The 72,089-nt window shown below is 40.3% G+C and overlaps 2 protein-coding genes across 4 annotated transcripts; both read right to left on the bottom strand.

The window, feature by feature from the left end:
* Positions 1–16,591: 16,591 nt before the first annotated feature.
* On the bottom strand, positions 16,592–57,426 carry LOC109030389 (uncharacterized). 3 transcript variants are annotated; one of them, XM_019041329.2, is made up of 4 exons: positions 57,076–57,426; positions 52,791–52,955; positions 48,551–48,676; positions 16,592–20,667 (listed from the first exon to the last, which is right to left on the bottom strand). In XM_019041329.2, exon 4 carries the CDS (start codon positions 20,407–20,409, stop codon positions 19,282–19,284), a length of 1,128 nt encoding a protein of 375 aa, XP_018896874.2. In that variant the 5' UTR covers positions 20,410–20,667; positions 48,551–48,676; positions 52,791–52,955; positions 57,076–57,426; the 3' UTR covers positions 16,592–19,281. The 3 variants fall into 3 exon arrangements, with proteins under 3 accessions (XP_018896874.2, XP_018896875.2, XP_018896873.2); XM_019041330.2 differs by lacking the exon at positions 48,551–48,676; XM_019041328.2 differs by lacking the exon at positions 16,592–20,667 and having other exon boundaries at positions 46,267–48,676.
* A 1,317-nt stretch (positions 57,427–58,743) lies between these two features.
* Positions 58,744–66,845, bottom strand: Sap30 (SIN3-associated polypeptide 30). The gene is made up of 4 exons (XM_019041356.2): positions 66,572–66,845; positions 65,275–65,463; positions 63,184–63,402; positions 58,744–61,647 (listed from the first exon to the last, which is right to left on the bottom strand). The coding sequence occupies exons 2-4, from the start codon at positions 65,446–65,448 to the stop codon at positions 61,519–61,521; spliced, it is 522 nt and encodes a 173-aa protein (XP_018896901.1). The 5' UTR covers positions 65,449–65,463; positions 66,572–66,845; the 3' UTR covers positions 58,744–61,518.
* Between the last annotated feature and the right edge of the window lie 5,244 nt (positions 66,846–72,089).

Here is a 72,089-nt window from a genome sequence, read left to right as displayed (position 1 = left end):
ATTGACCTCCGCGAGCTTAGTTTTTACCTGGTCTCACTTCATATCTTATTGGATCCTTCAGGCGAAGACTCTAAAATACATATTTTCTGGTGGCAAGGAACGTGCAACTACAATACACTGCCAAAAAAATTAGAAGACAAATAAAAATACCTAGATGCCGGGTCCCCTGTATCGCTTCTAGAGTAGGTAAACATGTTTTAAATTGGCTTCACCGGAGAATTCCATTGGAAAAAATGGGTTTCCAGTTTCCACTCAGGAAGAAGCGTGTTGCTTTTAATTTCTTCCTATTAATTCAAACAATGAATTTTAGTGTATTTTACGCAGGGAACACACTATTTTTATACGTCAAGTTCAATACACTTGTCATTGAAGAAACTATATAGTCAAATCGATGTGTTTTTCAATTGAGGTAAACATACTCGCTTCGTTAATGGTTACTATCCACTATTGTTTAAAATGGTGAATGGTGGATGATTTTTTGCAGGCTAAAGATCTACGTGAAAAAAACAGGGCATATATGGACAGGATCATGCACAATAGGCTCGTCGAAAAAGCAATGCGTTATTTAAGTCGGAGCGGAAGCGAACCAAAACAGGAGGACATCGATGAATATGTCTTTCGCAAAAAAGCTTGGACCGTAGCAGTCGCCAACACAGGTTGGTCTGGGCGTAAAATTACTTGAACTTACCGTGAAATTTCTTAAATTCTAACAATAATTACATTTATATAATAATTAAATTTGTATACGTATATAAAAGTCGCTCTACAACGCACTCTGGCGTTCTACGACACCCAAACGCCACATATCGACGGTGAAACTACCAAACCACGTATCTCGGTTTGCGACGTCGCAGACTTCCTGTCATACTTTATTTTTTAAATGAAAAACTACTTAACATCCAGTCTTGAAAATTTCTGCGATTTTTCCTCTTTGTGCGGAGAAAATTCCGTGAAAATTTCAAGGAATGATATTGATTTGGTCTACTTCAAAAAAATAAAATGTGAGCGTAGATTTTTAAACACCGCAAACGAGATACGTGGTTTGGTAGTTTCACCGTCGATATGCCTGTCTTCCCAGAGATTATCGGGCAACTGACAGCGCAAAATCTCTTCGTCAAATTTATTTGATACTTATTAAATTTAAATATGATTTAAATTAAATTATTATTTGGACGTATTTCTGTCAAACGGAACAAAGCGCCAAATCGAGTTCCTTTTGAGGAATTTAGAATGCCGGATAGCGCTTTCTGTTAAATGGAACTAAGCTCCATGGAAAAGCATTGCTAGTATAGGAACGAATGAGCCCGACGCCCGGTTTCGCCGCCAATCCAAGCCCTCCTTTACCTTCCTCCCCCCGGCGCTTAGTTCCGTTTGACAGAAGTACGTCCATTTCTTAAAAATGTTTCTTCTCTTTCCATAGGAATTATTACCAGCAGTGAATGAATAGCGTTTCCACCCACAATCATTCATATGGTCAATGAATTGTTTTTTTTTTTAGAGTTTTGGCTTATTTCATGCTGGGTCGACCCACAAGAGGTTCGCAAAGCGCCCTCAGGGGGTCGGGCCGCGTAGCGATCACGGGGCCCCTAGTGATAAGGAAATCCCATCCCACCTATAATAGTTACCCGACCTATGTCGTCAATTCTTTCGTTCACGATAACTATTGTTAGATTTACGTTAGCCTACTCAAATTTTGTAATTTTGTCAATTTTGGTCTTATAAAGAACTGTGTAGATTTTTGGTTAAATCGCACTTACCGTTTACTGATAAACGGTAATTAACGTAAGTGCCCTACTTACGCTGTTTTCCACTAATCTGTTTTTATGAAAGTTCCATTCCTTGGTTTCCTTGGTAACCTTTGTTTCCTATCCTGTTTGTTTCCTGTGTTGTTTTATCTCAATTTCTTTTTTTTTTTCATTTTTCATTTTTTTTTTTTTTTTTTTTTTTTTTTTTTTTTTTTATAAATCATTGCTAGGTTAGTTCTAATTTTTTAGCCGGCATTTATTCTACCTCCCCCCAGCTCATTTTTCTAGCTCCATCACCCTCTCCCCTCAACTAATTTTTCTATCGATTTTACCATTTTTTTTATGGCATGTCTTGCTCCCCTACCACCATTTTTTCGGGGTTATAGATATTTTAGCGGCCTCTAGACCCATGACTCTGCAGTCACGGGCATTTCGCTAGTAAGGAAATACATATGATACAAGTAGCTACTATTATTTTTCCAGTTTCGACAGCAGCGACGATGAATCGGACAAGGATCTAGCTATCCTCTCTGGTAATGAAAGTGACCCGTCGGCGAGGTCACCGAGGTCGGACAAGGATCTAGCTATCCTCTCCGATAATGAAAGTGACCCTTCGGCGAGGTCACCGAGGTCACCCGATCGTCGGCGACCGAGATCTCCAGAGAGGAACTGCTCACCCAAGCGAGCGCGGCCGAGGTCTCCAGAGACGAAGCCTCCCGAGCGGGACCGGTCACGATCTCCACAGAGTTTGAATCCAGCCAATGAGAAGCGAGATCGTCTCCGGTTGAATCTTGATTGGAAACGGCAGAGTTCGCAGAGCGGAGTCAGGGATCAAAAGCGCCAATCCGAGGGAGCCAATCAGCAGCCGAGTGAGCGGAAGCCCCCGTCTTCAGGCCCGACGGGCGGTCGCCAAAAACCTTTCCACCCCAGTGAATTGGGTCTCGGAGGCCGGACTCACTACTATGAATCGGCAGATCAGGTCCCGCCCGCGTGGAAAGATCGATCAGGCTCTGCGTCTGGGTAAGATTCGTCACATTTTAAAACGACTTAAAAACTTTTAAGGTGATTCGATGGACGCCATATTTTGTGTCTGAACGGCATGCGATATATCGCATAAATTAGTTCCATTTTTTCGGCTAACTCGTCCTTTTTTCCGAAAATTTGAGATCGCGATTCTGTTGTCAGGAGACTAAAGCACTCACTTACCAATTTTAACAAAGAAATTCAACGTAATAAAGGCGTGGTTTTTTCAGAGAGAAAACATAGCATTCGCTACTGATATCGAAACTGCACTCGAATGCGATATTTTCTCTCTAAAAAAAACCAAGCCTTTATTGCGTTGAATATCTTTGTAAAAATTGGTAAGTGAGTGCTTTAGTCTCCTTAGCTGACAACAGAATTGCGATCTCAAACGCGGTAAGAGAAAGTGACCAGCGTTTTGTGTTATATTGGAAGTAACCTAAAAGTGCGGTAAATACTTGTTGGTTAATTTTTCTTTGAGTTACATTGACCAAATCTTTGGGTTGAAAATTTGTGACCTCGATATGAATCAGGCACGAACCAGTGGCGTGGCGTGCTTTGCAACATATCGATTGATCTGCCATTCAAACCTATGATAAAGGCTCGATTAACAGGCTGTTCGCAGCGAACACCTTAATGATCGACTCTTTACCATAGCTTCCCGTGGAGAAATATCGATCGCATTCACACCTCGCCACTGACATGAACTGCCGTCGTTGAATTGCGTCGTATCGTATCTATCAGTGGTCAAAATGAAGATAGCGGGAGCGCCTTCAATTTGTGGCTATGCAACATAGACATCCATCAAGTACGAATAGTTGTATCAAGGCCGGCGTTTGAATTCACGGCAAGACGCGGCGTTACTTTGAGCCATCGGGAAGAAGAAAACAACTGCCGTGATAGCGAAGAGAGCCGTCAGTGCAAAAATGAGGTTTTGAGAAAACGATCTCAGAAGCTTCTGACAAGAACATTTGGACGTATTTCTACCAAACAGACCTATGTGGAGGTGAGAAATATGGGGTGTGCTCGTCGAAGCTCCATAAGAAGTAATGTAAAAGTGGGCGTGATTCCTTTTGAAGAATTGGAAAAGCGGGATATTACATTCTATCAAACAGACCTATGTGCCAACTAAATGCGGGATTCATGAGCCGCGGGCATGGCAAGAGAGCGTTGTGGACAGGGCTCATGAGTTAAAGTGCCCCGACGACGATCTCCCCGTCGCGCCTCCCGTTGATCATTGCCGCTGACGTCACTGGCGCTTTATTATTCTCGTTCACTCTTACGCAAAGAGAACTAACGAGCACACCCCATATTTCTTACTTGCACATAGGTCTGTTTGATAGAAATACGTCCATTTTATTGAAAGAAGCCTCCGTTCTTTGTCAAATTGCCACTAATCGTCCGGAAGACTCCTAGAAATCGTATGGATGATTAAAAATCGACTGATATTATTTCCATTACATAAAGAGGGTATTTTTCATTTTCTTGCTAGGTTATTGTTAGGCAAGACAGTCGTAAGTGCTTTCTTCTGCATGCTTTCGTGGTTGCGTTTTGGACGCACAACAAACACATTTTCAGGTTAGAAATTGGCAGAAGAGGGCGGCACTTTACTGGAAAGCACTGTTTTCATTGGCTCTCATGCATCTGCGGCTGTCTTGAAAAAAACTATGGCATTTTTTATGCACTTACGGCTTTCTCATACGCCTTGTTTTCATTAAATTAGGATGAATTTTGCTGTTTTAGCTGTCTCAGTAATTTCATCTAAAAGAGTTTAGACGAATTTTGAAGAAAACTAGATTTCGAAAATTTTGCACTTACAGCTCTCTTCGCTATCACGGCAGACAAAGTAACCTTCTTGAGGGATTTCCGTACTTCTTCACTGCCGTGATAGCTAAGAAAGCAGTACCTAAGGGTCAAATTTTCGAAATCGAGTTTCATTCAAAATTCGTCTAATCTCTTTCAGATGAAATTACTGAAATAGCTAAAATAGCTAAATTCATTTCCATTATATAAAAACGAAACATACGAGAAAAGAGTGAGCGCGCAAAAAATGATCTAGTTGCAGGCAAGACAGCAGTAAGTGACATTATTCCTCCAGAGAGCCAATAAAAAGTGTTTTCTAGGAAATGGGCGCCCTCTCCTGCCGATTTCTAACCTGGAAATGCGTTTGTTTTGTATGTGTCCAAAACGCAACCACAAAAGCATGCAGAGGATAGCACTTACAGCTGTCTTGCCTAACAATAGCCTAGCATGAAAAAGAAAAAGAGCCTTCTCATGTGATTCAAATCAAACGAGTCGATTTTTAATCATCCAAACGATTTTTAGGAGTCTTTTGGTCGATCATTGAAAATTTGACAAAGAACGGAGGCTTCTTTCAATAAAATTTTCCGGCCAGACGCTTCTGAGCCCGTTTTCTCACAACTTCATTTGGATTGCATTTTGCAAAAAGGAACCGCTAGCATTGCAATGCTGCTAAGATTGAGCAACTTCTTTTGTCTTGGAGGCAAAACCCGACTATCCATTAATAGTTTCTATTATACTCGCTAAAAACTGTGAATTTAAGACAAAAATTACCATCTAAATTTCATAGTTTTTCACGATTTCCGCAATTTTATTGCAAAGGATGAAGTTGCACAATCTTAGCATCATTGCAATGCTAGTGGTTCTTTTTTGCAAAATGCAATCCATTTTTGCCCTTACTGCTCTCTTCGTCATCACGGCAGTTCAGTACCGCCCTTAAAAAAATCAGTAGTATTTTCGGACTATCTGGAAATTCCGGATTGGTAGACACCCTGAACGCCGCAACCGAGATAAGTACGCATTTTAGCAGTTTCACCGTCGACTTGCCTTGCTTTATGCATGTCGAAGGCAATTAGTCAAATCAGGCAATTTATCAAATGCCTAGGCCGGTGGTCAAATTTTGAAAATTAACGGAATTCAGTAAATTTATGGCGAGGAGTTCACGGGTATTCAATATTTTGGGAAGAATAATAACTCTTCAAATTCGAGAACTCTCCTTGTTCCTTCCTTTTTAGAGGTGTCGTCAGCTAAGTTGACGGTTGTTTACTTTCGGTTTGCAGGCGTTTTCGCGTCACTACTATCCACATGAAAACATCTGGCTCTCTCAGAAGCAAGAACACAAGCTTAGATAAGTTTTACAATACTTTCAAACCTTGTAACACTTTAATTTTTAGCCACACAGGAATCACAACCACAAAAAAGTCGCAAATCATAACTGATAAGAAGTTTTTTTACGATACGATCATGAGGCTGATGTTTTCAATGTGGATAGTAGCGAACAACGCTTTGTTCAGAGGCCCAAAATTCGTCGTTGGCGCTTGCAAACCGAAAGTAAACAACCGTCAACTTAGCTGACGACACCTCTACATGCCTTTAGTACATTTAAATGTTAAAATTTTATAAATTCTATGTTTTATTAGGTGCAGAAAATGTCATGATAAAATAATGTGCATTCAGGATCTTAAAATCGTTTAAAATACTATTGTATGCTGCATATTTTCAGAGAGAATTCGACTTCCTTCCAGGAGCAACGAATTAGTTTGTCGATATTTAGGGTAAAAAATAAAAATTTCAATCTAAGTAAGAATATTTGACAAAATGCCTGATTTGGCTATTGCCTTCGACATGCATAACGATAGCACTTGATTTACCTGTTTCCCAGCGTAACACAATCAGGCTCGCAGAAGGAATCTGGTGGAGCCACGCCACCTTCACAAGTCCGCAAGGCACCTTCACAAGTCCGCAAGGCTCCTTCACAAGTCCGCACGCCAAATGGACGTAGTTCTACCAAAGAGACCTATGTGGAAGTGAGAAATATGGGGTGTGCTCGTTAGTCTCTGGCCGTAAGAGTGAATGGGAATAATTGTGCGCCAGTGACGTCAGCGGCAACGAGGCCGCCCGCGAGCGAGGGGGAGATGGTCGTCGGGGCGCTTTAACTCATGAGCCCTGTCCACAACGCTTTCTTGCCATGCCCGCGGCTCATGAGTTCCGCACTCAGCTGCACATAGGTCTGTTTGATAGAATGCAATATCCCGCTTTTCCAATTCTTCAAAAGGAACCATGCCCACTTTTACATTGCTTCTTATGCAGATTTCTAGAGCACACCCCACATTTCTCATCGACACATAGGTCTGTTTGGTAGAAATACGTCCAAATCTGAGTCCACCTAAAACACGAGCGGCCCCTCAGGGCACTACCGCGGGAGGGCGCAAGTTTCAGGACCTATGCGAGGGCGACAATTGCAAAATAGTGTTTGCGGAAGATGGGAAAATCCCATCGCGGTTTTTACCCAAAAAATCCGAATAATCGACGCATCGGACCGATTTAAGGTGATTCGATGGACGTCATGTTTTGTGTCAAGACGACATGCGATAGATCGCATCGATTGGTTCCATTTTTTCAGCTACTCGTCATTTTTCTCGAATTTTGAGATCGGTATTATGTTGCCAGGAGACCAAAAAAATTACTTACCAATTTTGACCTACAAATTCAACTAATAAAGGCGTAGTTTTTTAAGAGGGAAAATATAGCATTCGAGTGCAATTTCGATATCAGTGTCGAATACGATATTTTTCCTCTAAAAAAAAAACCACGCCTATAGTAAGCTGAATTTGTTTGTCAAAATTGGTAAGTTAATTCTTTTGTCTCCTGGCAACAGAATTGCGATCTCAAAAATTGAGAACAATGACGAGTACCTGGCTGAAAAAATATAACTAATCGATGCGATATATCGCATGCCGTTCTGATACAAAATATGACATCCATCGAATCACCTTAGGTCACGGCCAGCATCCAACGAGCCACTAGAAAAAGTGCGAATTAAAGCTTACATATCGCGGGCCCGAGTGCGAAACCACGTATTGGTCGTTTCCCTCGCAAAAGGACGTAACTAAATCTCGACATTAAAACATTTTCACTCGCAAATTATGTTTTTACTACAAAACTATCATGCGTTTCTGACTGAAAATGTCTCTAACTTTTCTGCTGATTACAATTGGACTGCATTTTGCAATTTAGAACTATAGATTCTGGCTCATCTGAAAAAACACTTATGTGCATAGGGAAACCAATGGCACATACGTTGTTTTTAAGCCAGGCCAGAATCTATAGTTCCAAATTGCAAAATGCAGTCCAATTAAAAATCAGTAAAAATTTGAACCAAACTCGTACAGTGATATTCTTTAAAATATTTCATAGTTTGAGTTAATTTTGCAACTTTGAACTAGAGTTCCGTTCCTTTGTCCGGGAGACGACGCATAGTGGTGTTCCAAAATCACCGCACAGTGGACCGAGTCAATACGAAAAGTCGGACAAAATTTGGAAACTTTAAATGATTGTAACTCCGTTTATACAAAATTTTGAGGTTCTAAAAGTGGTTCCATCGATTTTCTCGTGAAATTTTCCTCCAGAATCACCCCTTAAAGTTAAAGATGTGACGAAATGAATATTAAAATTTGCAGTTTTAGAAAAATATGTCATGTCCGACCTCTCCAATTGACTCGATCCACTGTGCGCCGCCCAGATTTCATTTTTTTTTTGAAGGAAAACAAGCGAACTTTACAGCTTGAAATTTTCACAGAATATTTCGCTGACAGAAAAGAAAAATCAAGGAAGTTTTAATGAAATTACGTTGAGTACTTTCCGAAACACTGGGGAAAAAAACACATTGGGTCTAGAGTCCAGACTCTTATAAACATCGACAAGAAAAAGCTCTCTTGATTCAATCAGAATCTACCTTAAATCAAGAACCAAGCCTCTTAATTTACGCGGATTTCGTTTTGTTTCAAGAAAAAATCCGATTGAATCAAGAGTATTTTTTCTTGTCAATGTTTCCTAAAGTCTGGACTCCAGATCCAATGTATTTTTTCCAGTAAAGAAAAAATAAAATAAGAAAGGAGGTTTGCAAAACGAAGATACGCCGTTTTGCAACTGGGCAACCGATGGATGTTTCCTAGAGCATGATTGGCGCACCGAAAATTGCTGTCATTAATTTACAACCAAGATGGACGTATTTATCTAACACTGGTTACGAAAAAGATGCAATTCCCACTCATAAAAAAATCTAAAGCTACGTGAATCAAATAGCGCATTGTCATGGTTTAGAGAGGCCTCTTAATTTTGTAAAATTTCCATATTGCAGAACTTGTTACGGTTGCGTTTGGTGTGCGATTTAACTCGAGTAGATCCTGGTTTCAGTTGTAGGTGTAGAAAATTTGAATGTACGCATCAGAAAACACTAATATCTTAGTTAAGAGATACTTTCAATAGTTTTCGTAGCATAAACCGTCAAACAGTTAGGAAACATTCATCATGCTGCTTAAATTCGCACCTTGTCTATTGGTAGGTACATTAGAGCTAAAATGGATTGATTCCACATTTTCTAAGTTATCGTAGGTAGTTTTTTAGAAGTTTAGTATTTCAATAATCTTCTGTCCTTCGATTTTACTAAGTGCGACTCCTTCCTTTTTTTTCGTTTTGAAGCGCACTCACGGGACGAAGCAAAACGACAATACGGGACCTTTCATACAATACGTAACGCTCTAAGGGTGGGAAGGGGGAGAGGGGGCGTAACATCATTTTGTTTTTACGTGATAATGGAAAGCACCCCATACGCCACAAAACGTTACGAGGGGGTCGAAAAAATTCCCAATAGCGTTACGTAGGTACTTTAAGACTGGCCCTTGACCCAATTGTCCAGTCTGAGAAAGACAGAAAGTATCGCTAATCTTACAAAAAACCGTAAATGAGGTGGTTGATAAAATTACAAGGGGTATAAAATGATAGAACTGAGATGGTTTTGAAATTTCCTTCTTCTGTTTTGGTTCAGGGGCCATCTATAACTAACTGAGGGTCCTACACAGGGTGCTAGGGAAGAACGCCGTTTGAACATTCGCGAGTTGCCAAAATTCCTTCGATAAAATGTGTATTTTTTAGGGAAGTTATGAATATTTTTCCTTTAAATTTTCAGAATCTTTCGGTGAAATGGGAAACTAAATTATCTGAGAAGTTGGCAGAAAAATATTCAAACATTTTTCTGAATATTAGTGATTTGCCAGGGGAAATTTGGCAACGCCTGAAGGCTCCTACGGCGTTTTTCCTTAGCACGGCAGTGCAGGAATCTAACGTTGGAAAATAGTTCACACGATGGGAAGTTTGAAAATTAAATCCCGCGCGAGATATTAACAAATGTTTTTTGGTGCGAATCGAATGAGAGGTAGATAACACAAATGACGTCATTGACACTCTTGCTTTATTTTTATGCATAGCTGTTTGATAACAGCTCATATTTTACATCTAACTCCGATGTTATAAATGCGTCTATAGTTATAATTTTTACTGTGTACCTAAAATTGTCGTGTTTGTATGTTTGCCTTGATGATGGCTCTGAGTAATCGAAAAACCTCGGCTTTTCTTATAACCCAATGTGAGTGATTTTCAAGTGTGTATATGTATTATTATCACAGCGTATTGGCTCTGATCCTGATACGGACAATATATAACGCTGTTTGGCTCAACATGTTTCATATTAATAGTTGATGGTTCAACTGAACTACATTTTACAATTAGGAACCACAGTTCCTGTCTTTGTTCAGCAACAGTTTGTATGTTTGCCTTAATGCTGATTTTGTGTAACCGAAAGGCCTCGGCTTTTATTATAACCCAATGTGAGTGATAAATCAATGGTGTATATGTACTATCCCAGTGTATTGGCTCTGATCCTAATATTGACAATATAAAACGCTGTTTAGCTCAACATCTTTCAAATTAATTGTTAATGGATCAACTGAACTACATTTTACAATTAGAAACTACAGTTCCTGTCTTTGTTTAGAAACAACGTATAAGCCACTAGTTTTCCTATGAACATGAGTGTTTTACCGATGAGCTAGAAATGGTAGTTCCGAATTGCAAAGAGTAGACTCCAATTGTTAATTTTCGAATTTTAGAACTATTTTTTCTCGAATTCACGTATGAAGCCAGGGTAATTTATTACCAAGTGAAGTCGAAAGTAATTGTATGTCGACTACATCTAATTTTTTCAGTGTAAATGTATTAATGAGATGTTTGAACACTAAGAAAACACTAGAAATCGCTTGAAAAATTTATTAATAACAAGAAAAGTTTACAAACTAATGTACAAGAGTAACATATTATCTAGGAATCGACAAGGTTGTTCTAAATTGGCTTATTACTTTGGACAAGTAAATTAATTTACAAAATAATACGCAAACAAAACAGTATTAATAGATACATACATGATGAAAGGTTAAAACAATATATGACGTGATGTGCCATGGTTTTTCACAGCCTTTGACTGAAAATTGTGTCTTGACAATAATTGATGTTGTATTTAGTAACACCTAGGTGATAGTTTTCAAAAGCATGCTTTAAACGTTCTGTACAGATTTTCGAGTTTTATCATTCCTAAACGATGCAATGAGCAAGAACATCTTGATTGAAAAAAAAAAAAAAAAAAAAAATCACTAACTGGGAAGGGGGGGAGGGGGTCCGCAGAGGAAGGGACTCTGTTACATATTTATCATTCCGAGAAAGAGTTTTTTGCAGTTGAGAAATTACACAGAAGCTCATAGAACATACCGGAATGGAAGAAAACTATACTACACTCGTGGTGACAATTATAATTTTATGGTGAAATGTTCTGCTTTTGATCATGATCCTCTTATGTACTAAAGAAGAGTACTTTTTGAGGGATCACTACCCCCCGATTCTTATGGGGTTCAAAATGGGTGATAGCCCAGAAACATCGAACATTACAAATGGATCGCCTGGTCTCCATAAAACCTACAATTAAACGGCAAATTTTTCCCAAAAAGCACACGTCTCTAGTTACCAGCGGCCAGTAAAAGTTGTGAGTGATCCATACTATCATGAAAATATTAATGTAGGTCTGAGTTTTCAAGAAAAATTTTTAATGAATTTCACATAAATTTTATTGTCAATTTTTTATGAAGGAGAGTCTTTTTTGCATAATGTTATTTAAGACACGTGAAAAGGAGATGAAACATACGCTGTAAAATTCAAGTGAGCTGACTACTTCAAACGCAAACCCGTCGCCCTGCTTCTCTTCTCTTAAATCCAGTGGCGTGGCGTGAATTGCGATGTATCGATTGTTATACCATTCAAACCTACGGTAAAGAATCGATTATTAAGGTGTTCTCTGCGAACACCCTGTTTATCAATCCTTTTACATAGGTTTAAATGGCATAACAATCGATACATCGCAATTCACGCCACGCCACTGCTTAAATCGTCAGGAAATCAGGAATGGGAGAAAATAAATTGAGGGGAGGGAGGGAGAGAAGTAAAAAGGCACGAAAATTAATGCAACCCTTTCCAGCATGTTGCGAGACAATGGACCACTAGACAGGGTACGAATTTTAGCATTCTAATACATGTTTCTGAACCAAAATTTCACGAAGAACACGATTCGCGCGACAAAAGTTACTGAAACCAACTCTTAGCGAAGATATTAACCTTTTCATTTCACATTGGTTACGCGGATTTTGAACTGCCCGCTCACAAGAAACTCAAAGCTCTACGTGAGTCAAATCGCGCACTACAACGGTTTCAGCAAGCCTCTCAATCGAGCAATGTTTATTTCCCTCCATGTGTTGTTCAAACTATAAGCAAAAGCAAATAGCAAATAGCAATAGCCTTGCAAGCTATAGCTTTGCAATAGCTGAGCCAAAGCGTCAAGATTGAGGTTGCCAGATTTTCATATCGCAGAGACTGTCATGATAACGTTTAGCGCACGATGTGAATCACGCAGAGCATTGAGTTTTCATGAGCGGGTGGTTTCAATTCACGCGCCAAGAATCATTAAATATCTTTGGAAGGAGTTGATTTCGGTAATTTTCGTTGTGCGCGTCGTATTTTACGTGCAATTTTAATTAAGAAACATGTATCAAAATGCTGAAATTCGTACCTTGTCTGGTGGTCCATTTACAGCTCAACCCTGTACCCATCCTGAACAGGAAGAATGCATGAGGGAAGAGTGGAGGTGGCGAACCCGAACTTTGAAGTACCTCCACGACAATGCCTCGTGGCCGACTTGGGATCCGAGATACATATTTTTTTTCGGATTCTAAAGGAGCGTGAAGACTGCACGATCTCCCTTCTCCTGTTTGGTTATGGGACTTGGGTGCCCTCCGAGACACTTTTACCCGGTGGAGTAGATTATATAAAACACATTATGAATTCAACCAGCCATCGGACGCCCGTCATTACCGGCTATCCCGGCATTAAATGATGTGAATATAATTTACCGTAGCTACGGACCTTTTCCTAGGATTGAAATCTTTTCTCGCTTTTACAATTGCAATTACATCAAACTTAGATAACGATGAAGCAGGGGTGCAGAATTTTGGCGCGTATACATAGTGTATCGCCTTTGCGATAGTTTCAACCCCCCCCCCCCCCCCCCCCTCTACTGCCCTCGATACAATGTATAGCGTTATGGAGTGGGGTCTTGAGGAAAGCATTGAAATCCTGTATTGCGACACAACAGCCTCGAATCTTGGAAGATTCAAAGGTTTTGCGGTTCTCCTCGAGCAATGTCTGAGCAGAGTGGCACTATACCTGTCTTGTAGGCACCACATTTTCGAATTAATGTTAGCGGCTGCTTTTTACGCAAAAATGTCGGCCACAAAAGGTTTCAAAATTAAATTGTTTGTAAAATTCAAAAAAAGCACGGTGGCAAACATTTTTGTTTCGATTCAATCATCCATCTGATGATGAATTATGGCCAAATGGGGAATTTTACAAGGCACGATAATTTCCCATTACAAGAATGTGTGCAACGCCGAGTGATTTTATGGAACGAACCGGATGGCCGGATATCGCGACGCTCATGCAAAAAGATACATTCTTCACGATATTTATAAAAACGGAACTGGAGGAACCGGTGAAAACGGCGCTATGCGATCTTTGGCTAAACTTAGAACAGGCACCTACTGTATCGCAGCGCACAGAGGACACTCACACGTCCTCCACACCTGCGACTACAACAACAGCACATGTAGGTGCTACCTCGCCAAGATCCTCCGGGGCCGTTTCGGAAAATGGTTGACTCGCAAATGCTCTAGCACACGAAACTTGTCAATCCAAAGATGGCGTGCTTTCGCAATTTATATGTCATCAGGAACACGGTCAATCCTTAAAATTAACAACTCAGGGGGAAATTGGCTTCGAGGTGGCCAAAATCGAGCTATACCCCTTTACGGAGGTGGTCAACGAAGATCGGCTGAACTGGTGGAGGGTGGCCCGGACCAGAGCTCTCATCCACTTCAATGGACCTCTAGACCCGGATCTACTGGCGATAAAACGCATTTTGGACAAGAAGGCGAGAGAGGTTGCGGAAATGGGGGGGACGGAGAAGAAGGTTGTCAGAGCGGCGTCAGCAGGGGAACGCAAAGGTCCCACAAAGGGGAGCAGATCCTAGCAATGATAATGTCATCCACTGTCACCCCGTTGGCGCGCTTTTTCGACTCACACTTATGGCTGGAATCGCATTATCGCTCGATGCCGAATGACCAGAAATCCCTACGTCAAGCACTTAAATTGGCACAATATTCCATCAGTAAGATGTCTCTTACTCAAATTTTCAACCATGTAAACAGAATTGACACTAATAAACTATTATTCGCTTCAGATACTCCTTCAGAGTACTATTTCGGGATCATAAAATCATTTGATGTATGTATGGAACTATTATCATGGCAAATGGGTTTCGAGAACATTAAACATTTTTTGCAAGACATTTTCGACGTTCTAGAAAAGGTGCGTCCCAAAGTTAATACACTTTTCATACTGGGAGCTCCCAATTCCGGCAAAAATTTCTTCTTTGACAGTGTTATACACTTAATGATTAATTATGGCCAAATGGGCAATTTCACGCGGCACGATAATTTCCCGCTGCAAGAATGTGTGCAACGCCGAGTGATTTTATAGAACGAACCAGCGGCTGAATCGGGGAGCTTTGAAAATTTAAAAACTATTCTGGGAGGGGATAATTGTCATGTAAAAGTTAAATATAGCATGGATCATATAGTACATCGCACGCCGGTAATCATTTTAAGTAATAACAACATTTTTCCAAAAGATCCTGCATTTAACTCAAGAATAGTAAGATATAAATGGAGAAACGCTCTTTTTTTAAAAGATCATAAAAACCTTTAACAGTGTCATTGAAGATCCGCAATTATCATCCATTTTAGAAGTATTTCCATCCAGCATCCTCGAGTTCACCGAGAAAGTTTTAAAATTAAAAAAGCAGCCACGCGATGACTACCGAGAGTTGTTAATTTTAACCCAAGTCTTTTTAGGCAAGTTAAACCGTTTAAAAACATTTTCTTCTCCCGGCCCTATTCATAGGGCTCGAAGAATGACGATAGCCATTTACTGTCTAAAAATCTACTTGTTTCGTGATCAGTTTGAGATGGAGGATTCCTATCATGAATTAATTTGTTATGTGTAAACCTGACAACCTTAGTTATGAGCAGTCTGTCTGAAGAATGTGCTGATGCTGAGCATTGCAATGTAACCGACTGACTGCGGGACTTACTAAAAGATATGCGGATTAGTCCAAGCCTACACCTCGACCCGTGATCATTTCTTTCTTTTTCCTCCTCAATGAGCTAAAATAACACTATAGGTTATGGGCCCAGAGCTCTTGCCGGTTTTGCCGATGTGATGTAAGTATTTTTCGTGAGTTTTCGGAAACTTCTAAAACAGGAAATGAAAGACTCTTGTGAAATTTCAAAATAAAATAAGACCAAGAATTCAACATCCTACATAAAAAGTGTAAGAGATCTCTGCGTTTTTATAGTGATAGTCTATGTTAAAGCTTAGTTTCAAGCACCTTTGCCCATTAGGCGCCTTTGTTAAAAGCTCAAGTAAGTAAAAAGTCTTGTAGTTTCAAAAACATTGCAATAATTTTGATCGTGTCATATGACCTAAAATAAGGAAGAAGCATGATAACATTCTGTGTTTAGTGTAGTAATTTTAATTCCGCCTTCAATTTATCTTCTAGCGAGTCGTTCAGTGGCCTATTAAAATTGATTTTTTCTGGGTTTCAAAGCTTTCTTTCGTCAAGGTCCCACATTTTACCGGAACACTGGTGTCTATGCTAAAACGGTCACTTTAGACCAACGTAGCACGGAAACATGCCGATGCGCTTTACACTTAGGTGTTAACGGTTGCTTTTCTGAAGCGGCGCGCCCGTCGCTGCAGTTGTTTAAGTCAGTCGGTCTTCTGTTGTAAGCGACAGTACATTAAAAATAATTTTTGCTTTAGCTGCAGATAAGAGTAAGTCACTAATAAGTTTTGACGTTGCAAGCGCTTTCCTTTACGGAGACCTTCGGGTATTTATGAGTGTTCCTGAAGGATATAAGGAAACAGAGAAGGTCTGTATGCTGTCAAAAGCCTTGTATGGGCTGAAACAAGCTCCTCAAAGGTGGAACGTCAAGTTCACCGACAAACTCAAGAAGAGGGGACTGGAAGCCCTGGATACGGAGAAATGTATTTTTGTGAATGCTGACCGAAGCATAATTCTCGCAATACATGTCGATGACAGTCTTGTATTAGGAAATAATTTGGAAACAATGCGTAAATTGCTAGATGATTTGAACAAAGATTTTAAAATAACTATAGTTCTAGAGTTGAAAAGCTTCTTAGGATTAGATACAGAAAAAATAGGTGATTGTGTCACTATTAAACAGACAAAGTATGTGGAAACTTTGCTCGAACATTTCAATATGGAGAGGTCGAAAGTTTGAAGTCTGCCTATGTTGCCAAATGAGATAACAGAGGGGAGTGAGCAAACAGGTACTTCTGTAACCTTTCCTTATCGTAAATGTGTCGGAAGTTTGCTATGGTTGGCAAATAAAACAAGACCAGACATTTGTTTTGCATTCAATTATGCTAGCAGATATCTAGATAGACCGACTAATGCTCATGTGGCTCTTGTAAAGCGTGTGTTAAAATATGTAAATGGTATGAGAGAGCTGGGCATTAAGTTTGTAAAAAGTGGTAAGTTACAACTTGACGCGTTCTGCGACGCTGATTTTGCGGGCGATCCTGAAACGCGAAAATCCACCAGTGGATACATCATTTTCCTGAATAACGGACCTATCAGTTGGGCTTCACGCAAACAAGGGGTTGTTGCTTTGAGTACCACTGAAGCTGAGTATTATTCAGCAGCCGAATGCATCAAAGAATTGATTTATTTATAAAACGTTTTAGATGAAATTACTGGAGAGAACACGCTAGTTGTTCTGCATGAAGACAATCAGGGCGCTCTTAAATTAATGGAGAGTGGAGTTTTCAATAAAAGAACCAAGCATATTGATGAAAGGTATAAATTTATCATTGAGAAGATTGAAGAAAATCTCATTTCTCTAAAATATTGTCCTACTGCAGAACAATTGGCCGATTTGCTAACTAAACCTTTAGGGAAGGTGAAATTTGAATATTTCAGAAATAAGATTCTTTCATAATGAGGATGGCATGTCGATCGTATGTGTGTTTATATTCATGAAATATCTTTTTGTTTTTTTTCATGCAGGAATGTGAAAGTGTTTTTGAAATTAAGCACCTGCGATGTTTTCTGGTGAAGGAATCATTACCTAATCAATGGGAATTTTGTTTACTGCAAAGTAATCTGGTGAAAGTATATGGCCTCAGAGGCGATTTATTGACACTTGGGCATCTGCGTTCAAGAGTGTATACATAGTTGTTAAGTATATTTTCAAAATAAAAGTAAGAGAACATGGGAAAGCGAGAGAAAAATGAAACGAGCACCGTGAAGGTAATTTTGTTGTTTATGTTTTTTTTGTGAGCTGCGGTTTGCAGCCGGGCTAAGTTTTTCAAGATACTCCGTTCTTTAATTTTTGCGGACTACCGCTTTTTCAGAGAAGGTGTTGGGAAACGATCTTTCGTTTCATGTAAACAAGGAAAAATGCTATGTCCTACTTAGAGTGTGCTTGCTTCACGTTTCTCGACTCTCGCCTCAGTCGTTCAATCCATGTCACCTAGAACCAGTCGTTGGTTTCTTTTCAGCTCCCAACACTCCAACCAAGCATGGGGAGTCATCCACAAATCAGGTCATTAACGATGGTGTGCCATCATAAAATCGGGTCAAATCAGCAACACTGTAGTATGATACTTCCCTATAGATATTCGAACCGACATTGTTTCCTGCATTTTTACGGTGCATATCAGGGAAATTAGGAACTCGCACCATAGGTATGATGATGCGAGTTCCTAATTTCCTTCAGTTTGCTCTCTCGTCTTGTACGGTGCTGTCATGCGTGTGGATCAAATAGAGAGGTCGATTCAGACCCGAATATACTATCGTCAACACCGCGAAATTAACGGCGAGTGCTACCGCAGCCGCCAGTCGGGGTTATTAGAAGTGCACAACGTGGAATACGTTGCACCGATACCGTTTGACGAACTTTTGAGACCGTAGTGCGACACCTGAAGGAGGAGCTGAGGACTGCTTTTAGACAGGAACTTTCCCCCGAGTTTGACGGAGACGCTCGGTTTTATATAATATACTGCGAAGTCCACGCTGTTTTAACAGACGATAACGGAGAAGAACAGACGGTTACATATAAATCGGACTCGTGGTACCGTAAAACTCGTGGTAGTATCATAAACGGAAAAGTTATAAGGAATTTCATTATAAAATCTATTTGTGATCAACTGCGTGATTTGTGGTTTCAAAGCTTTCTTTCGTCAAGGTCCCACATTTTACCAGAACACTGGTGTCCATATTAAAACGGTCACTTTAGACCAACGTAGCACGGAAACATGCCGATGCGCTTTACACTTCGGTGTTAACGTTTGCTTTTCTGAAGCGACCCGCCCGTCGCTCCAGTTGTTTAAGTCAGTCGGTCTTCACCAGCCTTCTCTGTCACTTACAAGATATGTCTTGTATAATAAAATGTTATCTCCTTCCAAAAATATTTGACCGTTCTTTAAAACTAAAAGTAAAATACAAACCAACAGTCTATACTTTGTCAGAAACACCTATCAGATATTCGCCGTAACTTACTCAAGATAAATTGTTTACAATGTTTGACACACGAAGATAACCCGTATGGTACAAATGCACTTAAACTCATCATCGAAATTCATTACCAGCTTTTGTTGTTGAATGCGCACCAATAAATGACACTCAGTTCAGCTTCAGTGCTGACATATTTATGGAATCTATATAATTCTATCGCAAGCTAAAGTTGAAGGCATGACACCAAAAATCTTAAGTAATTGTTTACATTGATGTTAATGGAGAGAGGCGACAAAATTTCCAAAATGAGGCTTTTCACCTGTAAGCGTGAGCATTTCTCTTTAGATGACTTCGAAGGTCGAAAATTGCAGAGAAATTGCTGGCAATGTGAGAATTATTACAATGATCAATATCACACGCCTTTTGAGCTATCATCCCATGATGTCAACGATAAATTAAGCTTCAGCTCGATGACGTCCCGCCTTTGTGCACCAAAATATGGCGCTTTAAATTGCCATTTCTAGTAAAAGAGGCAGAACACTGACTGCACTTGAATGGCCTCTTGCCAGAGTGCAATAGTATGTGGCTCTTTAGATGACTTTTTTGCGCAAATGAGGCAGAACAATGGCTGCAACTGTATGGTTTCTCACCAGTATGTGTCGATACATGACGAGTTAAATGGCATAGTTGAGTGAAAGAGACAGAGCAAAACTTACAAGTGTAAGGTTTAGCGCCAGTGTGTGTGCGTATATGATCCCTTAAATTATTTTTCCGAACGAAAGCGGCAGAGCAGTGACTACAAATGTACAGCCTCTCGCCAGTGTGTTTCACCACGTGGCTCCTTAAATGGTCTTTACTAGTAAAGGTTGCAGAACAATGCTCGCAACTGACAGATTTCTCTTTCATGTGCACTGTTTGATGTCGATATAGTTTGCTTTTGTGAGAAAAAGTAGCGGGACAATAACAGCAACTAAATGGCGTCTCTTTGCTATGCCCCGACTGATGTCGCTGCAGTTCATAGTTCCTGGCGAATGAGGCAGGGCACTCGCTACAACTGAATGGCCTCTCACCCTTATGCCTCTTGATATGCCGATTCAACAACTTTTTCTCGGCGAACGACTTTGAGCAAAGAGAACAACTGAATGGTTTCTCAATATTCGATTCAATTTTTAAGGTGACAGAGCAACATTTCAGATTGCAAACTGGTGATTTGTCAGCTTCCTCGACTTCGGTTCTTGGAAGACTTGGCTCCATATTAGAACATGCCTCAATGGAATATCGATACTCAAGGTCTGTGTCTGCTTCTTTCTTAACGACGATTTCAGGTTCAATACTATCCTCAGTCCGATCATGTTCAGCACTTTCGGATGAATTATTTATCGGAAAATTGTGAGAAGGATTTTCTCCATTTTGCTCAGAGTCAACGCTTTGATCATGCCACCGACAGGTGGTCAGGTGCTTCGCTTTTGCATTCGATATAGGTATGAAATAGATACTCATCCTCTGGATCCTCATTTTCTCTTTTAACTTGAACAAGCGGGTCGACCGTAGATTCGAAAGAATAGAGCTGTTCTGATGAAGTAAAGTCATCACATGAAGGGGACATATTCTCTTTTTTCACGGTCGGGGGGCCGGGATCGGAGCATTTATCGTGGGAGATCCCGGTCGTGAAATTCACTTCGGATAAATTTTGCTTTAAAAATACGGTAGGACCAACCTCTGCAATTGAATTTGGTAAAGTCGTCTCACATTGTACGTTGACTGCAATCCCTGACATTCCAACGTCCGGATATTGGCCTCCTCCGTCAAGAGAATCTGTACGCTGTTTTTTATCGTTCATTTGGAATCCTGGACAGAGGTAAAATCGGGTCAAATCAGCAACACTGCAGTATGATACTTCCGCATGAAGTATGAAAACTGATCATGAAGGAATGGACACTAGGTACGTTATGAATCGAGTTGCATTTTGACCCTTTCGCGTAAACCTCCTGGAAGTGATAGTTTAATTCACTGTGAATTTTATATATTTGAGGACTGTGGATGGACGGATTGAGAACAAATGTTTGTAAGCGATTTCTTTTATACGACATTCACTCAACTGAAAATGCCCACAATGCTACGGAGCATACTAACAAATTCCTATCTCGAATAGTGCAACCAGTACTCCAACCAAGCATGGGGAGTCATCCGCAAATCAGGTCATTAACGATGGTGTGCCATTATAAAATCGGGTCAAATCAGCAACACTGCAATATGATACTTCCCTATAGATATTCAAACCGACATTGTTTCCTGCATTTTTACGGTGCATATCAGGGAAATTAGGAACTCGCACCATAGGTATGATGATGCGAGTTCCTAATTTCCTTCAGTTTGCTCTCTCGTCTTGTACGGTGCTGTCATGCGTGTGGATCAAATCGAGAGGTCGATTCAGACCCGAATATACTATCGTCAACACCGCGAAATTAACGGCGAGTGCTACCGCAGCCGCCAGTCGGGGTTATTAGAAGTGCACAACGTGGAATACGTTGCACCGATACCGTTTGACGAACTTTTGAGACCTGTAGTGCGACACCTGAAGGAGGAGCTGAGGACTGCTTTTAGGCAGGAACTTTCCCCCGAGTTTGACGGAGACGCTCGGTTTTATATAATATACTGCGAAGTCCACGGTGTTTTAACAGACGATAACGGAGAAGAACAGACGGTTACATATAAATCGGACTCGTGGTACCGTAAAACTCGTGGTAGTATCATAAACAGAAAAGTTATAAGGAATTTCATTATAAAATCTATTTGTGATCAACTGCGTGATCCATTTTCATCGGGGGCACTGCGCCTAACGAGATCAATCGCCTCGGAAGGGACAAGGGACAAAAATGGAATCTTGAATCGTGAGATTGAATCGAGAGGTCGATTCAGACCCGAATATACTATCGTCAACACCGCGAAATTAACGGCGAGTGCTACCGCAGCCGCCAGTCGGGGTTATTAGAAGTGCACAACGTGGAATACGTTGCACCGATACCGTTTGACGAACTTTTGAGACCTGTAGTGCGACACCTGAAGGAGGAGCTGAGGACTGCTTTTAGGCAGGAACTGTAGCAGCCAGTCACGCCAGAGTTTAAAGTTCCCGCCAGAGTCCAGAGTCGAGAGAGCGGTGGGAACAACAGCGAACCTAGTGAGTCGAGAGAGAGAGTGGGTAATCGTTGTCGAGTATCGTGATCGCGAGCGGGTCGGATTTTCACTTCTTGTTTCAAAGATGTAAGTTTCCTTGTTTTGGGGTTCACCCATAACGAGGGTGAATTGCCTTCGTTTACGGTTTTTCGTTCAAATGGTCTTAGTGTCGAGTTGGAGTCTGCGGGGTGGCCGCCGAGCCATTTCCTTTTCAACCCGTAAAAGTGGTTGTCCTCCTTTGAAGTCAGTCTTTCGGACGAGCCAACGAAGGCTACGTTCACGGCTAGCCTTCGTGGCTATTCGAAAATTGTAGTAGTAGTCCCCGAGAGTTCTGAGGACAGCTTCAGAACTTTCCCCCGAGTTTGACGGAGACGCTCGGTTTTATATAATATACTCCGAAGTCCACGATGTTTTAACAGACGATAACGGAGAAGAACAGACGGTTACATATAAATCGGACTCGTGGTACCGTAAAACTCGTGGTAGTATCATAAACAGAAAAGTTATAAGGAATTTCATTATAAAATCTATTTGTGATCAACTGCGTGATCCATTTTCATCGGGGGCACTGCGCCTAACGAGATCAATCGCCTCGGAAGGGACAAGGGACAAAAATGGAATCTTGAATCGTGAGATTGCAAACTGATTTTCAATGCAGGAAAGCCGCCACCAAAAAAGACCACCGAACTTTTATACCCAAAATTTTCATGGGTGGGGTAGATCAGCTTGATGCTAATGTAGCTGCATACAGAATTCGAGTGCATGGTAAGAAGTGGTATCACCCTATTATTATGTGGCTAATTGATGTAGCTGTCAGCAACGCTTTTGCCCTCGCGCGAGTGCATGGTTCTGCAAATGATCGTTTAGCTTTTCGAAGGGAACTTGCGGCTACCCTCATTCGCCAGTACGCTCCAATGAAGAAAAAAGGGGTCCAACTGTCTCGAAAAAGACTCATTCCAATGTGCTGGAACACATTCGAATGTCCGCAAAACATGTAATTTTGACTAAACAAGACAGGAAACGTTGTGCTGTTTGCAAAAGTAAAACCAACAAAGCTTGTGCCATGTACAAAGTCAATTTACATGACAAATGTTTTGAAATTTTCCATTACCAAAATTGACCAGAAGTATTTATTGTACTTCATATTTGTTCCTGTTTAGGAAATAAGCTAATATTCTTCAAGGTCCAGTCAGTTTAGACTGAAATACCATATTACCTTTAGCTAAATTTTTTGATACTCAAAGTATTATGTTAAGACTTACCAACTTAGATTGTAAGTTCTCTACAATGTTCTATTTATTGTGCCTTTTTTACTACTTGACTTTAGTGATTGCAGTGCAATTCACCACTATTTTCTCAATCCTCTGAGGATTTTTTTATTTTCTAGACCATTTATTACTTTCATTTGTTCTCATTAGTTTGCAAGGACTTCAGTAATAAATTTGTTTGTTTCATACTACACAGGTTTTCTCTTTTCTTCAAAATTATGATTTAAAAAAAAAAAAAAAAATGTACCGGACATGCAAAGGTTGTGGATCTGCCCATTGGGTCGTTAACGTCCCACCCTTCTACAGCCACTCGGGGTGGTCGGAAAGTTTTTTGTGGATATTTGGACTCAGGGGTGCTAAGGGACCATTATTTGAGAAAATCAGCGAAATCTAAGAAAAAAATAGTTTTGGGCGTATATGGGTTAAAGCAAGGAGCCGGAAAATAAGAACTTTTCTTGAAAAACGCAAAGAAAGTTAAAACCGGTTCCCTGACTTCAGGCAGGAGAAGTGATTCGAGCCGGGTCCGATCATGTCTCAGCTCAAATCCATAGTTGTGAAAAGAAACCGGCTCTGGGCTCCTGTTTACACAGTACTGGTATCCAGGGAGACAAACAGACCCCAGCAGTCATTTATCACTGAAATTTACTTCTACAAAATACATATTAAGGAATGCTCTTTCTCCCAACACTTCGAAGAAGTCTTCAGGCTCTTGTTTGGAAATTGTTTGGAAAAAACATCTGTAGTTAATGGCAGTAGAAGTTTGGGGTCCTAGCATACCTCATAGGACCATCAGGATCATTCTGTAAGTTAAGCTGAATATTAGGTTAGTTTCTTAGTGAATGTATATTAGTGGGAACTTCAGACTTGTTAGTACAAAAGGTACTGTAATACTCCTAATCTGATGTTTTTTCTCCTTTTCCAGGTCAGCAGAAGTGCCTACCCAATCACCAAACCAAACCAATCACTTTCAGCAAAACCAAAAAGAACTTACACAAAAGAGTAAGTAAGTTTTGTACACAAGAAGTGGACCATTTTGTACGTCATCTATTCAATCATCACTATGATCAACCTCAGGTGCAAAAAATACAAGCTATAGATTTACAGGATAAAAAGCTGCAAATGTCGCCCCTAATCAATTTAAGAATGTGAGGTCAATAATTCTGTTGCTAACCGAATTCTTTCCCTCGCCGTCTTTGATGAGTCACCTCAAATCAATATCGTAGGCGCCAGGATTCCCCATGCGATGACGAATTTATGTCCTGCGCTGTCAAGCGCCCGAGATGTCTTCAGCAACATCCTATCCGCCTTTGATTCAATTTTGTTTTATCCTCCTTACTTAAAGTATCTCTGCTCTGCAGCCCAGGTTTGTGCCCTCAAGCACTATGTCACAATTTAGTGGCTTCGATTGAGTCTCGTTAAGCCTCCGGTTACAATTTAGTGACTGCGATCGAGTTTCGTTACAACTCAAACCTTCGACGGTGTTACGCACAACACAATTAGTCCGAGTACTTTACACTCACTTCGTTTTACACGCTTTAAGTGTTAATTCGGTGGTAACACGTAAGTTACATTCGACCGCGTACGTCACACGCAAATTCGACCGCGTTCGTTACACGCAAATCCGACCGCGTACGTTTACACGCAAAACTTCAACATCTTCAGTTTATGGTGCGCTAAGACGTTACATCTCACTTTAAAATGATTCTTATACTTTTGGGAACACTTTGCTTACTCGACTCAACGCTAGCAATGTCCTTTCTTCATCCATCTTTGACAGGCTTCGACTGCACAGAAAATCCAAGTAGTGTGGTTGAAATTTCCTTAAACGAGAACGGACATAGCTGTTCCTACAGCCCCGGCAGATATGCTTACAACCAAACCAGTAACTCCTAAAAATATTATCCTTTCGGCAGTCCTCTACGAGATTGGCAGATTAAAATCACTTAAATCACCCACCCCAGTTTTCTTCTACGCCTGGGGACCGCAAAACGAAATCGCAATTATAATTCTTTCCTTGTATCCAGAATTGAAATCGGAATCGGATCATAATATTGAGCTCAATTTCAACCAAAACTAAGCACAATCAGAATCTCAAGACCTCAAGGCCCACCAATATTTTCTATTGAACTAATGGTGACAGAAGCTGAAGAACTTACCTTTAGCATCCATAAATAATTTTAAAAATAGCTGATATGACCTTACACTTACGATTTCAGTATGCCCCCTTCTGAAATCACCATATGCTATTTTAATCAGTAGTGCAGTGACGAACAAATCTTAAACTTTTTACGTCATATTCTCCACCACAAACGCGCCCTTTCCTTTTCAAATCAATTTTGCACCTATTTTTCAATAATTGCTTCCGCAAAAAATTGCCCTTACTTACTCCCTTCCAAAAATTCAACCAATCACAGCCTTCTTATCCCCTTGTCCATCCCTTTCTTCTACCGTCACATCACCCAAATCGCCACCACAATCCAGAAAGAGCCTCATTCTGCTCTCGAACCTAGTGCCGCGAACGTCCTTCAGTTTCATCCGTCTTAGCCTTCGAACATGAACTCATTCGTGGAAGATACCGATTGGAGGTGCCAAATTCCCCTCTACAAAATCCTTAACCCCCGCATCGACGACACAGAATCACTGCTTAGCCGCCTCGCATCCACCTTGGACTCGAACAGATGGAGGTACCGCGAGGTCGAAGAATTCTTATTCCACCAACACTTGAAAACGCAATTCCTCGAATACGTACTTTCCAACAAGAAACCTGACGCAAAGCTCTTCATACCAACCCACAAGGCGCACAACAGAACTTTACAAGTTACTGGCCTTGAATCGTTTGAACTCTCCCAGCTCAAATGGGTTTTACAAACCATCGAAGGATCTATCGCAGAAGCGCATATGTACATTGACGAACAACGCCAAGAAGCAGATCTACTTAGTCCCATCAAATACCTCTTTATTTAATGTTCATCCTTGTTTAGTTTATAATTTTATTGTATTAATATTATTTGTAAAATCAATAATTGTAAATTGTAATTGTAATTTATTTTGTAATACCTGTAATACTAAATCCTGTTATTTTCCTCAATATACATAGCCGAAAGACTTCAAACGTACTGAGTCCGACTCTTCATTTAATTTTCCTTGAATTCCTTATCTAGAATAAATTAGGTAAGAAGGTGAAATTTGTTTTGGTTGCAATTCATTTCAATCCATCATAAAATTCTATTAAACTTATCATATTAATTAAAAGCAACCCAAACATCTTCTCACAATAAGAAATGAAGGAAAATTTCAATTTAATTTTGAAAAAACCTCCGAATTCTGAAATACTTGTAAAGAAGAAGCCATCTCATGGGTAGTAAATTCAACCATTTTCACACACGCTATCTCACACGGCTAATCCAGCCTACATGATACATTCGTGCCTTGGTATTTTAAACATATACTACAGGCCAACAAAGAACTTGCAAAGTATAATGAAGAAACGGGGAATGTGGGCGTCGTTGGTATGTCTGCTAAAATTTTGCACCCATTGAAGTTATGCATGCATTAGAATTTTTGCAGAATAGTTGAGACTAAACATGTAACTCAGGAACAAAGATTAGAAGCAAACACAAACGTTCGGCTTATGAGATCTCTCGGTCCAATATTCAGGCAGTATGTCAACGAGGGCTACATATTCCTCCGGGATGTCAACGAGGGCTACATATTCCTCCGGGAAGGAACTAACTTCGACCGGGGTGAGATACAGACCATCCTCTGGATGGCAAGAAGCGGGTATAGAGTCGCATCCGCTGCAGGGGCGTGTATCCCACATATGTGCTACGTCATGTGGCCCTCTGTAAACATCTGCCTCCTCTTGTACGGTGAAGCCCCCGCTGCAGGTTGGCCTGGGAATGTGGCCGCGGCCGCCCTGACCAGCCAACAACTGCTCACATTTGCCTCCAGCCTGGCAAATAGCAGGCGTGAGCACTACTCCTACTGTAGGGGAGTTTACTATGCTCTGGACGTTATTGGCGTCAGGTACGCTACACGCGGCCAAGACAACGCTGCCAGACACTACCGGATGGGCCAGTTTAGGAATCTTGAGCCTATCAGTGTCCCCACCCCTTCGGACTTGCACCCATTCTACCGGGCAATGGGGAAGCTTCCGCTAGAGGACGACGCCCACGGGCGTAAAGAGGTCGAGTGTTTTCTGGCCTATTCCGGGTTGACCTGGGTACAGCTAGCTTGTACCTATGTCTCCCTAATTATGAAGTTCAGCACTACTTATCTGTTTTCAATGTCCCTGACCACCACCAAGATTGTCACCTTCCTTAATGGTGCCATACCTCAGGCCGCTGCCAACGTCTTGGTACGCCAGGCTTGTGAACCTCAGACTGGAGGGGCTGAACTGTGAGGTCAATAATTCTGTTGCTAACCGAAGTCTCTGTTGCTAACTGAATTCTTTCCCTCGCCTTTCTTGATGAGTCACCCCAAATCAATAACGTAGGCGCCGAGATTCTTCATGCGATGACGAATTCATGTCCTGCGCTGTCAAGCGTCCGAGATGTCCTCAGCAAATCTCGATGCGCTCTTGACTCAATCTTATTTTATCCTTCTTACTTAAAGCATCTCTGCTCCAAACCCAGGGTTGTGCCCTCAAGCACTATGCCACAATTTAGTGGTTCCGATTGAGTCTCGTTAAGGCTCCGGTTACAATTTAGTAACTGCGACGGAGTTTCGTTACAACTCAAACCTCGACGGTGTTACGTACAACACAAATAGTCCGAGTACTTTACACTCACTTCGTTTTACACGCGTTAAGTGTTAATTCGGTGGTAACACGTAAGTTACATTCGGACGCGTACGTTACACGCAAATTCGACCGCGTTCGTTACACGCAAATCCGGCCGCGTACGTTACACGCAAAACTTCAACATCTTCAGTTTATGGTGCGCTAAGAATGGACATAGCTGTTCCTACAGCCCCGGCGGATGTACTTCCAACCAAACCAATAACTCCTAAAAATATTATCCTTTCCGCAGTCCTCTACGAGATTGGCAGATTAAAATCACTTGAATCACCCACCCCAGTTTTCTTCTACGCCTGGGGACCACAAAACGAAATTGCAATTATTATTCTTTCCTTATATCCAGAATTGAAATCGGATTCAAATCATAGTATTGAACTCAACTTTCAACCGAAGCTAAGCACAATCAGAATTTCAAAACCTCAAGGCCCACCAATATTTTCTATTGAACTAATGGTAACAGAAGCCGAAGAACTTACTTTCAGCATCCATAAGTAATTTTAAAACTACCTGATATGACCCTACACTTACAATTTTAATATGTCCTCTTCTGAAGTTACCATATGCTATTTTAATCAATGCAGTGATAAACAAGTTTTAGACTTTCTAAGCTCAATCCTCCACTACAAACGCGCCCTTCCCCTTTCAAATCAATTTTGCACCTATTTTTCGATAATTGCTTCCGCAAAAAATTGCTCTTACATGCGAAGCAAAATTTACGAATTGTGTAACTCAACCCTTCCGTATCAAAAAAGTGTAGAATCCCTTCTAATTTACGATGGCAAACTCTATTTAATGACCAATGTCACCGAATTTAGCCTAGTCATTGATTTTATCATTACAAATACTTACGACAATATTTCTCTCTTACATCACTCGACAGACTCAAATTTAACTGATCCAACACTCAATACTTAAAGGCCTATATCCCTTGCAATGATTTCTATGGAATTTATCCTTTACCACTTAGATCTAATTCTCGAGAGAATAAAAATTGGATACCTGCAACCCTCTCTTATAGTTTCCATCTCCCTACCATTTGAAAATCAATTATTTTACTCAGAAATTGTCACCAAATGTTGTAATGTCACACAGTGGAACGAAGCATTGACACTTGATACTACTGAAAATTGGATTTCCCTTACAGCCTCAGGACTTTTAGTTTTTCAAATAACCCTCCGAAACTCTCCAATTCTACATTTTTCTTTCTTTACCATCCCCAAACATCTACAAAATTCCTTTCTGCTTAATTTTGTAAGAGACATTTTAACGCTTAAATATTCTCGTCTGCCATCACAATTTTTTCACACAAATTTTACTATTTTTAGTAACTCCCTTAACTGCAAAATTTTAAGAAACACAATTTTTACAATAATTGTTTCCGTTCTTAGTGAAGAACTTCTAGTTACCAACTTTTTGGTTAAAAAAGGTAATTTTATACTTAATCATAACTCCACTATCTTTCTATCAGTAAACTTCGTGATCGATCGTACCCATCCTTCACTTGAACTCACACTACAGCCCGCGATACTTCCCCCCTCCCCACCCCCTATAATCTCGATTAAACAGTTAACGTCTATGGATTCTTCTATTCAAAATTTCAACCTTACTTCTGACGAATGCTGCATACCATTTTTAACAAATGATTTTTCTCTGTCAAATTGGAAACAAATCTTCACACACCATAACCACATCGCATTTTTAGAGGAAAAATGTTCTGCAAATTTCCATGATTATGCTACAGAAGTTGAAAGATTATTCCTTCATGCCATTACTAATAATCTCCCACTGACTTATAGCCTCTTTCGCCAAGCTCGTGAGAACATTCCCTTATTTTGGCCCTGGACTAAAGTCAAATTTTCACAAAAGGACCAACTTCAACAAAATTTAGAAATATTAAATACCCTTGAACATAAAATTCATGTTTACTTTTTACCTTATACCTCTTAACATCTACTAACTTCCTTCTTTCAAAATTTTGTATAACATAACTTTAACCTTCTACCTCCCCCGCTCAACTCAACTATTGATTTTTTTTCATATCTTCCTCTCAATTTACCCTCATCCCATTCATTCGTCACTCACACAGTCATAAATCCCAATCTGCATCTATTGTCTCAATCTTCCTAAGCGCATCCTACACCCTCCATTTCTCCTCCTCCTCATACCACCACATTAATACATTACCCATATTCACTCCCTTCCATTCAACCGATCACACCCTCTAACCTTCCTTGTTCATCCCTTTCTGCTACCGTCACATCACCCAAAATCGCCACCACAAACCAAAAAGAGCCTCATTCTGCTCTCAACGCCCGTTCAGTGCACACACAACTCAGCAATCACGCTGCAATGGATACTCCCGTAACTGTACCTACGTTCTGGGATGAGCTCCCGCTCGCCGACATATTAAACCCAAAGTTAGACCGCCTCCATTCAGACGTCTTAAACCGACGCGCTCGAATTTGTCTGGAAAAACAACATCTCCGATCGGCCCTTGAAAATCTGTACATACAGATCTTCAAAACGTTCTTCATCGAGTATTTACTCAGAAACCGAACCCCGGATACAGCCCTTTTCATCAAAGTACGAAACCACTTTGGATTCCCACTACCCAAATCTTCATACGAATCCGATGAAGATTTCGAAAATAGAATTCTCCACCATACAGAAACGGATATCTTATATCAACTTCATACAAATGCCACAAGACGCCGCACCGAAGACTCCGAAAAACATGTACTAGAGTCCATTAAATTTCTTTTTATGTAATGTTTATACCAATTTAGTTATAAGTCACAATGTATCTTTTTCTTCATTTTTCTACTTGGGGGGCATCTTTTTCTTCCTTTCCACTTGTGTAACCTTTTCTATGTGTTTATAAAAAATAAAAAAAAAAAAAAAAAAAAAAAAAAAAAAAAATATACAAAACAAAAAAAAAGTAAACCGAAAAGAGTGAGTTGAGTGTAAAAAAAAAACAAAAAAACAAAATAACTTATCACGTACGCCCAGAATCTAAATCCCCCAACTCACTTCATGTCCGATTTTTCTCTGTTCCATGGTTGCCAAGTTCATTTTACCCTACAATTATTCTTCAAATACATACATTTGTCACTCACCCTCATTCTTGTTATCTAACCTCCACTTCTATCTTTCAGATGTGGGACGAACCTGAAATATTCAATCAATGTCAATTTCTTTACTGTAAGAAACTTATCTTACACACTGACACATGGTGTTATGACCACAGAGTTTTAGAAGCACATTTCTCATCAGCTCTCGAAAATTATGAATCTTCATATGTCTTTCACCTCCTAACGCATGATTTAGCCATTCCGCAGCATTGGATTCATAAAATTATCTCTTATATTCGTAAAAATCCTTTTGTTCTCAATTTACATGAATTACGAGCACGAAAATTGTACATTAAATTATTTCATAGAAGTAACTATACTATTGATTTCCGTGCTTACAGAAATAAATTACTAGCTCAACTTTTATACTATAAAAGTGAATATTATGTTTTAAATAACTTAAAAGCACCATTTCTTTTTAAGCTATATTGGCTTTATTTAAGCGACTACACTGATTGGACCACAAATCCCAAAGAGTACATATCTGTTTACACCCATACATACTTAGATTTACATCAATATATTCGGCCCAAACCATATTCATGCAATTCCTCCCTATCTCTTAATTTATGTAACAACCTAAGTCACTCGCCCTCCTCAAACGAATCAGTTTACTCCCCTCTTAATCCGGCAATTCCGTCACTGTCCTTCATGTTCCTTAAAACGAGAACTTAAACTTAGGACCCAACCCAATTTAGACTGGCTATTTGATCTTACAACTCCCTTTTATTTTAGCACCATCTTTGACATTCAGCACACTGACCCCATCCCAATCCCCACATAAACACCTTTATGTCACTCACTCAATTCTCACCTCACTTCGATGTTATTCACTCATATAATCACCAATTGTACATGCTTCTTATATATTTTAACCCTTATATGCATATTCCCCTTACTTATAATGTACATACACTTTAATTACTTCTATGTCACCTATATATGTCTATCTACACCTACTCTTAAATTACCTCAATTTTTGCTGTAACTTTTAACTCTGTATACTCTATTTTACGTATTTATTCATGTATGACCACTTACCTGTATCATGACCCTTATATGCACCTATCTACTTACTCATATATTCATGTTCACTCATATTAGCTACTGTAAGACCCTTCTACCCACCTATCTACTATTATATTTACTTATTTTATGCTTATTTTCTCTTCCCATTTTGCTTTCTCATTTGTACTGCGAATTTTTACTATTACCCTCTTCTATACTCTATATATGTCTATTTACTCCCTATATATAATCTTCATGTATCTGTTCGTCCTAAAACTTGCTTGCACATTCTAGTCTCATATTCTTCTGTACTCTATACTTACATACTGCCGTCTATTTTACTTATTCTTTACCACTGTATGCCCCTTATCTACATTTTATACATACTCTCATTGTACCCCCCTCCCCTATATTATTTATTAGCGTATTTTTAAGCGTATATAGTCTATATTCTTATGTTTATACTCCTTTAGTATCAAATCCCTCTTCATTTAACAAACATTTCATACAGGGTGTTCGTAAAGTCCCCTCCCCCCCCTCTAACTTTTGACCTAATTGAGGTAGAGATTTGAAACTTGGAGGGTGTTCCTGGATCAAAGGGAGCTACTTTTTGACCCCCCCAAAATTTTGGGGGGCCCCATTTTGGGGGGGTTACGGACCCTAACTTTTAATTTTCAAATGAGAAGACCCCCTTTGTGATACCTCGTTCGAAAGAGCATAAAAAAAGAAAATTTTTCGCGCAAACCGGAAGTCATTATCTCAAACCGTTTCAAAATGGCGGCCGGTCAAAGTTCCAAATGGCCGAAAATTGGCACCTCTGCTATTTGCACATGGATTTGCTTGAAACTCGGTATCTGGGGGTATTTTGGCACGAGAAAAACGAATTTAACGTTAGATTTTCAAAAAAACCCTAATTTTTCAAAATGGCGACCCGTTTAGGCTCAAAAAGGCCGAAAATTTGACAAACTCGATTTTTTTGCCAATGGATTCACCTGAAATTCGGTATCTGGGGGTATTTTGACCCGAGAATAACGAATTCAACGTTAGATTTTTAAACAAACCCTAATTTTTCAAAATGGCCGCCGATTAAAGTTCAAAATGGTCAACAATTGGCAACCTCGACTTTTTGCCGATATATTCGCCTGAAACTCGGTGAAATAACGTCGAATTCGTTTGTTTCCCACCCAGATACCCTCAAACACTGAGTTTGAGGCGAATCTATCGGCAAAAAGTCGAGGTTGCCAATCGTTGACCATTTTGAACTTTAATCGGCGGCCATTTTGAAAAATTGGGGTTTGTTTAAAAATCTAACGTTGAATTCGTTATTCTCGGGTCAAAATACCCCCAGATACCGAATTTCAGGTGAATCCATTGGCAAAAAAATCGAGTTTGTCAAATTTTCGGCCTTCTTGAGCCTAAACGGGTCGCCATTTTGAAAAATTAGGGTTTTTTTGAAAATCTAACGTTAAATTCGTTTTTCTCGTGCCAAAATACCCCCAGATACCGAGTTTCAAGCAAATCCATGTGCAAATAGCAGAGGTGCCAATTTTCGGCCATTTGGAACTTTGACCGGCCGCCATTTTGAAACGGTTTGAGATAATGACTTCCGGTTTGCGCGAAAAATTTTCTTTTTTTATGCTCTTTCGAACGAGGTATCACAAAGGGGGTCTTCTCATTTGAAAATTAAAAGTTAGGGTCCGTAACCCCCCCAAAATGGGGCCCCCCAAAATTTTGGGGGGGTCAAAAAGTAGCTCCCTTTGATCCAGGAACACCCTCCAAGTTTCAAATCTCTACCTCAATTAGGTCAAAAGTTAGAGGGGGGGGAGGGGACTTTACGAACACCCTGTATATGCCTAGTTGCATTTTGTATATACTCTCATTGTAGCCCCCCCCCCCCTCCTCTATATAATTTGTCAACGTATTTTTAAGCTTATATAGTCTATATTCTTATATTATACTTCTCTTGGTGTCAACATCTCTTTCATTTAACAGAATCTCATATATGCTTAACTATAATACTCTCATTGTACCCCCCCCCCCTACCCTATCATTATTTATTGGCATATCTTTAAGTCTATATAGTCTATATTCGCATATTTATACTTCTTTTGTAGTCATAATCTCCTTCTTTCACCAAATATCTCATATATGTAACCGTAACCAATTTATCTGTAAATTCATTAATTGTAACTCCATTTTTCTTGTAATATCTGTAATACTAAATCTGTTATTTTCCTCAATATACATAGCCGAAAGACTTCAAACGTACTGAGTCCGACTCTTCATTTAATTTCCCTTGAATTCCTTATCTAGAATAAATTAGGTAAGAAGGTGAAAGTTGTTTTGGTTGCAGTTCATTTCAATCCATCATAAATTTCTATTAAACTCATCATATTAATTAAAGGCAACCCAACCATCTTCTCACAGAACCCCGTTGGTATTCTATGCCAAAGCGGGCAATGCTCCACTACACAGGGTGGGCTCCAGAATTTTACCTCTATCCCGGCGTCAGAACCCAACCCTTCTCCTGCACCTATGCTGACGCAGCAGACTATTATGCTGCATTCGATATTGTAAAGGATGTCGCCCCTCGCTACAGTAGTTTACTGTCAAAAGATGGATTTCTGCTGTTGAGGCCACAAGAATGGGCCATATTGGGGCCTAATACCAAGGTCTCATTCAAGAGTGACTTGTTGAAAGTCACCTCTGCCGCCATGCGTGGGATGTATTCCCACTTGGCTGACAGCAGCTACTTCTCTAATAGCGAGGGTGGGCGGCCATACCTTTTTATACCGTATAGCGTTCAGATGCTAAATGTCATAGCAAACTTCTTTGACTTAGCGGACCACAACCCTCGATACTCAAGGGCCGCTTATGTTGGCAAAGGTGGCAGTACCACCTTTGAAAGGAATGCTGGTGCGTATGCCTCTCATGGCTACGATGCCAATTTACATGTCTTCGAGCCTGCTACAGTGTGGACATACGGCTTTGGGGCTAATGAGGTCCGAGCTCCATGCCAGGTGGGGGACAACCTATCCCCTCGGCAAGCGGCCACCATAACATTGTGGCATGACAACTACCCATTACCTAAAGTGAGTTTCCTGTTGGCTAGGGACCCCAAGTTTCACCTTGAAGGCGAGGATGCCCTACCCGAAGAAATCGAAGGGCTGGATGGTTTGGTCGATGCCATTACGTCACCGGGAAACGCCTAGGTAGACCTTTAGGGTCACCTTGTTTGTGGTTAATCACCCCCTTTCACCCTAGGACAGACCTAGGAGTACCCGTCGCCACCGCTCTAAGGGAGTGGGACACCTATCACAGACTTGGGCTGACGGGCATCCTTCCAAAAGCCACCCAATACATACTGGGCCGCGGCCGCCCTGACCAGCCAACAACTGCTCACATTTGCCTCCAGCCTGGCAAATAGCAGGCGTGAGCACTACTCCTATTGTAGGGGAGTTTACTATGCTCTAGACGTTATTGGCGTCAGGTACGCTACACGCGGCCAAGACAACGCTGCCAGACACTACCGGATGGGCCAGTTTATGAATCTTGAGCCTATCAGTGTCCCCACCCCTTCGGACTTGCACCCATTCTACCGGGCAATGGGGAAGCTTCCGCTAGAGGACGACGCCCACAGGCGTAAAGAGGTCGAGTGTTTTCTGGCCTGTTCCGGGTTGACCTGGGTACAGCTAGCTTGTACCTATGTCTCCCTAATTATGAAGTTCAGCACTACTTATCTGTTTTCAATGTCCCTGACCACCACCAAGATTGTCACCTTCCTTAATGGTGGCATACCTCAGGCCGCTGCCAACGTCTTGGTACGCCAGGCTTGTGAACCTCAGACTGGAGGGGCTGAACCCCGTTGGTATTCTATGCCAAAGCGGGCAATGCTCCACTACACAGGGTGGGCTCCAGAATTTAACCTCTATCCCGGCGTCAGAACCCAACCCTTCTTCTGCACCTATGCTGACGCAGCAGACTATTATGCTGCATTCGATATTGTAAAGGATGTCGCCCCTCGCTACAGTAGTTTACTGTCAAAAGATGGATTTCTGCTGTTGAGGCCACAAGAATGGGCCATATTGGGGCCTAAATACCAAGGTCTCATTCAAGAGTGACTTGTTAAAAGTCACCTCTGCCGCCATGCGTGGGATGTATTCCCACTTGGCTGACAGCAGCTACTCCTCTAATAGCGAGGGTGGGCGGCCATACCTTTTTATACCGTATAGCGTTCAGATGCTAAATGTCATAGCAAACTTCTTTGACTTAGCGGACCACAACCCTCGATACTCAAGGGCCGCTTATGTTGGCAAAGGTGGCAGTACCACCTTTGAAAGGAATGCTGGTGCGTATGCCTCTCATGGCTACGATGCCAATTTACATGTCTTCGAGCCTGCTACAGTGTGGACATACGACTTTGGGGCTAATGAGGTCCGAGCTCCATGCCAGGTGGGGGACAACCTATCCCCTCGGCAAGCGGCCACCATAACATTGTGGCATGACAACTACCCATTACCTAAAGTGAGTTTCCTGTTGGCTAGGGACCCCAAGTTTCACCTTGAAGGCGAGGATGCCCTACCCGAAGAAATCGAAGGGCTGGATGGTTTGGTCGATGCCATTACGTCACCGGGAAACGCCTAGGTAGACCTTTAGGGTCACCTTGTTTGTGGTTAATCACCCCCTTCCACCCTAGGACAGACCTAGGACCCGTCGCCACCGCTCTAAGGGATTGGGACACCTATCACACTATCAGATAACTAAACATGACCGCTCAAAAACCGTGGATCGTCATTACCTCAAACGGCAAAAGAAGAAAATCCTGGCACAAGTAAAGAAAAAAGAAGAAGAATCGATGCGCAGCATTGAAGGATTGTATTTTGATGGCAGGAAAGATGAAACAGTCAACTTGAAAGTTCAAGGTGGTAAATCGTATCAGACCAGAAGTTTGGTGGAACACTTGGTTTTAGTGGAGGAACCTGATTCGAGGTATTTGGGTTTTGTTACCCCTAAAAGTGGCACCGCGATTTCCATTAAAAATGCTATCATGAACTTTATAGCATCGAAGAAGATAGATGTCATGATGTTAAAGATTGATGGCTCTGACGGCACCAATGTTAATACCGGCCCGACAGGAGGAATCATAAGATTGTTGAAAAAAGAGCTTAATCGCCCATTGCAATGGGCAATTTGTCAACTCCATAACAATGAGTTACCTTTGCGCCACCTCATCGAACATTTAGATGGCAAAACAACAAGTCCCTACGCATTTTCTGGACCTATTGGAACCAACCTCAAAGAGTGCCATAAGTTTGAGGTAATTTATTTTGAACCCTTTGAGACAACTTTAACCCACCAAACTGTTGACGTCAAACTGCTCAGTGCCGACCAAAAGTACCTGCTGGAAATGTCAATTGCTGTTTCAGAGGGATTTTGTTCAGAAGATCCCGCGAAAAAAACCCTGGGAAAAGTTTGTCATGCACGCTGGCTAACGGTTGCATGTAGAATTTTAAGGTTGTACGTGGCGACGGAATATCCTAGTGATGAACTTGTGCAATTAGTTACTTTCATCCAAAAAGTTTACGCACCTATGTGGTTTCAAATTAAAGTCAACCACACAGTGCAAGATGGTGCATATAACTTATGGAAAACCATTCACATATCACGGTATTTATCGAATAAAGAGGTCGAGTGTTTTGTGGCCTTTTCCGGGTTGACCAGGGTGCAACTAGCTTGTACCTATGTCTCCCTAATTATGAAGTTCAGCACTTCTTATCTGTTTTCAATGTCGCTGACCACCACCAAGATTGTCACCTTCTTTAATGGTGGCATACCTCTATGTCGCCCTAATTATGAAGTTCAGCACTACTTATCTGTTTTCAATGTCGCTGACCATACGATGAATATACGATGAAAGTGGGGGAGAGATTGCATAATGAGTTGTTAAGGGATGGTGTTAGAATAGTAAGTGAAACGAAAGGAAATGATAAAATGGACAAGTGGGCAAGGTTTTGGCACAACAATAAAAAGGAACTTGAAGTAGGGGATGCTATCGTATTTGCTGCAGGAGGGGGGGATGTATTTGCGAATGAGGGGCAGAGAGTGATTGAGGGAATCATAGATTGGGCACAGGAAGCCGAAAAAATGGGGGTGTTATTTTATTATATCGGCATAACGCATCGTTATGACTTGTGGGTGAACAGTTGCTTGAACAAAGAGATAGATAGGGTGAATAGGGAGATAGCGAAACATTTGGTTAGGAATAAGGGGGAATATATAAACTTAAATTATCTAACCTCAGATGATTTTAAAATTACGAGGCTAGATCACTGTACACTGAATGGGAGGGGTACTGATCAAGTGGTGGGTGCTCTGTATAATCAGCTGGGGAGTAGAATCAAATAAGTTTTGCTCTTGGAGCCATCGTTTTGTAAAAAAGTGACTTTAGTTATTTCAAGACTTCAGGATGTTTTCTGAAGTCCTCATACTCTTGGAAAGTCGATTTTAATAGTGGTCAATCTTCTTTTTCAACAGAAAAAATTTTTTGGCCTCTTTTATCGCTGGAAGTTAAGTTTTTTTGTCCGTACCGTAGACCAATTAAACAGGCTTGTTTTTCTATCAATACGTGCGATAATAATACCGTTTTAAGTTTTTTTGCACTCAATGAGATATATTCTTGTAGAAGAATAAAAAAAAATTTCCTTCAAAGTTTTTACTTCCAAAATTTAGCACCCAAATTGCTCTAAAGTCCGATTTATAGAATTTTGCGCCATCATTTTTCTCCCATAAAAACCGGGAAATGTAATTATACGATTAATTTTAATTAATTTCTTTAGAACTAACTTAGAAGATGTGGTAGACAACTTTTTTAAAGAATTTCTACAGGTTTGCTCTTTTTAAAGCTACAAATTGTACAATTTTTTACTGGTCTACGGTACAGGACAATAACGTTACGGTACGGACAAACGGGCTGCGGTAAGGACGAAGAGGCATTCGTAAATATTACTGTATGCAAGGGCCGAATTATAAAGAACTGAAATTCATTGGGGAATAAACTGCTAAGTTATAGCATAGCTTATAAGTGCCACTTTTATAAATAATTACAGGCAATAAAGGTAAAAAGAGTAAGTAAATCAGTTTTTCAAAAATAATGAACTGCTTTTATTTTAAAGTAAACGCATTAAATAATTAGGGACAAATCTTAGAAGCTGAGTTCTTAAAACAAGCTTGACAACGTTAGAACGTTTCAGGTGCACTTTTACAAAATAAGAAAGAAAACAAAAAGGTAAATTTATCGAAAATGTGGTCACAAATCACCTTAAATAAATATTTAAAGGACAATAAGAAAAAAATAAGTTAGATATTAACGAATAAATATTAAACGAATAAATTGCTATGAACTTCAGACGAAAAAGAGGACTCAAAGTTCTAAAAGAAAAAATGAAAAAAATAAAAAGATGGCGATCCTTATGCAATCATCGAAAAAAAAGCCTCCTTCTTCTAAGTCGCGTCGTACTAAAAAAAAATACGTCTCTCTTTTTTTTTTAAATTCCAAATTTTGGTGATAGATAAAATAAAGTAAAGTGGGATGATCTATCAAACAGCGCACCGATTTTTGGATGACTTTCGCATTTTGTCCGTACTTACCGTAGACCCGGCCGCATCGCGCGTCAGCTACGGGCTTGGTACCGGACGGCTACGGGCTACGGTACGGACGGCTACGGTGCGGACAAATCGTGTGATTATTGGCAACGGTGCTCGGGCATATTCACGCATGTGGTTGAAATTCTGGATTTGAGGTTAAGATATCAGAGCGTATCAAAAAATACCAAAATTCGAGAGTTTGAAGTGATTTATGCATTAAAAAGGTAGGTATACGGTAAGGACATCCTAGATGGTCGTTAAACCTAGAAACTCATAAAAAACGGTCAAAATTTACTGTTTCATTGCGGTTTTTTTTCCTCTGCTCGACATCAGCGTGTGATAGTCACGATAACACAAAAAAAGTAAACAAAGTTCATAAGTGCTGCACTGTAACGGACGAAATGATGCTGAAAAAAGGGGGCTACGGTACAGGACGCGAATTCCGCAGACAAGGCTGCATGACGCAAAGACGGTCAATATTTTCACTTATTTGGATGAATATAACTGAAAATAATAAGTTAGGTACAAATTGAGTGTGAATTTACAGCAGAAGTGGAAGTATTTAGATGCAAGATGATGGTTATGAAGCGTTAAAGTTGCGCACTTGAGTCGCAGACAGGCTACGGTACAGGACATTTCAGCTGTTTAGGGCCAAAATTCTGATATTAAATGGCAAAAACTGCCTAAAGCGATGTTGGGACCTGATTAAGCGTAAAATTTTGAACAAATTTAAAAAAAAAAAAGGTCAGATTTTTCCATTTTGAAGGGCTAAAAAGTTGGCAGACATGGTAGAGCAAAACTTATTTGATTCTACTCTGGGGATGGATAGGGTAATTAAGAGGAAGAATTTTGGGTAGAGCGAAGACAAAAACGAAAGAGTGAGAGTTTACTATGCTTTAGACGTTATTGGCGTCAGGTACGCTACACGCGGCCAAGACAACGCTGCCAGACACTACCGGATGGGCCAGTTTATGAATCTTGAGCCTATCAGTGTCCCCACCCCTTCGGACTTGCACCCATTCTACCGGGCAATGGGGAAGCTTCCGCTAGAGGACGACGCCCACAGGCGTAAAGAGGTCGAGTGTTTTCTGGCCTGTTCCGGGTTGACCTGGGTACAGCTAGCTTGTACCTATGTCTCCCTAATTATGAAGTTCAGCACTACTTATCTGTTTTCAATGTCCCTGACCACCACCAAGATTGTCACCTTCCTTAATGGTGGCATACCTCAGGCCGCTGCCAACGTCTTGGTACGCCAGGCTTGTGAACCTCAGACTGGAGGGGCTGAACCCCGTTGGTATTCTATGCCAAAGCGGGCAATGCTCCACTACACAGGGTGGGCTCCAGAATTTAACCTCTATCCCGGCGTCAGAACCCAACCCTTCTCCTGCACCTATGCTGACGCAGCAGACTATTATGCTGCATTCGGTATTGTAAATGATGTCGCCCCCCCGCTACAGTAGTTTACTGTCAATAGATGGATTCCTGCTGTTGAGGCCACAAGAATGGGCCATATTGGGGCCTAATACCAAGGTCTCATTCAAGAGTGACTTGTTGAAAGTCACCTCTGCCGCCATGCGTGGGATGTATTCCTACTTGCTGACGCAGCTACTCCTCTAATAGCGAGGGTGGGCGGCCATACTTATTTATACCGTATGGCGTTCAGATGCTAAATGTCATAGCAAACTTCTTTGACTTAGCGGACCACAACCCTCGATACTCAAGGGCCGCTTGTGTTGGCAAAGGTGGCAGTACCACCTTTGAAAGGAATGCTGGTGCGTATGCTTCTCATGGCTACAATGCCAATTTACATGTCTTCGAGCCTGCTACAGTCTGGACATACGACTTTGGGGCTAATGAGGTCCGAGCTCCATGCCAGGTGGGGGACAACCTATCCCCTCGACAAGCGGCCACAATAACATTGTGGCATGACAACTACCCATTACCTAAAGAGGGTTTCCTGTTGGCTAGGGACCCCGAGTTCCACCTAGAAGGCGTGGATGCCCTACCCGACGAAATCGAAGGGCTGGATGGTTTGGTCGATGCCATTACGTCGCCGGGAAACGCCTAGGTAGACCTTTAGGGTCACCTTGTTTGTGGTTAATCACCCCCTTCCACCCTAGGACAGACCTAGGAGTACCCGTCGCCACCGCTCTAAGGGATTGGGACACCTATCACAGACTTGGGCTGACGGGCATCCTTCCAAAAGCCACCCAATACATACTGGAGCAGAACGCCCGATTCTGCTTCTCACCATCCACAACAGCGCTCATCATCTCTGTGAGGCCAACATCTGGACATAACAACAGTCCAGAGCTCTGTTGCGTCCCACTTTACCCTAGCTCTGGATCAGATCCTAAACGACGTTGGACCTGGCTCCTTGAGCATCAAAATTCCTCATACTCAAGCATACTACAATTCTCATACTACAAGCAGCTCCCTCATACTGTAATAGACTCATTTATAGCTTACAGCTGCCCTCAGCATAAAAGGAGTAATATCACCATAAACGCCACCGCCTTCGAAGAAGGCGTAAGGGCAGCTCTCGAAGCTGAACGACCTGGCATATCCGACCACCTAACCCTTATGGCTGCATACCTCGAAATAGCTGGGGGCAAGGTAACTACCAATACTTACGAACGCTGTAGAATTCGTGATTGGTAACCACACCCACCCTAATGCTGTGATATCCTTCCTAAACTTACTTGCAGCTTGGGCTTTGGCTATAGGGAAAACCGACACTCATACTCGGACCACAGCCTCTTACCATACCATAGGCGCCCCAGCAATGGTTAGGTTCCTCGACCTCATAATCGAGGCCCTGGGGCAAGAACTCCATCCCTAAGGCTTGATCATAGGCCATAACCTCACTCCCCTGCCTGTCATCCAGCTATTGCCACGGTGCAAGCCCATGTGGGCAATCACCCCGCCTTACCTAGCGCAGTCAAAGGTTGTCTGGCCCTCTTCCCCTTGCCCCAGGTGGACACTGATGCTGCGGGCGGTGCCCCCTCACTTTTCAGCGTGCCTTTGAATGCTACGGCGTAGTATGGCTAGGCTGGCTAAATTGCCTTGTGGAAATCTTTCACGTCTGGGTGAACATCCGATCCCCAACCCCAAGTACAAACAAGCCTCAATTAAGGACATATATGACTCCAACTTTCAAGTTAAATGAACCAAGTCCAAAGAAACCTCCATATTTAATGCCTCCTGGGGCTGCTGAGCCTGCTGCATTTAAAGTTATGCAAGTCACGGTTTCCTCCTACGCCTACCTGCAATTCGGAACATTCCCATCCGACGGGCTTAAGAGGATTGATGCTAAGCAAATAACTAGGCTGTTCCCGTACACTAGCGCTACTGACAAAAGGCATATGACTACGAGGTTTGGGACATTGTTGGCCAGATTTACTTCTCCCAAATCCAGGTTCCTCAGGGGTGTCACCTCACCCAGCGACTCCACTAGGGCTGACATCCAAACACTCCTCCGAGCTATACCTTTTGGCCAGAATCAAGTAGCAGCTACCACAGCGTTAATTTGCTGTACTTATTCGCAGCACTAAGACGACTTTAACTCACTCTACGCTACCTCGGGACTCTTAACCCATCTCCAACCAACATTTAAAGATAATTGTAAGTTGGTCAGCTTTCACATCCGGAATTATGCCACCAACCCTATAACGCATAGGAGCATGGTCCCCGAGTCTGTCGCAGCTAACGCTTACTTAGAGAAAAGATCTCTCTTTGAAAAAAGATGGGCATCAGAGATATCCTCAAACTCAGAAAAATCACGTAAAAAGAAAGAAATGAAAAAAGCGCCTCCAATGGCTGACAGCGATGATGTTAAATCACTCTTCTCATTTCTATGTGACCAAGAACTTCATCACTAAAGTGAGCAGACAAAAAGCGTGGAGCATTACGAGGTCTGTTAGATTAGAAACCGGATTTTTGTAATAACTAGCCCACAATGCGTTCGAATTAGGTTTTCTTGAGCTTTCCTGATAGCTGGAAATATACTTAAGAACGCTACGTTCACAGATTTTGTTTATTTTGATCAGTGTTTATTCTGTGTCATCTTGAATACGAGTAAGTCAGGTGCGTTTTGCGATTTTCATCATGCGATCACTGATAGAGCAAAGATTCAAAATTTAATTTTGTTTTAAACTCGGTATACCTTGTACCGAAACTTTTGGTGTATGCTAAGTAAAGTTTACCATGATCATTGTATGGATGTTCTCACTGTTTTGAATGGGTTAAACGATTCAAAACTGGTCAGGAGTTCGTCAAAGATGAGGAGCATGGGAATCGACCCTCAACGGCAACTGACATTTGTCACGTGGAGGAAGTGCGGGCAAAAGTGCTCGAAAATGGTCGTTTCGAGCTTGTTGAACAGAGTAATATTTCTGAAGACTCTGTACAGACAATTTTGATAGAATATGTATACACGCATCGAGTTTCAGGTACACTTGCCCCTTGATTGTTTTCCGTTGAACGAAAATCCAACAAAATGTCAATTTCCCTGTAGCTGCTTGAACGTTCTAACAATGATCCTACATTTTTGGATTTGATAATTTTCGGTGACATTACTTTAGTGTTCGGCTACGATATGGAGACGAAACTCCAATCGTCCTTGTGGGTAGAAAAATGTAGTGCAAGACCGAAAAAAGAGAGACAAGTTCGGTCAAACATAAAAATCGCAAAACACCCTTGGGGTTGCCTTACTTCAAGCCACATACCAACGAAGCTAATTAGGATTTTTCAAATTTGTGAACGTAGCGTTCTTAAATATATTTTCAGCTATCAGAAAAGCTCAAGAAAACGTAATTTGGACGCATTGTGGGCTAGTTATGACCAAAATCCGGTTTCTAATCTAACAGACCTCGTATGACGCTCTCTGCAAAATTCTGATTTGTCTGATCATCGTCAATTATCGATAAAGGGCAGGGGAAGCTGCACAAATCTTGCTAGAGTATTTCTTGGATAAGGACAGTGAACCTATAAACGAAGAATTTTGGCAGGAGTTTTCGGAAGCTGAAAAGATGTGCGCCCGCAAGCTCACATCTTTTCAGATTCCGGGAAAACGCTTCCGATCGGTTCTCGGCCGTATCGGATTTTAAATCGGCCGTTGCTGTCTTAGCAAACCATTTTTTCCCCGTGATTTTCGGCTCTTTTTAAATCTTAGGGGGGGGGGGGGGAGTTGGTTTGGATCATGAACAACCGATCGGTTGCAAAAATTCTGCACCCCTGTTTGTTACCGGCTTCATCCGTTATCTACATCTACCCAGAGCAAGGCAGTTGCGATTTAGCAAGTTGGCAACACTGTGTTTCCTCCATTTAAATCAATTAAAAATATCGGTTTTAGGTAAGGCAAGCTGCCTCACCAAGAATCGATTGTTTTACGTATATTTAAATGGAGGAAAAACAGTGTTGCCGACTCTCAAACATCGCCACTGGATAAGGGTACCCGAATACGAGGTCTGTTAGATTAGAAACCGGATTTTGGTCATAACTAGCTTACTGTGCGTCCGAATTAGATTTTCTTAGACTTTTCTGATAGCTGATAACATATTAAAGAACGCTACGTTCACAGATTTTGTTTATTTTGATCAGTGTTTATTCTGTGTCATCTTGAATACGAGGAAGTCAGGTGCGTTTTGCGATTTTCATCATACGATCACTGACAGAGCAAAGATTTAACATTACATTTTGTTTTAAGCTCGGTATACCTTGTACCGAAACTTTTGATATGCTAAGTAAAGTTTACCAAGATCATTATATGAGTTGTTCTCACTATTTTGAGTGGGTTAAACGATTCAAAACTGGTCAGGAGTTCGTCAAAGATGAGGAGCATGGGAATCGACCATCAACGGCAACTAACATTTGTCACGTGGAAGAAGTGCGGGCAAAAGTCTCGAAAATGGTCGTTTCGAGCTTGCTGAACAGTGTAATATTTCTGAAGGCTCTGTACATACAATTTTGATAGAATATATAGACATGCATCGAGTTTCAGGTACACTTGCTCCTTGATTGTTGTCCGTTGAACAAAATTCAACCAAATGTTAATTTCCCTGTAGCTGCTTGAACGTTCTAACCATGATCCTACATTTTTGGATAGGATAATTTTCGATGATAATACTTGAGTGTACGGCTAAGATACGGAGACGAAACTCCAATCATCCTTGTGTATTGAAAAATGTAGTGCAAGACCGAAAAAAGAGAGACAAGTTCGGTCAAACATAAAAATCGCAAAACATCCATGAGGTTGCCGTACTTGAAGCCACATACCAACGAAGCAAATTAAGATTTTTCAAATCTGTGAACGTAGCGTTCTTAAGTATATTTTCAGCTATCAGAAAAAATCAAGAAAACTTAATTTTGACGCACAGTAGGCTAGTTATGACCAAAATCCGGTTTCTAATCTAACAGACCTCGTACTCCATTTATTTCTCATCTAGCGATACAGCAGAACCTCTGTAACCGCAGCTAAAAAATTTCTAACCTTTCTCTTTGCAAATATGACGTATTAAATTTATTTCTTCGGTAAATGAGGCAGGGCAATGATTGCACTTAAACGGTTTCTCACCTGTATGCACCAAAATATGTCTTTTTAAAGTTCTCTCAACCGCAAACGAGGCAGAGCAATGTGTACAAGTAAACATTTCCTTACTACTAGTGTGAGCCCGTACGTGGCGCTCCAAATTACTTGATTCCGCAAATGAAGCAGAGCATTGCTTACACTTATATTGCTTATCACCTAGGTGGACTAAAATATGTTGATTCAAAGCGCTTTCATCGGCAAATGACGCTTCGCACTGGTAACAACTAAACGGTTTATCACTAGTATGTGTAAGAATATGACTATTTAAATGGCTTTCAACAAAAAATGTGGCAGAACAGTAGCTACAAATGAACGGTTTCTCACAACCACTATGGACCATCATATGCCGCTCCAAGGCTGATTTATGAGCAAAGGAGGCCAAGCAGAGAGTACAACTAAACGGTTTTTCTGGGGAGTGCGTGCGAATATGAGCTTTTAAATTGTGTTGGGTGATAAATGTGGCGGGGCACTGACTGCATTTGTACGGTCTCTCGCCGGAATGTGTTAACATGTGACGTGTCAAGCTTTGATTTAGAGGGAATGCAGCAGGGCAATGACGGCACTTAAACGGTTTGCCAATTGTGTGTATGAGAGTATGCGTCTGTAAGTAGCTTTCTTTGGAAAATGATCGGGGGCAAAATGTACAATTGTATCGTTTAGAAAAATGCACTGCTAAGATGTGCTGCTTGAGCGTGGATTTCGAGGCAAACGTGACGGAGCAGTGGGCGCAGGTGTAGAGTTTGTCGCGAGAATGCACCAGATGATGTCTTTTTAGTTTGAAGCTGAAGTCGAATGCGGCGGGGCACTCACTGCAATGGAAAGGTTTCTCACCCGAGTGGGTAACAATATGACGGGTTAAGCCGGCCTTCCCGGCGAATTCAGCAGGACATTGGTCGCATTTGAATGGTTTGGTGCCGGTATGACGGAAATAGTGACGTAATAAGGCTCGTTTTTGGGTAAATGCGATGGAGCAATGGCTGCATTTGAACGGTTTCTCTCTCGTGTGTACACGTTCATGAGCCGATAATGCTGCTTTTGTTGCGAATGTCGAAAAGCAATAGCTACACTTGAACGGTACCCCTTCCATGTGTAAACGCACATGACGTGTTACAAATTCTTCTTTGACCAAATCGGAGGGATAATCAATAGGTTTTCTCGTATGTACACGTTCATGAGCCGATAATGCTGCTTTTGTTGCGAATGCCAAAATGCAAAGGCTACATTTGAACGGTGCCCCATGTACACGTTCGTGAGCCGATAATGCTACTTTTGTTGCGAATGTCAAAAAGCAATAGCTACATTTGAACGGTACCCCTTCCGTGCGTGAACGCACATGACGTGTTACAAATTCTTTTTTGACCAAATCGGAGGGATAATCAATAGGTTTCACTCGCTTCTCTCCAGTATGCTTCATCATATGGGTCTCTAAGGCTTCCTCTTGGGTAAATACATAGGCGCATTTGCTGCACCTAAAGAATTTATCGGCGTCGTGCAAAAACATGGCTACATCTTGATTGTTTTCATGGACCAATGATTCTGAGTACTGCCCACAGCTGTATTCTTCTTTAATACCACTATGGACTGCTACGTTATCCTCATTATTATCCTCCACCATTTCGAGTATCTCAGATTCATTTCCAAAATCCACTTCAGAGGTTAGTGAATCTGCGCTGTCTTTTATTTCTTTTCCTGATGTGCGTGTAATTCTATGAGTCGGGTTATCAGGATTTCCTACGATTTCGGGTACAGAAATTGTGGACAAATTCGTTGCATACATTGTAGTATCTTCCACAGTCTGTCCCCAAGCCTCAACTTCAAGACGGTCATTACTAAACGATAGATCGGGCTCGATTTTAATTTCCACGCTGGGAGGCAACATGTCATCATCATCATCATCATCGTCATTGTGGGTTTCGGTTTTAATTTTGGTGATCATACCCACGGAGGTGCCGACAAAGTTAGTTGAAGGTTGAACTGGAGAGGCACAATTGTCTCTCGAAGGGGATACGGGTTCTTCTTTAATCAATTCGGATGTAAGATTACTAGATTCATCGTCAGATGCATCTTTCGAAGTATCTGAAGTACTGAGTTCTTGCTTTACAAGAACTGTATCACAAACCTTTGGAGTCTTACTGCGCGAAATCATCCCAGAGACTGCATGAAATGAGAGAAATTCAAACCGGCCCGGAATTGAGTGATGTATCAGAGGTACGAGAAGAAAGTCGGATTTCATCCATTCACAGCCCTGGACAAAATAAAATAACGGGAGGTGAGCGACAACGTATGATGTGAGTCTCCCAGAATAACAGCAGACGCGATAAGTTGAAGAAGTGTGGTTGATACTAGAGTTCCTTCATACTGAGAGTCAAGACAATGTGAATCCATTTCTGATTGGTTCCCGTATTTTAGGCCTTCACAGTGTCACAAACGGGAATAAATATTACATTTTCACCGATTGCAAAGATTTTGTTCTGGAATGGACCAGAGAATTACGGGTTCGGCAAGGAACAAACGGAATGAGAGAAGGAACGGAGAAAGGAATTTGAGAATGGGCCGATCAAAGATTACAAAAAACGTTCAATTTTTGTAATCTTTATTCCCGTTTTTGACTCCATGAGGGGGGGGGGGGGGGTTGTCTTGACTCTCAGTATAAGTGGACTCTAGTTGATACAAGCGCCGCAAAACTAGGACTGAGGGCCCGTCCCAACATTACGTAACGCTCCAGGGGGGGGGGGGGGGGGGGGGGGCTTTGCCGGAGTTACGCGACTAAAACAAGAGGTGAGGGTATAGAAAGAAGCGATACATAACGAGTTTAGGTGATTTTTCCGGGTTTCTGTAAAAATTATCGTCGGCCGTCACTAGAAGTTTTAAAGAATCTCTGAAAGATTCTCTGCGATGGGTCCTATCGCATTTCCTCACTGAATGGAAACGCCGAATCCGTTCAACAAATGCAAGGCGATATTAAGATAATTTCATCTAAATGAGAGGGGGGGGGGGGGGTGTCCGCTGTCCGGGCAAGTGTTATGCATTTAAAAGTGTTTTTTCGGGGAGGTCTAGCACAGCGTTACGGAGCGTTTATGGGGTACGTCGAAAAATAACAAAAGCGATACGTACTTTAGAGACGGCCCCTAATGAGTCGTTGAACTGTGAGCAAAGTTTGATTTGCGGATTCATTTTCCGAGGGCAATGGAATGTTGCATGTGTGAGGAATTTGCGATTTGTCTGTTGGTTCTTATATAAAAGTTCGCGAGAAACACGATGATGCCACTGGTTTTCTCTGAAATCATCTCCCAAGCTCAAAAAAAGCTCTCTAGTTGAGGCCAAAATGGCCGGGGATATCCCACGCTATCCTGAGAGTCCACCTCTACATCAAGACAAACCCTCCATGCAAAGATAGGGAGCAATTGCATTGACAGGGCTGCCACTTTATTTGGAGACTCTAAAACTGAAAACACGGCAGCCCTGCAAATGTATTTGCTCCCTATCTTTGCATGGAGAGTTTATCTTGATGTAGAGGTGGACTCTCAGGATAGCGTGGGATATCCTCTCCATTTTGGCCTCAACTTGAGAGCTTTTTTTGAGCTTCGGAGTTGATTTCAGAGAAAACCAGTGGGATCATCGTGTTTCTCACGAACTTTTACACAAGAATCAATTGCCAAATCGCAAATTCCTCACACATGCAACATCTCCATTGACGCGCAGAGCACGATGTGCACATTAAAAATGTGAAATGTAACTCGGAAACCGAGAAGTTCGCAGTTCGGTGAGCTCAATTTCCCCGCAAAATTTAAGACGCCTCGGTTCCGCGCCGAACCAAATGAAGTCATCCGACACTAATCAGAGGCAAACACGGGTTTCTGCGACTCCCGTCAAATGTCTTTCCACTCCTTGTATATGAAAACAATGGACCACTAGACAAGGTACGAATGTAAGCATTCTGATACATATTACTAGACCAAAATTTCACGTAGAACAAGATTCGCGCAACGAAAATTACCCAAACCGACTCCTAAGTATGATATTAACGTTTTTATTTCACATTGGTTACAAGGAATCTGAACTGCCAGCTCACAAGAACCTCAAAGCTCTACGTGAGTCAAATCGCGCACTACAACGGTTTCAGTAAGCTCCTCAATCCAACAATGTTCATTTCCTACCTTGTGTTGTTCAAACTATAGGCAATTTGCTACAGCTGAGCCAAAGCGTCAAGATTGAGGTTGCCATAGTTTCATTTCGCAGAGAGTGTCATGATAACGTTTAGCGCGCAATGTAAATCACGTAGAGCATTGAGTTTTCATGAGCGAACGGTTTGAATTCACGCACCAAGAATCATTAAATATCTTCGTTAGGAGTTGTTTTCGGTAATTTTCGTTGTGCGCATCGTGTTTTGCGTGAAATTTTGGTTAAGGAACATGAATTAGAATGCTGAAATTCGTACCTTGTCTAGTGGTCCATTGTAAAGTCAAAACTTTATCTCCGAAATCAAAGAATCAAATTTCCTTCTTACATGTTACTTGTAGAAAATAAGCAATAATTCCACATCGAAATAAGTTTTATTTTAAAGCACATCAGTGGAAATTGAGGGATGGCAATTTAATTGCCGCAGTGCATCACTTCTATCATTTTCCTGCCATTTCAGTGCTTTTAAAATTCCTTCGAGTCTTAGGACTTTTTAAAAGCGGGCTTGTCCGGAAATTTCCCTCCAAAAATACACAGCGAATCACCAATTAATCTTCTCGCCTGCTACTTGCAGAATAGTAAATAATAATAATAAAAAAACAAGGTTTGATGAATCATTGTTCGATTTAGAAACCAAGGCTAACCGTTTGCGAATTTCACTCAGTAATTTCCGCATAAAAATGAAATCAATATCTAACTTCAGGCACTTCAAGTCTGCCGTGATAGCGAAGAGAGCCGTAAGTGCAAAATTTTCGAAATCGAGTTTTCTTCAAAATTCGTCTAAACTCTTTTGGATGAAATTACTGACACAGCTAAAACAGCAAAATTCATCCTAATTTAATGAAAACGAGACGTATGTAAAAGCCGTAAGTGCACAAAAAATGACACAGTTATTTTTCAAGACAGCCATAGATGCATGAGAGCCAATGAAAACAGTGCTCTCAAGTAAAGTGCCACCCTCTTCTACCAATTTCTAACCTGCAAATGTGTTTGTTGTGCGTCCAAAACGCAACCACGAAAGCATGCAGAAGATATCACTTACGGCTGTCTTGCCTGACAATAACCTAGCATGAAAATGAAAAATACCCTTTTTACGTAATGGAAATAAAATCAGTCGATTTTGAATCATCCATACAATTTCTAGGAGTCTTTCGGACGATTAGTGGCAATTCGACAAAGAACGGAGGTTTCTTTCAATAAAATGATCTTGTCAGAAGCTTCTGAGCCCGTTTTCTCAAAACTTCATTTTTGCACTTACGGCTCTCTTCGCTATCACGGCAGAAGTGCTTAGCTAATTTAATGAAACACAATCAGCAGGAGGAGCCGAGCTAGCGCTCTCTTTTAAAGGGCTGAGTAGTGATTTTCGTAGATTGACCGTAAAAGACCCCTTTCAATGGATTTGGTACCATCCGTAAATTACGTGCGGCACTTTTCCCCCATTTTTAACCCCTCCCTCCCTCTCCTTTGGTATGGCAGTGTAAGGCATCCCTTGCCCCCCTCTAAAGGGCTCGACTGACCCCCCCCCCCCCCTCTAAAGGGCTCTTCGACTGACCCCCCCCCCCTCTAAATGGCTCGACTGACACCCCCCCCCCCTTTCAATTATCTCAGACCACAGCATTACACTTTCTTTAGAAAAACAATGAAAATTTTAGGCCAACATTTTCATTGGTGAATCTTTATTTTTGAAGTAAGTTCATAGGAAATATTAATGATACAATTAGTTTAATAAACAAAAATACATGGAGGAAAATTGAAGATTTTCATTTTGGAACAGTTATTAAAAGTATGAAGTTGACGTAAGGATGAAGCCACTACTTATCATCTCACGGAGTGGAGAAAGGGGAATCAAGAGAAATGACAGGAGCATGGTCCGATCGGTCAGCAATCGGTGATATGTTGATTTTCTCTATTCCATCTTCAATTTTATTATGAACCTGACGAAAAATGGATTTTTTTGCGTTTTCTTTAAATATACCCTGAAAGCTTGCGTAAGATTCAGCCCTAACACCCCCCCCCCCCACCCCCCCGGTGAGGCGCTGTAGGGCTGTTAGAGACCCCCTCCCCCTCGTAAGGCGCTGTGAAGCTGTTAGAGACCCCCTCCACCCCTAAGTGCCTTACGTAATTTATGAATGGCCCTTTGGCACAGTAAATTCTTGTCTCAAGTGTTGTGAGTCACTAACCTGTGGAATCCTTGGATGCACAGTTGAGCGTGCACTCGATGATCAACAATGTCTCTGGATCAAGGTTCGACTCCTCGTCAGGATTGCAAGTACAAGGTTTGATTTCATCGTTTCATTGTTAGAATCTTGCTCACACATGGATGACGTCTTTCCTTCAGAAACAACCTGTCAGGAAAAATGACATTGATATTACACAAAATGATAAAAAGTAAATAAATGATAAAAATATTACAATAAATAGAATACCTAAGGAGTAAAGGATAGAATAAATTCTAAAAGCTCTCCCATCGGGAAGAAACCATCGGGAAGAAAAATATCGCTTAGATACTTCTACCCCTTTTGGCAAAGGAAATCCTATGTATTATGATGAGCTGTAGCTCAAAATATGCTTGACCAACTGAATACAAAAGGAGTTAAGTAAATCAACACGAGGGCTGCCCCTTTCCGGTTAGATTAAATTCTGTTCGGAACATATAGGTAGCTGTTGGAGTTCATACTCTGATCTGTACCGCAAAGACGTGATGTACATGAAATTTCTACTGATACTATGTGAAAAAACCTCCGTGGTGGATTGCAGTTCATTCTGGTTTTCATATCGAGATCGCGGCATTCAAAAACGTCAGTAATTTGAGGCAAAAGAAAAGCAAAGATTTTCCTTCATTCTCGCGAGATACCGCACGCATGACTGAATAGATGCGTGCAGTGGCGAGGCGTGAATGATCGATTATCGATCATCCCCCATTTAAAGATACGGTAAAGAATCGATTATTTAGGTGTTCGCTGCGAACGCCCTGCCTGTCGATCCTTTTCCATAGGTTTAAATGGCAGATCAATCGATACATCGCAAAGCACGCCACGCCACTGGATGCGGGTTCGATGTCCGCTTTGGCTATTGGCGCATTGATTCATTGAAAAAATCTGCGAATTTTCGTGAACGTTAAAAAAATACGCGATTTATCCAGCGAATTTGAAAAAAAACGTACGATTTTAATCTTAGTGTCAACTAACAACTAAATTAACAGTTATACATAGTACGTATATATAATTTAGTTATAAACTAGAGTCTAAAGTTAGACTCAAAAGTTCAAAGTTCATTTACTAATCATATTTTAACCTTATAATGTAAAAACAATTAATACTCTGTAGTTTTGTTCATAAATAAAAAAAAAAAAAAAAAAAAAAAAAAAAAAAAAAAAAAAAAAATCTTAGTGTCGAAACTCGCCCGAGGGTTCTGTAAAAGCATAAAACAATACGCGTATTTTACCACAATATGGCGGCAAATATGCGATTTGGTAACAGTTTAAGTAATTACGCATTATTCCATGGATGGGCTTTGTAAATTATTTTCACTGGCGTTATGCACGATAGCAGTAAATTTCGCCAAAAGTAAGCGCGCTTACGGTATTTTTCATTGCTATAAATGCACATTCAATGGAGATGTTGCATGTGTGAGGAATTTGCGATTTAGCTAATGATTCTTACGTAAGAGTTCGCGATAGACACGACGAAGCCACTGGTTTTCTCTGAAATCAACTCCCATCTCAAAAAAAGCTCTCAAGTTGAGGCCAATATGAAGGTAGTCAAGGAGAAATACGAAAAAAAGGGGGTTAACCCGGAACAAATTGCTTAACAAACTTTGTTGCAGCCAGCCGGATTGAAGGCGCGTCAAACTGCGAACATCACGCAGCCGCGTTCCCTTCCCTGGCTGTCGCAACGCTGAAATCGCCGCATAACCTAAGAATACGCGTCATTATTTTCATTTTTTGCCCTGTTTTACTACAGTTAAATTGACATATGTATTTCAACTATAACGATTCAAAAAATTTAACTGTATTCGATTCGTTTTTGGATTGAAACCAATGGAAAAACGAGAGTACCGCGTCGAAACTTTCTATGATTTTAGTTTCAAATCATTTCAGTAAATTTCCGAAAACCTTCAGAAAACTACAGGACGCTTTGTTAAACACATCGATTAAAAATAAAACACCAGTAGATGTGTGCAACGTTACAACCGGAGATAAAATACGCGTTTATTCGCGCGCAACCGTCGGTTTTTCGGTTCATCCACGGCAGGCGCAATGATACGACTATTCGACCACGGATGTAGGCGTGTTGCAGCCAGCCGGATTGAAGGCGCGTCAAACTGCGAACATCACGCAGCCGCGTTCCCTTCCCTGGCTGTCGCAACGCTGAAATCGCCGCAAACCTAAGAATACGCGTCATTATTTTCACTTTTTGCCCTGTTTTACTACAATTAAATTGACAAATGTATTTCAACTATAACGATTCAAAAAATTTAACTGTATTCGATTCGTTTTTGGATTGAAGAAAAATGAAAAAAAACGAGAGTACCGCGTCGAAACTTTCTACGATTTTTAGTTTTAAATCATTTCAGAAAATTTCCGAAAACCTTCAGAAAACTCCAGGAAGCTTTGTAAAAACATCGATAAAAATAAAACACCAGTAGATATGTGCAACGTTACAACCGGAGATAAATACGCGTTTATTCGCGCGCAGCCGTCGGTTCTTCGGTTCATTCACGGCAGGCGCAATGATACGACTATTCGACCACGGATGTAGGCATGTTGCAGCCAGCCGGATTGAAGGCGCGTCAAACTGCGAATATCACACAGCCGCGTTCCCTTCCCTGGCTGTCGCAACGCTAAAGTCGCCGCAAACCTAAGAATACGCGTCATTATTTTCACTTTTTGCCTGTTTTACTACAATTAAATTGACAAATGTATTTCAACTATAAACGATTCAAAAAATTTTAACTGTATTCGATTCGTTTTTGGATTGAAGAAAATGGAAAAACGAGAGTACCGCGTCGAAACTTTCTATGATTTTTAGTTTTAAATCATTTCAGAAAATTTCCGGAAACCCTTCAGAAAACTACAGGAAGCTTTGTAAAACACATCGATTAAAAATAAAACATCAGTCGATGTGTGCAACGTTACAATCGGAGATAAATACGCTTCTATTCGCGCGCAGCCGTCGGTATTTCGGTTCATCCACGGCAGGCGCAATGATACAACTGTTCCTAATATTATCTCCAATCACAATTAAGCCCTAAAACGTAATTTTGAGAGCATGTAAGTTTTATTTTACGTCAAAAAATTTCACTGAAATAACTGGCAACAGTGGAGGCGCCCGACTCGAGGGCCCCAGTAGTCGAAAATTAATTAAGCCTTAGATTACAGAGTCTTAAAATTAATAAAAAACAATTCTGGGGCCCCCGAGGAAGAGGGCCCCACACTTCTTTTTTTATTATCTTTCTTTGCCGTCGTCCTCGGGGCCCCAGAATTGTTTTTATTAATTTTAAGACTCTGTGATCTAAGGGTTAATTAGTTTTCGACGACCGGGGCCCTGGAGTTGGGCGCCTCCACTGTTACGAGTTATTTCAGTGAAATTTTTTTGACGTAAAATAAAACTTACGTGCTCTTAAAATTACGTTTTAGGGCGAATATTGTATCAATCTAAACCTCTAAAAGTAAACAATTGTACAAACGTCTGAGGAGGATAAAATTGCATTCTCGGGATATGAAAGATCCAAAAATTTCCAAAACATCCCCCGGACCCCCTCTCTTTCCTGGGGGTCTCCCCCACCCTCTCACCCTGTGGGGGCCCTCACGATGCGTCGCCGCGGCCTAACTTTTTTCACGCCAGTCCGAGCCTGCTCTTAATCACTGAAAGCGTGAACCGAACAGCATTCTTTAACATCAGCGGCTTAGGGAAGAATAGCAGCCTGCAAGTGGTTTTCAGGATTTAGTAATTCCAAACGTAAATTAATTGTGGCAAATCTTGTTGACCAAAGGCATGGCAGATGAAAAGATGTAGGAAACTCCCAGTTATTATGAAATAAATTTTATACCTATATTTTCTGAGCAATGCCCATAGCTGGGATCCGGCACATATGTACAACATTGCCAGTCGCCCTACACTAGTCTCAGAAGCACTGGACAAAACAGCTCAAGAATTGACTTCATCAGCACTCCAATACGTCGCGACTCTACTATACTTGACGGTATTGACCCCTTTATTAGAGGTGTTCTTATCACTTATACAGCATTTTTAATGAAGAGGGATGGAAGATATCTTGTTTAAATATTTGCTGTCAAGATCAATGTTAAGACTGCGATAGAATATTTTTCATTTCAGAGGAGAAACTGACCAAGAAGTCTGACGAGAGTCCCATCTTCCACTCTGCGCTGCTGCCTCTTAAACAAACTCGGGACAAGAACAGAAGAATCACGGACAATTGAGGAGCTAAAGTGAAAGGGCTTACCAGTCTATGATGCAAGATTGATGAAATGAAATTTCTGGAAAATGGCACGTTCGTTCAAAATCTCAGGAAAACTGCTCCTAGGCACTACAGATCACTAAAAGCTGTAAACTGGCTGTAAAGCTTGGGATAACCTAGAAATGACGGTGGTTCCTCGGCAACAAACAATTCGTTGTGACTTATTACCTCCAAAAGTAAATTCAGAGAGAGAAGAAAAAGTAACTGAAGAACATTTAATTAACTGATGTAGCACTAGAGGACATAGTTCAGGATGAAAAATCTGCAGTTGAACTTTGAAGTTGAAAAATACATCTTCAGCCAGCTTCTGAAGAAAACAAATTTCCCTAGATTTTAGTTCTCAAGTTAACCACGTGAGCGCTGCTAGCAGTGTGGCTAATGATAGAACTACCAAACTTCAAATACATTGGTGAGAGGGTTGCGTTCTGTCAGTTTGAAGGATTTTTTAAAGCATTTTAATTTATTTCATGGCATTGATTTCTTTGGACAGTACAGTACATACAATAGATAAGGGTACATATTAATTACGTTCAGACCAATTGACGAGTGGGTAAACTAAAGACAATAATACTGTTTAGAAGAGGTGAAGAAATTCTCAAGAGAGGACAGTTGACTCTCAAAAAGAATAGGTACATACTATAATTGACTGCTATGCAAACAAGAGTTCCACAACCATAACTCCATTCCAAATTCTTCGATTCTCTCTCCGGCAAAATGATGTTGCTCATTGGAGGACCTGGTTACCGTCGTGCATGGTTTTTATCCAATTTAGGTTTTGCTCCTTCTTTTCTGAAGAAGAGCGGATGATCACTTTTTGCAGGTTACTAAGGGTTGTCTGGTAACTGAGTATCTTTTTGAGTAAAGATTGAAAAATCTGAAATGGGGGTCACCAAGTTTTTGTAGGGATAGCATGAAGACCTTCACATCTCTTTGAAGAGATATTCATGGCTGAAAAAGATGAACGTAGAGTGCAGGGTGGCATGTTTTAATCCTCTTTCATTATTTTTGTAGGAAACCAAAGTAACTACTTTCATTAAGCATTCAACAAGTACTTTCAGAAAGGTATGTGAAGATAGATCGTATACTTTTACAAATTAGAAATGGTTGAGTTTCTAATCGTCATTAAAATATTTGAGAATTTGACTAAGTGTTCTTTATTTATACTTCTAAGTGGGTGCTCTCATGGTTGCCATCACTATCAATAAAGTTGAACTGGATTGCATTTTGCAAAAAGGAACCAAGAGCATTCCAATGTCGCTAAGATTGTGAAAATGATTTTACCCTGAAAATATAAACATTGATTAGGTACCCACACAAGTTTTATTTTTAATCCCGATAACTATATATTCAAGACAAAATTACTTTGGTGACTTAGTGACACTTTACTAATGGCATAATTACTTTGGCCTTTGATTTTTTGCACAATTCCAGTAACTTTATTGCAAAGATTTTAAATTGCACAATCCTGGCAACATTGGAATGCTCTTGGTTTCTTTTTGCAAAATGCTATTCAACTGTAGATGCAACTTTCTACATGTGTGGAGCTACTAAAATAGTCTATAGTTATAATAGACAATAGTATAAATAATAGCTGAAACCTGATACGAAGCTGAAGCTCGGATTTAAGTGGACTGAAAAATAACAAACCGGAGAGAAATTCAATGTGTATTTATTCAAGATCATCAAAATCACTGTTTTTCAATACAGGGAAGAACTTACAAACCAAAAGGGAGTGATAAAATAATAAAAACAAAACAAAAGAGGATTAAGATTAGACAAAGATTAAAAGTACATTAGGAATAATTAGATCAGGAGAGGCCAAGTCCTCATTTCTTCAGCCTTCTAATCGACTTCCGTAATCTGGCAATATGTTAATGCTCTGTGAAGGTGCATAACTTGCTTTTCCCATTTCTGTACAAAGAATAAAAATGGGCCTGTTGCAAACTTTTGCTAGATCAAAAATAAGAGTTGTGACTCATAGAAAGTGTCTCAAAAATCATGATGAGCGCATCGGCAAAGTCTGAAATGCACTCCTCACTTCACAATTTGCATAAAAAATTGGCGTGTTTTTCGAGCTTCCCGCTTCAAAAAAGATACCACAGCACAGGTGAGCATTTCGTTAAAGGAGTCATTCTATCCAACCAAAAAGGTAAAACATTGTTTAAACGTCTTCAGCATTTTTTTTCAACCAAATTTTCATGCAACATCTTGCAAAATACTTTTAAATAGGATGAAACGGTAAGCTTTAATCAAAGCGAAGGCATTGGAAATGATAGATTTAGGCCTCTACAGTAGGAACATCGACAGATGCTCGTACAGTTGTTCCTCATTCGAAAACGAGAACAAATCCAGAGCGTATTTTATCGAACACATGAGCTTTAGTAAAATAGTGCCATGGGAGGTCATGAAAAATTGCTTGCTACAAATGATTGTTGATCACTAAGTTTCTTTGAAAGTTTAAACTCAGAGAACCCATTCAGGCAAGGCAAACCTTCAAATTTGTATGGTAGGTAAAGAGAATCAAAGTAACAATATTTTCTCCATCAGAGAACGTAGAACTTACAATTGTAAAAAATAAGTTCTGATGGGAAAAAAATGTATACATGTGTATTGTCTTTTCCTCTCAAAAAAGCCTCAGTTTTTACAATGAATTTTTGTTTTACAAGTATCGAAAAAAAGGGCTGTTCAAGTATTACCAACAACATTTATAGAAACCTTTTGACCCCACTTCCCTTTTCTAAGACACCCAAAAGAGAATCTCTAACCTTCCTTTTTGAATTACAGGACATTGGCCTGACCGACCCTCCTACCCTCAAAGCGTCAGAAAATAACGAGGAAAACCTGAAAAATGTATGGAAAAATTGGTTTTCTTCGATTTTATTTTTGAAGCAAAAAAATTGCAGCTTACAGAAGAATAGACTTGACTCCCTCACCTACACCCTCATAAGGCCTTATAAAATAATCTCAGACGTTCTTCCCTCCCCTCCTTCATCAACTTACATAATACTTGAACAGTCCCGAACTACGGACTTAAGTTTGCGATCAACATTCATTCAAACTAACTATTTCTTCTTGTACTAAAAGAACTCTTGCAATTTTACAAAAAAATGCTTGTTAACTGTCTTTTAAAAATGAAACAGGGAATGGAGATATTGCCACACTTAAAATGAGATACATGTTTTCCTAGTTTTACTGACGATGCGTAACGTTTGACAGTGGAGTTGAAATTAATCAGTGCTGTAAAAAAAGGGATTTGATATAGTTTGAGGTTGGTTTATGCTCTTTGTAAAAAAATAACCACAAAGGCTTTGTTACAATGGAACCATTTAAAATGTGTTCAGGATAGATACAATGCTCAGGATGTAATTCCCAGTGGATCTTCAGACAGGCTGAGAAAGAATACAACCGCACTCCTAGACGCATATCCTTGTTAAAGTTTCTGGCAGAGAACGTTAAACATACCAAAAAATTCTAAAAAAAAGTGAAATTAGCATTTACAGCTCACAATCAATTTAGACCATTTGACTTACTGCTCCTCAGAAAAACTAAAATCACATTAGGGTAAAAAAAAAAAATTGAGAGCAATCAAACCTTTATGACAAATTGACATTATTTAACACGGTAAAAATGTATACCTGATGTGACAAATGTACTTCAACTTGTCAAAAAAATTGAGCTCATGCAGAAAATTTCGTGAGTATAAAACATACTAAAATTCGCTTGACAAATAATTTTACTGGAATAGACCTTTCAAGACTTTTTTGAGAGCAGGACGTTGGAATCAACGCACACCAAAAGAAGTTATTTTCTGACTTGTTGGTCAAATTTAAATTTATAATTGTACATTTTTAGTTATGAAATTTATTTCAAAATTAAGTTTAAGACAAAGATGAACTCTGGGATCTGACTGTGTAGCCACTAGTGAACAAAATCAAAATATTAAAGATGCCAGTTCACTCAAACTTTCATTCTCCACCAAAAAAATAAAAATAAAAGAAACATTTCGAATCCTTGTTACTGTCTTCATTTGAAACCACGAAAGAGGAATAATTTGGGAAAATGCTCACAGCAGGGCAAGGAGAAAATGCCCAATTTTGCGATTATAGGACTTCAGCATAAATAAGAAAAATTTTGGGTCATGAGGCAATCTTCATAAATAATGTCTTTCTTCTTTTTTTTTTTGGCTTGGTCCTTTAAAAAGTAGAACAAATCGCACAATTTGCAAGAAAGGACGATGTTTTGCTGCAAAATTGGACCTTGTAGTAAAAGACACCAAATCGCAGCAAACGGTTAGCATTTTGGAACTTCCTGCACCCCAGCTCAGTGCACAGTATAAAAAGCTCATGGTGTTCGATGAAATACGGCACATGATGAAAATAAATTAAGTTAAAAGTAAAAATAAATAAAACAAGTTTGCACTTCTGAGTGTTAAGTTGTGTCCGTGTTGTTGCCATTCTTGTGGTCCAATTTATTGCTGTTCGACTTGACCATGTAGATAAAGAATGACAAAGCTTCTTTTTCAATGACCGGAATCGTTTTGAAATGCTTGAGGAGGGTCTGAAACAAGGGAACAAATGCATGAAAATTTGGTTTGGCTCTGATTAACAGTGGTGCTTAATGCTGCAGAAAAATGTGAGACTGAGGCACCATTCAAGGGGCAGGCAACACATTTGCACAACCCTGCGTTTTGGCCTCCATGAGGTTTATAGCCTCCAGTTGGGGATAACCGCTTGTAGGGTTTCCATAAAGTCTTCATTTTCTGATTCCCTGACATTCTCTGACTATTTTTGTTTTCCCTGAATCTAAAATTTTCAAATTCCTGACTTTACACACCTTTCTTGCCCTTTAATCAAAAGTTCGATTTTTTTTCTTTCAGTTGTGCTGATTTTATTTAACTATGAACAAAATCTCCACTTATAGCGATTTAAATGAAGGGATTCGCGCTCTCCCCAACAGCATCGTCTAAAGTTGCTGAGCAAAAGCGCTACTGGCTTGGTTCCTTGATTTGTCCCATGAATTCCGCATTTTTCAGGTTGTCATTATTTCCTTAACATTCCCGGTCTTAAAAACTCTTGGAGACCCGACGCTTGGCACTGCATCAAGAGAAAAAAGAAAGAAGATGAGAGAAAAGATGATTTTCCCTCCTTAAGAAGGGAAAATCATGAGGAGATAGGAGAGGAACCTCTTCTCTTTTTGTCCAGTCCTGCAGAAAACTGAAATGGTAACTCTACGGTCAAACCTGTCAAAATTGAAATTTCTAACTCTGGAGAGACATGGAGGATTCAAAAGGAGAAATGGTCTTCCTTAGTTCTTTTTAAAATTGTATAAGAGGGCTATCAAAATCAAGATGTGCTGGCCATAGAGTTAGCATTGGCAAAGATTTGAGTTGAACAATTTTTATAAATATGTAGTTTTGTCAGATTATTATTGCAGTTCCTTACAAAAAAATTCATGGCAGATTTTCAAAATCTTAACGAGGCATTTTTCAAAGCAACTGTATAAGTGAATTCAAAACGACTTTTGAGGAAGTTTGACACTTTTTCAAAGGAACTACAGAAACTTACAAATAAATGTTTAAGGCTTCAAGGAATAATGTGAAAATCTACGCTTCTCTTACTACTCATGTACTTTCTCCTGTAAGTATGTTAACAAGCAAATGTGTAATATACATACGAACAATGTTATTTCAGGGAGTTTCAATTTAAAAAAAAAGAGAGAAAAGAAAAAAGGGGGGGGGGGAATCTGTTTCCTTCTTTGTACCTAGACTCAGTTCAGAAATGGATTAAGATGATGAGAGATGGTTTTCAAACAGATACTTCGGATTCTTTTCTGGACATTCGGATTTTTTCCCCCTCCAAGTAGCTAATGAGGGCTAGTCCCATTTAGTTAGACAATTTGCCATCCCTCTTTGCGTTCCTACTTCAGGCTACCACTAAAAATTAAATAACTCTCATTCCCTGAATGCAAATTCCTTTCACCTGTAACATATGTGGAGTAATTCTCGGTTTCCCAGTTTTCCTCTTGGAATCTTATCAAGTCCCTCATTAAGTACCTAATTTTTAAATCCATAAACATTTAGGTGCTAATACTCACGTCAGCTAGCTGAGCTTTATTAATTCCTGGCCTTGTGGTGACCTTGAAATGCCGCTTGTAGCGCCGCAATGTATTAACTTGTAGCTGAAGCAAATCTACATCCGGGACATCTGTGTCTGTTTCGTTGGAATCATCCTCCGAGTCTTTGTTCCTGCGCCGCTTACTCCTTGCAGACTGAATCACACCCTTGTGATAATCACAGATATAGATGTGGCGTGCCTACAGTAAAAAAAAAAAAATTCCAGTTAGACACAAATAAAGCAATCTGAAAACAACTAAAATGGATTTTGGTATTTAAAGATAGAGGTAGTAAAAGCCTTTGCACTTCAAGCATGATTATTCAACACAGGAAGAAAAAATTAAAAGTCACTGTCTCTGTGCTCCAATTTCACTGAGAAATTAAGAGGCCAATTTGGCTAGTTTGATCAACATTCAGAGGTCATTAGGTTTAAAAGGGGCCAAAATGGATTTTTCTAATAAAACTTATGATGAGAACCAGATGTCTTTTGGCACCTTAGAATCCGGCTTTTCCTTGCTGATTACATCTTCTCAAAACTTTCTTTAACTCAATTGAAATCTTTTTAAGGGGTCTCTAAAGGAAGTTAGTATCAAGTGAGAAACTTTGTCTGCATTTCAGCATTCATGTGGGCGTCTGACCAAGAATATTAAGACTCCAACTGTGGCTACAATTTGAATTATTTGGGTGCCAATGAAAAAGATTAAGGCACATTTTGCGCATGTCACCTGTCGGACTCAAACGCTGCATTAGCCTAAAATCAGTTCTATTCAACAGTGTTGCAAAATACTTGTTCTGTTTAATATAACTGGGCATCAATCTACGGTGCCTGTACTTTTTTGAAGCACAACAGTCACTACTAAGGGTGTCTCCTGGAGTCCTTCAAAATGTTTTGGGGCTCTTGTCAGTAAAAGTTGGAGCATATAGAATAAAAAAAAACACTAGTATACTGCCTAGAGCAATTCAATGCCCACCTATTGCCAGCACAAATTCTACATACTTAAAGTCTGATAAGGTAAAAGATTCACACCCAATTAGCATCACAGCCTTTATTGCGGCTGTAGCTTTCAAAAATTGATACTGAAGAGGCACAATGTTTCTGATACGACTAACTTATTAGCAATTCTACTTTCCTCAAATCTTTCATCAGATCATTCATGTAAACTGGAAACAACTACACAAAAGCCTTCTCCATAAAAAACCAAAGAGAAATTCGTCAAAATTATTCCTCAGAGTAACAGCCACTTACTTACAGCTTCCAGGTGACTGACTGGAGACAGATTCTTTAAAGCAACTGGTCATAGAGTAACCATAGCAGGAAGAGAATCACAAAAGAAAAAATTTGACGGAATAGATAAAAAATTAAATAATTCTAACAATGATCTCCAATCAAGCCAACCCCACTCAAGTCATAAATTGTACAAATCAACATTTTTCAGCAATTTCTATTTTTACTTTATCGATACTTCCAAATTGTTTCAAAAATTTCAGATATTTGTATGTAGATACTAGCAGGCAATTCTGGGAAGTTGGCAACAATTGATTTTGTTCAGGTCTGTGTAAGCAACTGATATTGTTGCAGGCAGTCTGCCTCACCTAGAGTGATTTTTTAAAATATTTAAATGGAGAAGAACCAGTGCTGCTGTTTGAGAGAATTATAACTGGTGGATCAACTTGTTACATCAGCACAAGGTAGTGTATCATCAGTGCCTTGAGAGAACTTGAAGCACCTAAACTTGCAGAGAGTTGTTTAGAGTAATGGCCAAAGAGCAAAACCATACATCTCTATCGCAGTGTTTCAAAATTTTCACTCCAATTTTAATTTTGAGAGAAGGAGCAAGCCAACTTTATAACATGCAATTTTTTGCCGACTATTCTTCAAACACTGCAGGCAAATCCAAGTTTTCAACAAATTACTTTGACTGGTTTTGAAAAGAAAAATAAAGTATGACAGGAAGTCTGCAACATTGCAAACAGAGAGATTTCTGAATTTGCCATCAAGATGATCTATCATTCTTAACTATAATCATGATTACTTACTATCCTAGGTTTTGGAAGTTACTTGTAATACTTACAACAGGGTCTAAGTTAAGCTTCAGCCGCCGCTGTGTTACAGTTTTCTGAATCCTTTTACTGTATGATGCATTGCCTGCCTGCCGATGACACCGAAATCCGTCATCCACTAAACAGCAGATTTGATCGGAAGGGCCTCGAGAGTCCTCCTCTCCTGTGCTAAAACCGTTGTTCATTTTGCCGCATTAATCCTGAAACATTAGAAAATTGTTAGAAACATTACAAGGCTTTTACGTGCAGAATAGGGAATTCCCTGGGGGGCATCACCAAAATTAAGATAAACATGAAGGGATCCGAAAGTTCAATTTTGTCCAAGGGTACTAAACTTTCTCCTAACAAGGTAGTCCCCTAAAATAGTGCTCGGTTTACACTGATCTGCAAGGAAGGCAAGACCAAAAAATTCCAAAAATTTCAATTACTTAAGGGCTTCATTCAGACATTTCATTTTGGGCCACATTTTGTCTGATTTGTTCCTTTCCCCTAATTGCACACGGATCCTTGGTGTGCCTGATAAATCAGTTGGCTAATGGATGGAGATGTTTTCACAGAAACAAGTTAACTCATGACGCACAAGATGGTTCAATGATAACCACCATGTACTTGCATGATATATGTTTGCCACTTCTACCATTCCTTGTGTATTACTCAACCAAACTGAACAGTCTAGGTACTTGGGACAAATTAAGGGCTTCTTAGGGCCTTGTGTACAGACTCACATATATTCTCTCAAGGATTTGAAATCTCATGAAAAGAAAGATGCAAATGAGGACAGACTTAAAGCGATCAACTTGAGAAGTTTGTGCTCTTTCCTCGCCGCAACACCTGGCGACAGAGGCTACTTAGTAAGTCCTAAAATCATCAAACAACTATTTAGAGTGCATTGAAGAGAAGAGTCGTCCATACTATGGTAAAATATATGCTAGATAAAAAAAGCTTCCTGGTAAGGGTAGGTGGAACACATGTTACCCAGGGAGGCTTCAGAATGAGGTTATGATGGCAACTCGGAAAAGCTTTGGAGAACGAAAACTTAGGGGTTGTGACTGAAGTTTCAATATGCTTCGTTGAATGCAGTTACTCAAACAGAATTCCTGAAAATCAAGCACTTAGTTTCAGCAGCATCCTGATGAAAGAGAATGAAAGGAGAGCGAAGCATCCATCCCTGCTGAAGAGGCATGACAAATGAAGCTTCACAGCTACAAATAGGAAGTCTGATCCGGGTAAATCGTGAGTAGAGGTCATAAGCATGTATACGTCAATAAGAAGAATGAAAGGGGAAAAGGACAATTTTAACAGACTAACCTGAACTCTCCTTGACAGAAAAAAATTCACATGACTGGAGCCAAATCGCCCAGAACAATGATAACAAAACAAAACTTATCAACAAGTCCACCTGCGCAATGAATTCTTTGGTAGAAAATGAATCGGATCAGAGCTAGACGGTAGAAAATCTGACGAATGGATCAGAAGAAATCTAGAGACCAACTTGCACTTCCTAAAATATCAACAAAAACGCAACAGCAACGAAGGAATCACTATCAAAACACGCGAAGCGCTGTAGTAACTCACACACACACACACACACGCTGTAATTTACTTGACAAACACACGCTTACGCACACACGCGTTTTGATAACATTCAAAATGCAACGCGCCACGCTATTGGTCGGCCTGAGAGAGCCTGCTGCTGGAGCAAAACCGCGTAACCGCGGATCTTCGTCAAGAGCATCTTAGGTGCTTTGGGGCAGTTCGAAAACTTTCTCTTCTCAGAGCATCTCTGACATAGAGTCCCTACTCTGACAATGAGTTGCTATGTGCTGTTTAGCGCCGCCGAGATTATTTTGTCTCATAACAGCCAGAATTAAAAACCAACGTATCTGGCGCCATCGCATATGGGTCGCTGGAAGAGAATGAGAAAAAAAAAATGGAAATGAAAAGAAGGAGAAAAAATAGTTGGGGAAAAGAGGCATGAGACAAAGAGAGCGAAATAAAGAAAACAAAAGACTTTAAAGTTAAAATGATGCTGAAGATGTTGCCCGATTATGGCAGAGTTGACGATTTTTCTCGAATGATTACACGAACACAAGTAAGTGATTTCGCTCCATGATCATCGATAAATCCGATGAAAAATTCTCAAATCTATTACAGACTGATAAGAGTGAACCAAAAATTAGCCTTCAATTTCACTGTTTAGGCAAGAAACATGAGCACGAATAGTTATCTCTTCGAAAAACGCATACAATGGCTAAAGTACAAAACCACGTATATCCATTGCGGTGCCTTAAAAGCTCTGCCCCTAACTCATTTTTTTTTGAAGAGAAACAGGACCGAATTTACCTACTTGCCGCCTATGGGCCACCTGTATTTTGCCGCTCCCTTCTCGTTCGTTTTGAAGCATCAATAAAAACCATCAAATGAACGTGCCAGCGGGGGAGGGGTAAGGTAAGACGCGAAAGCCCTTTCAACACTACTAGCAAAAGCTCACGGAACTTTGCGCGAAAGCTAAGTCTCGTAAACCTATCTCTGTGTGGACAAGGCCTTCCATTCATAAGATATGAACGAAAAAATTATGAAAGAACAAACATGAAGGTGGATTAATGAATTTAACTTCGCCGCCGCGCCACGCAGACCGCATCGTGTTTGGCACAATGCGTGAAGTATTCCTGCAGTCTTGTAGGCGCTATGCGTTTCGCGCTGATCGCACTGTGTTTGCCGCAATGCGTGAAGTATTTGTGCAGTCTTGTAGGGGCTAATATGTGTTACATGCCGGTCGCCGCGCTGAGGGCTTCTCCTTTTCATCTCAAGTCCTCGTTATCGTTTCTCTCTGAGTCGCGCCGTTCCAGGCCAAATTGCGTGTTTGGTTTCTCTCTTAACTCAACTAATTAAATGTGCTATCTCTTGTATCGCTGAAAGACGACAGAAGTAGAAATTACTATACTCTCAGAAAATTAGAGATTTTGTCGCCTTTTCTCATTTGTATTTTTTTTTTCTAAATTCGAATTTTCTATACCTACATTTAAAAAAATTTCAAAATTTGTCGCCCCCTATTGATTTGCCGTCATGGGTCGCGGTCCATGTGGCCACCCCTTAATCCGGCCCTGAAGAGAAACAATAGCCAACTTTGAGCCTTAAATTTCTACGGTATACGCCGCTAATAGAGAAGAAAAATCAAGGAGGTTTTTAAGAAATAAGCTGACTACTTTTTCAACGGTGTATGTACTGAAGTATGACAGGAAGTCTGCAATTCAGCAAACCGACATACGTACTTTGGTATTTTCACCGTCGATATCTCGCTACTTCAAATAAGATAGTCAATAAAGAACCCGTGAAATCCTGGCAGATATCGTGAGCTTAAAGTTCGCCTTCAATGCCACTGTATAGGCAAGAAACACACCGCGGAGCACGAATAGTTATCTCATCGAAATCTCGCTCCTTGCGCTTTGATAGCATCCGGAGTGGAGGGGGCTGTAGCATGCAGGCGAGGCGCCACCACCGTAAAAGGTTCGCTGAAAATAAGTAGGATATAAGGATAGGAAAAGTAGGGGGAATAATTATAGGGAGGGAAGAAGTATAAAGATAAAGAGAGCGAACAAAATGAGAAAGAATTTAAAGTTTGAAATGACTCTGAAGATGTCACTCACTTTGCTTTACTTAACGGATTGTCTCTTACGGTAATTCCTTGCGGTTTTTTGCGTGGTGGAATGAGAGGCAGATTTTGAAATTTTAACGAAAAAAGAGCGATTTTGCCCCTGTCCAGTGACAATTCTGTCCATTCTTGAAAGTTGGCAAGACTGTTTATACTCGCTTTTACTGTATGTAAAACAATCGATTCTTGGTGAAACAGCCTGCCTCGCCGAAAATCGATATTTTCAATGGATTTAAACGGAGAAAAACAGTTTGGCCAACTTGCACTTTGCAATATTGCTACTGCCCCTGAGCGTGAGCCTAGGACATCATTCTAAACCAAAAAATATGCAAAATTTATAGTTATGAAAGCAGGATCCTTCGGTGAAGAAAAATCTTACATTCGATACAGTTATCAATTTCTGTATAGAATGCGAGGATTCTTCCAAAAATGATCCTTTCATTTTCTGAAGTTTGTCAATTTTTTGGTTCAGGATGATTGCTTAGGCTGATGCGCAGGACCCACCGTTCTTTTCCATGGTCACAAATTCAAAATCTGCCCAGATTTTTTATTTAATTCATGGGAAATAATCGCAAGCTAGTTCGACCGTGCCAGAAACAGTAATTACCACATACATATCGACGGTGAAACTACCAAACCACGTATCTCGGTTTGCGACGTTGCAGACTTCCTGTAATACTTTATTTTTTAAATGAAAAACTACTTAACGTTCAGTCTTGAAAATTTCTGTGATTTTTCCTCTTCGTGCGGAGAAAATTCTGTGAAAATTTCAAGGAATGATATTGATTTGGTCGACTTCAAAAAATAAAATGTAAGCGTAGATTTTTAAACACCGCAAACGAGATACGTGGTTTGGTAGTTTCACCGTCGATATATCGATAGCCAAAGCGCGAAACCACATATCTCTGTTTATGCCGTTGCAGATGTTGCAGACTTCTTGTCATAATATATCCTTTTTCTTTTGGAACACTAGTCAACGTAATCTATTAAAATCTCTTGATTTTTTTGCTCTGTCAGCAGAATTTTTACATGAATTTCAATCTTAAAAGTTAGCTTGTTCCTTTTCGAACAAATAAAATAAGAGCGGGAATATTGAAACACCGCAATAGAGTACGTGGTTTTGCACTTTAGCCATCGATATCTCGCTCTACGAACATCGATCCAGCCGATAGCAAATTGGTAAACTTATCGGTAGATATAGCTAACGTGAAGTTCGCCTTCAATTTTGCCGTATAGGCAAAAAACATGCCTGGGAGCGCTAATGATCATCTCTTCGGAAAACATGCACCAAAATATCTCCCCTATAAACTTCGATGAAGTCAATGAAAGGTCGAGACCTCGGTTCAACCTAATGGCAGATATCGTCAGCTTGATTTTCGCCTTCAATTTTGCGGCATAGGCAAGAAACACACCGTGAAGCACGAATACTTATCCTTTCGAAAAACTTACATGCATTGTTCTTTGACCTGCAAGACGTAGACAAGGAAGAACGCGTAAATCCATTACACAGAGGTAAAAGTATCTCTCATAGGTTCAATCGTGGGCTCTCAAGACGTTAGTGTAAAAGAGAGAGAAAGAGAAAATAGAAGTGTATTAATTAAAAATTTATAGTCCCCTCAACCGAAAAAAATTGAGAATAAAGTATCAGCCCTAAACTCAATATTTATGCACGTGTGCAGGGTGGCATAAAACGTAAGAAAGAAATGAAAGATTGGAAATTTCAGTAAAATATTTCATGAAATTCACGAGGCTGTGAAATATTTCATATTTTTCAGGGGCTAGAATATGCAACCCGCACTCAAACACACAAAAATAGAAGCAAGACAAAATGTTTACATTTTGCGGAACATGAAAAGGAACCGGTATTTTTCAAGATCTTTTATAAATTTCTGAAATTTCATGAAATTTCAAGGTTTTATTTTTCATGAAATTTTGCCACTCTGCATGTGTGACCTAACGTGCATGTGTGACTCGTTGGTGTAGGGAACTAAAAGTCTCATTGAAGCCTACCTATGTGTTAGACGCACTTTTTCCAGCGCGGCCAAAAGACGTGATAATATTAATCTACACGCACGTTAGAGAAGCACTGCCTTTTTAAATCAATTCTGGAGTGAGGTATCATGTTTACATTATTAATCTAGTACCTATATAGACGCGAATAAGGAAAGTAAACAGAGGTAGCATTGAAACCGACAAGTTGTGAGACAAGATTTTGGGCAAAAAAAGACACAAACCATCAAAGAGATAAATGCTGATACGCGAAGGATGGTGTTCGGCCTATCTCGTGAATTGAAGGCGAAATAAGATAAGTGAGTTACAATTAGATCCTTTTCATCGAGTCAATTCTAATTACCCTTAATTTCCCTGGAAAACGCCGCTGGCTTTCCAAAAAAAAGCTCACGGCGAGGCTCGTGGCATCATATTTAAAATTTTAAACACAGGAACCTGTAATCTACCTGTAATCTTGTGTTTAGATATAAGCATACCTGATAATCTCAGACAACATTGATCGCTTCTTTTGAAAAATTTAAAGTAAGTGCCTTATTTGAAGTAGTTACCTTATTTTCAAGATAAAAAGGGGGGGGGGGGGATCGCAAGTATTTTTGTTCTAAACCATGGTCAGGACTTTGAGCGAAGTGGCCAGGTAACTGGGGAGAGGGGGGCTTCTCCCCCTTATCCTTTTCCCAGGTACAAGACTTGAACATTTCGCATTCGTCGTTTACATAGTAGTTATAGGTATAAATTTTCTGTAAATGTTGTTAATTCAAAAAAATTCAGAGGGGGGGGGGGGAGAGGGGCAGCGGTGCCCCTCATACTGTCCCCCTCCCCTATTAATTGTCCCCTAAAAAAAAATTTAATTTCAAATTCCTTCGTGGTATGGTTGTTTTTATTTCTTTTCTTGATGGCCAATATTACTAAAAGTTGCTCACACGGATATTTCTTCGTATGAATACCATGATTAAAATGTTTCTTTGCGTATTTAATGTTGGTAGGTTTGAATTGATAAAAAAAACCCCTCAGCATGTTTTAATTACTCAGTTAAATTAATTAAAGTAAATTATCGTAATTAGAGGGAATTTATAGTGAACTTCATCAAGGAATCAAGAAGAAATACAGGAAAATGAAAGCAAGCCTAGCATTTTTAATAAAAAGGCGATCTGCGAAAGAATAACG

Source organism: Bemisia tabaci, chromosome 9 (genome assembly GCF_918797505.1).
Source record: "Bemisia tabaci chromosome 9, PGI_BMITA_v3".
Taxonomy (NCBI): Eukaryota; Metazoa; Arthropoda; class Insecta; order Hemiptera; family Aleyrodidae; genus Bemisia; species Bemisia tabaci.
Note: the sequence above shows the minus strand (reverse complement) of the source record. Positions and strands in the feature narration are given on the sequence as shown.

What these genes read in the sequence shown, in the direction of transcription:
- LOC109030389 (XM_019041328.2), bottom strand. Translation starts at nt 48,664, where the DNA reads ATGAAATCCGACTTTCTTCTCGTACCTCTGATACATCACTCAATTCCG.
- Sap30 (XM_019041356.2), bottom strand. Translation starts at nt 65,448, where the DNA reads ATGAACAACGGTTTTAGCACAGGAGAGGAGGACTCTCGAGGCCCTTCC. An exon ending in AGCTTAACTTAGACCCTGTT is followed by an intron (nt 63,403 to 65,274) that starts GTAAGTATTACA and finishes TTTTTACTGTAG; the next exon opens with GCACGCCACATCTATATCTG. An exon ending in ATAAAGCTCAGCTAGCTGAC is followed by an intron (nt 61,648 to 63,183) that starts GTGAGTATTAGC and finishes CCCTTGTTTCAG; the next exon opens with ACCCTCCTCAAGCATTTCAA.